The sequence below is a fragment of the Microtus pennsylvanicus genome, chromosome 11, assembly GCF_037038515.1.
Source record: "Microtus pennsylvanicus isolate mMicPen1 chromosome 11, mMicPen1.hap1, whole genome shotgun sequence".
Taxonomy (NCBI): Eukaryota; Metazoa; Chordata; class Mammalia; order Rodentia; family Cricetidae; genus Microtus; species Microtus pennsylvanicus.
The window spans coordinates 1,678,205-1,747,812 of NC_134589.1; the positions used below are offsets into that span (position 1 = coordinate 1,678,205).

General features: G+C 57.0%; 1 protein-coding gene across 4 annotated transcripts; it reads right to left on the reverse strand.

Annotated features, from left to right (window-relative positions):
- Positions 1 to 2,485: 2,485 nt before the first annotated feature.
- Positions 2,486 to 58,955, reverse strand: Bahcc1 (BAH domain and coiled-coil containing 1). 4 transcript variants are annotated; one of them, XM_075989866.1, is made up of 28 exons: positions 58,723 to 58,955; positions 57,560 to 57,957; positions 36,055 to 36,234; positions 27,644 to 27,766; positions 23,170 to 24,921; positions 22,845 to 22,953; positions 22,345 to 22,535; positions 22,049 to 22,207; positions 21,625 to 21,884; positions 21,106 to 21,439; positions 19,272 to 20,087; positions 15,837 to 16,036; positions 15,589 to 15,725; positions 14,961 to 15,089; positions 12,340 to 12,454; positions 11,193 to 11,485; positions 10,363 to 10,541; positions 9,981 to 10,282; positions 9,702 to 9,809; positions 9,460 to 9,610; positions 9,263 to 9,377; positions 9,087 to 9,162; positions 8,851 to 8,959; positions 8,166 to 8,285; positions 7,841 to 8,017; positions 6,526 to 7,694; positions 5,286 to 5,522; positions 2,486 to 5,107 (listed from the first exon to the last, which is right to left on the reverse strand). In XM_075989866.1, the coding sequence occupies exons 2-28, from the start codon at positions 57,738 to 57,740 to the stop codon at positions 4,901 to 4,903; spliced, it is 7,929 nt and encodes a 2,642-aa protein (XP_075845981.1). In that variant the 5' UTR covers positions 57,741 to 57,957; positions 58,723 to 58,955; the 3' UTR covers positions 2,486 to 4,900. The 4 variants fall into 4 exon arrangements, with proteins under 4 accessions (XP_075845981.1, XP_075845982.1, XP_075845979.1 ...); XM_075989867.1 differs by having other exon boundaries at positions 10,363 to 10,545; positions 11,341 to 11,485; positions 15,837 to 16,039; XM_075989864.1 differs by having other exon boundaries at positions 15,837 to 16,039.
- Between the last annotated feature and the right edge of the window lie 10,653 nt (positions 58,956 to 69,608).

Here is a 69,608-nt window from a genome sequence, read left to right on the forward strand (position 1 = left end):
GTAGTCGTGCATGTTTAACCCTTAGGGCCCCGCAGCCCGTGTCCTTCCCTGTCCATCCCCCGTCCTTCCCCGCCCTTGCACCGGGCCCTGTTCCGAGAGCAGCAGGTTCTGGAAGGCCAGGACCATAATGTCTGAGGCAAGGTCGGAGGAGGGAGCAGAGATAGCCGGGAGATGTAAAGCCACAATGGGAGCCTGCTCCAGCGTACCCATGTCCCACCATGTCGCCCATGTCCCTCTTGGAGCTCCTACGGGGAGGTCCTGAAACTGGGCACTGACTCAGGTATGATGAGGTCAGTAGCAGCCCGCCTCAAGCGTGCCCCACTTGTCGTGGTTTGTGAGCAGCATGCCTTAGTCCTGCCTTGAGCTCCCCCACACTAGGGCCTTTGTCTTGGTGCAGAATCGCTCTTGGAGCCTGGACTAGCCTGGCTCCTTTAACCCTGACCCAAGGCCACCAACGGACACATGTCTGTAGACTCCCGGTGCCTTGCTTGCCAGCAGGTCATTACAAGTTCCATCCTGCCATCCTCCTGCTCCAGCGCCCCACCTTCTGGCCACCGTCTTCCTTCTACTTGCTCTGCCCTTCCTGGGACCCCCTTCTCCAGGAAGCTGCTTAGATCAACTCAGGGACAACCAGAGGGGCTTGCTTCACCGGCCATGACCATCCATATCTGGAGCCTTGTGCAATCCCCAGCACTGTTCTGGGCTGGAAAGGACAGAACCCACCCTGTGGTGCTGTGAGGGAGTTAGCCTGGCCACCTGGCCCCAGTGCAGTTGTTGGGCAGCTGTCCCCAGTCTCTCCCGCCTGCCTGTCTGGGGTTCTGGAGATGTGGTGTCTTGGTGGCTGGCTGCTCAGCTGCTCCTTGCCATGCTTACTGCTTAGCACTGCTGGCTGCAGTGGAGCTGGCTAGAGAGAGGCGCAAGGCCTGCTGCCGGGGGGGTCTTGCCAGGCTTCATGGCAGATGTCACCGACACCCTCCAAGCTCTGGTCCCACCTATTTTCCTGCATCAGGGCTCCTGAGCAAAGCAAGCTTTTTATGCCCCCCCTTCTCTGGGGTCTGTGTGTTACTGGGATTAAACCCAAGGCCTGCACATACTAGGTAAACATTCTACCACCAAGCTACATTCCCCGTAAAATAGGCTTGAACAGGCAGAGGATGACATTGTTAAAATTTCTGTCGCTGGGGCTCCGGGAGCCATGCCGAGGCCCAGCCCCGCTGTGCCCAGCAAGAAGTCAAGCTCCTGCAGATGGTCATCTCAACTCCACAGAGGGTCCCTGAGCCTGGAGCCCAGTGCAGTGCTCCACAGATTCCAAGTTTCACTTCGTCTCAGACTCCACGTGGGCACTAGGCAGTGCCCGCTGAGCAGCTGGGAATGACAGGATACCTGTCCCAAAGGTGGTGATGACCTCGGATAATCTCAGGGCTGAGTCTACAGCCCCTCCCCCCCGGCGGGTCTGACAGCACCCCGGGCACCTAGCTCTATAGCCTTTACCTACCAGCTCTGGGTGGGACTTTAATGGGCTGAAGGGGGAATCTGGTAGCATGGTAGCAGGTACCTGCTGAAGCACACAGGCTTCCGTGAGAGGAGGGCCTCTAAGCAAAGTAGTTGAGTGGTGGGCAGGAAGGTGATAGCAGAGAGAGAGACTCATCAGTCAGGCAGGGCTCTGTGTGTGTGTGTGTGTGTGTGTGTGTGTGTGTGTGTGTGTGTGTGTGTGCATAACCAAGCTTTTATACATGAAGGTGCAAAGCTAAGGACCCAGCCCTACTTCCAGAACCAACCTTGCTGTTTCTCATCTGCCCTGCCCTGAGGTCCCATCTCAGGGTGTCCATAGTGAGTTACCAACCAGGGCCATCTTGCCTTGCCAGTGTTGGGCTTTCTTTGGGTCTGCAGCTCCCTGATTAGGGGATACCTGGTCCTCTCTCCTCCCACTCAGTCAACCTTCTGCTTAACAACTAGAACTTTTACTCCCTCCCTGCCAAGAGAAAGGGTCTTGCCATGTAATCCTGGCTGGCTTGGAACTTGCTATGGAGGACCGAGCGGCCTTCACACTCAGAGGCCCATCTGCCTCTGCCTCCCGAGCCACTGAGATTTAAAGGTGTGCACCGTCAGGCCCATCAGGATCTTTTTATTATTTTCTGCATAGCTGTCTGGGAGAGATACTTTGGCTGCACAAATCCATTCCGACTCCTGCTAAGGCTCACAGTATGGAGCTGTGTTTGTGGCCACCCTTCCCTGTTGCCTTGTGTTTGCGGGCTCCACCATGGCTATCTGATCTGGTAAAATTGGACAGGTGACCAACTTGTCACTCATTCACACCCGACTAACAAGTCCAGGCCCAGGATCAAGGGCCTATGACTTGGGGTGGTGTAGGGCGGTGTCTCTAAGCCTAAGGTCACCTAAACCATTCGAGTCCCTCAGTCTTCTCCCAACCCAGACAGGAACGACCACGTGACGCACATACAGGAGGCAGGCACAGTCACAATCTGGACTATCGAGCACCTGTACAATAGTTCATATATTTATTCTTAAGCAAGTTATCAATAAAAAATTTAATACTAAAATGCCTTTACATAGAGTTTGCTGTTCATAAAACCTTTGTGTTTTTTGTTTGTTTTGTATTTAGTGTTTACATTGAAAACAAAAATCCAACCAGTCTCTTACTTTACACATTTACAAGAATCCGCCACGGTTAGCCACAGTTGGGGAGGAGGGGGGTCACGCCATTAGCGTGTACCCACAGAAAGGAAGGGGGGGGATAAAGACAGAGAGGACAGCTCAGCAGAGGGAGAAAGAAACATCCAGAAGGCGGCCCACAGATCAGCCTTTCTGCTCTTGTGCCCCGGGTATGGGGCTCTGAGCAACGCCTTCCGAGCACCAGCCCTGGTGTCTGTTTCTTCGCTCACCGTCTTTCTGATTCCCTAACCGTGAGTAGGACCTTGGTGGCCATCTCTTCCAACGACCACCAGGAATGAAATATTGCACTCATGTGGAGGACAGAAAGCCTCAGGGTGGTGGGACAGCTGGGAATGGGGTCCCCCGAGAGGGCCCTTTGAGCGACGACTGAGAGAAATGAAGTCCCTGGAACAGGGACAGACACCTGGTGGGGCCTGAGCAAAGGAAGGGAGGCTGAAGGGTCCCAGTTAGGGCAGGCGCCCCTCAATACTCCTTGCTTCCTAGGAAGCACTGGCCTGGCGGGGCGTTGGGGAGCATGTATGCCACAAGGCATTTCTGAGGACAAAGGCCTTCGGTCCATGGATCTAGCCCGCTCTTCCCATAATGGGATAAGAAGGGCTGCTGGGGCCAGGATGTGGGCACAAGGGGCCAGAAGGGACTCTTGAGAGATATTCCATGCATGTGTCTGCTATGCTGTCTGTCCTGCTGAGTGACTATAGAAAGGTCCAGAAACCGTCACAGGGGGGTGGGGGGGTGGACAGAGGGGCCCCAAGGCCAGGGTCTGGGTTAGGAGAAAGGGAACCGGATGAGCCTCTTCCCCTTGGGTGAGCAGCACCTGCCGATATAATGTTCCTTTTTATGCCAGCACCTCTGGCCTGGCCTCACAACCATCCACACTTGAGGTTAGCCAGAGATGGGGGGGGGCAGGGAAAGTCTGGTGGGAAAAGGGGAGTCCCATTGGTGAAGAGGTACTCGTGAAAAACTGTGGACCAGCCCCAGGTGGGCCCCAACTTGGGGCCCAGAAGGGACCTGGCCCAGCTGCACCATTGTGGAAGCCCTGCTGCTCTGGGAGGGGGGCGGGGGGAGAGGCAATTGGTGCCCTGAAGGCTAAGGAAGGGGCTGAGAAGTGGTAGGGGTGGAGGGGGGCGAGGGGCCAACTACACCCTGCTTGAGTGAGGCCAGGCTTCTCTCCCTGCAACATACTGGCTGTGGAAACGGAAACCAGAGATAACTCGGAATATTCAGGAAAGGAAGCCTAAACATCCATTTTTCTTATTGATACTTCAAAATATTTGTTCATTTGTTTTGTTTCAAACAGAGGTAAGATATATATGGCTGCTGCCATACTCCTGGGCCGCAGAGCGGGGCCGGCCGATCCTGACTGTTTCCATCCTGTGGCTGCAACCCCTTTCCTTCCTGGGGACCACTATCACCACCCCACCCCAATACTTCCATGTGTGGGATGTACTGGAAGGAAATAACCGGAGTGTAATTTCCTTCACACAGTTGGCCCCCCATGTCGAGAGACCAGAGAGTATGACTGGGTCTCATGTGACCATCCATGGCCTTTGGCCTTTGCCCCCATCCCAGCAGCCTCTGCAGTCACAGATGCCCCTGTTGGAATTCAACTAGGCTGAGAACAGTGCATTTCCAAAGAAAACCCCAGGACAAAACCCTACACACACACACCCTGCACGCACCCTACACGCACGCACGCGCACACACATGTACACACCCTGCACGCACCCTACACGCACGCACGCGCACACACACATGCACCCTGCACGCCTGCGCACGCACACACGCACGTGTGCATGTGCATACACACACACCCTTGTCACGAAGGTGGGAAAAAAATCCTTTTCCATTTTTTCCCCATAAAACTTCCCTACAGAAATACAATATTTACATAGAGAAATAAATAGACAACACACCTGATTTCTGCTTTCCCTGGTGGGAGACAGTCGGAGGTACTAGGGAAATATGGCTTGGATTCTAATCTCTCGAGAACTGCGGTGCAAGGGCAGCCAGTCCCCGTGGGACCAGCCGGCCCTCCCCCTGGAGCAGCTAGGATGGGACCGGGGTCCAGCCTAGGAGCTCTCTCCAGAGAACCGCGAGGAGAAGCCTGATCCCGCCTTGGAGGATTGCATATTTGCTCAGACCAGCTCCTGGCTAGCTGACCTCTTGGCTGCAGCCATGGATGAGGGTGGGCGGAGGCAGAGGCAGCTCAGCACAGGATGGGCACGCCATCGGCTGTCACCAGGCGTCCAGTGGTAGGATCGTAGGTGCCCGCCAAGTAATAGAGGTCCTGCTGGTCCTGGTACTTGCGGCCCCGCATCATCTGCTCGTATTGCTCCCGCCCGACCACCTGGCACTTGTGGGAGATGGTCTGTACATCGTTCTCATCCTCGTGGCAGGACTGATACAGGGCGTTCTGCCGGGCAAGAGCACAGGGTTAGGGACGGTCCTAGCAGACACATCCCCACACCTGGGAAAGATTGTGGGTGTGGGGAAGTCACCAGGATGAGGCGATGCTGGCTGCTGATCTCACCACTAACCACCCTCTCTCCCAGAGGCCCTGTGCAGGGGTAGTGTGCCTGCCCGCACCTCACCTTCCCATCGCACTGCCGCTTCCCCAGCTTGGTCTCCTCGGGATGGTAGAACCATTTGACCTTCACCACCATGTTGCTGCCCCATGACTCCCACAAGCTCTCGATGCGGCCGATATAGGGCAGGTTGGGTCGTCCAGCCGACAGGAAGACCGCACAGTCCCCGATGCGCAGCGTCTCCTTGCCTCTGACAATGGCCTTGTAGAAGAGTTTCCTGGCCTTCCCCTTCATGCCTCGCCTCTGCAGGGCAGACCAGCAGAGCACAGCGGTGAGGAGGGACCCTCAAGGGAAGGTGGTGGCCGGGGAAACTGAGAGCAAGTGAGAGGAACAGATGGTGTGTCTTTATCTGTGCTGGCAGAAAACAGCCACACAGTGGAGAAGAGAAGGGACACGGCCATATAGTCCTTATGAGGAGGCTATGCTTGGATTCTCTGTGCATATTGGTCATGACAGAAAGACTAACAGACTCTAAAGACACACGGGATCTGAGGGCAGAGACACATATGAGAAGCTCAATATAGTTTGGTTTACAAGTGTAAAACAACAGCAACAACGACCCATAGACAGCTGAGCAAGGTGATACACGGTGTCTTTAACTCCAGCACTCAGGAGGGGGAAGCAGGCGGATCTCTGAGAGTTCCAGGCCAGCCAGGGGGCTACACAGAGAGACTCTGCCACAAACACACAACACTAACAGCCTACAGTCAGCACAGGTCCACCACAGACAGACACTGTAAAGAAAGCTGTCCGTGTGTCTGGGCGGTGGTGCGTTGCAGCCTTCCAAAGCTGGTTGTCTGAGCTGCAGCAAAGGCTCCTCAGGCAGCACTGCCAAGTGGCAGAGAGCACGGAGAGCAAGCACGCCGTACGCTCTGGCATCTGCATCACCACACAGGCAAGGCGATGGCTCTACCGTGCAAATCACGGCACTGGCTAGCGGGTTCATTGGGCTACCGGTGGGTTTTTGTTGTTGCCTGGGGGTTTCCAAATGGTTTGAGATTTTAAAAAGTATGTTTATGTACGTATCCCTCTGTGACTGGAGTTACGGGCAGTTGTGAGCTGCCCTGCGAGGATGCTGGGAACTGAACCCAGGTCCTCAGCAAGAGCAGTTTGTGCTCTTGGCCACTGAGTCACGCCTGGCCCCTGAATGGTTTATCTGAAAGTGAAGAATACCTATAGAAGAAGCGTTTGGGGTCTGAGGGAGCAAGAGGAGCCCACTTCTGCCTCAGGGAGAAAGGCCACCTACCTGTGTGGGGTTCCCCGACCACTTCCAGAGCTGACGGGCAGGCAGGAAGGCCGAGATCTTTGGCCGGTTTTCCACGGAGGGCAGCCGTTGCCTCCGAGAAAGCTCTTTGGCTTTGGAGAAGCTCAGGGCCTCCTTGCGCTTAAACTTGGATTTGACACCACTGGGGCCAGCGCCGGCGCCTGCACCAGTCACGCCGGCCCTGGACAGGAAGCAGCGCTGGGCATGGGCGTGGGGGCTGCTACCCTTGGAGCGCAGGGCTTCAGGTGGGGCCAGCAGGGCGGGGACGGGGCGGGTGAGACAGGTCTGTAGCAGCAGGGCAGGGTCCTCATCGTCTGAGCTGTAGGAGGAGTCCTCGTTATCCGAGGAGCAGAGGCTGGAGGTGGACATGGAGCCTGAGGAGGAGGATGTGGATGATCCCGATGACGAGGAGGACATGGAGAGGCGGGTGAGGAAGCGGGAGGGCACACCGGTGGCCAGCCCCGGCCCATCCTCATCCTCATCCGAGTAGGAGCTGGGGCAGTCACTGTCGCAGGGCAGCGGGTACTTGCGCAGAGCTAGTCCCATGGGCAGCGGGTGCACAGGCGCCCGCCCCTTCTTGTCCTTGCCCATGAGGGCTGGGTGTGCATAACCGGGGCTGGCTAGCGGCCTCCCCAGTTTGGGGCCAAAGTCCTTGTCGCCCATGAGCAGAGCCTTGCAGTTTTTGTTCTTGGGAGAGGTCACACCCTCATGGTCCAGCTTAACCAGGAACTCACTGCCCGTCCGCCGTCTCCCTGTCTTATCTGCTTCTGCCCGCTCAGCCTTCTTGGCCCGAAGCAGCTTGTGGGCTCCCCCTGGCAGGCCTGCCGCAGCCCCTCCAACAAAGGGTGTGTAGGAACTGGCCAGGCTGCTGAAGGAGTCAGCGCGGAAGCTGTTACCAAACACGGGTGTTGCCATACTGTGCACGGGAAACAGCGTCTCCCGGGCGCGCAGCTTCTTGGTGCTTCCGTTGAGCTGGAAGAGGTTCTGCAGCACCCCCGGCCCTTTGCCACCTGCGGCTGCTGCGGCCACTGCTTTCCGCTTGGTCTGGGCCACTGCTGACCAACTCAGCAGGGGGCTGCCCCTGCGGCCCAGGAAGTGGTCTGAGGCCCCCGTAGGGGACTTGGCACCTGAGGTTAGGAGGTCGACTTTGCCTGGGTGGGAAGGGAAATGCCAAGTAGAGTCAGAGGTACCCCCTGGGCCCACCCCGCTGTCTCCACTCAGCCCCCCCCCCCCCCGCCCCACACACCTCCCAGTGACCACACCCCCAGGGTCCCTCCCTTCCCAGCTCTGCAAATACCGGCTTTGTCTTTGCTGATGGACTTCTTCCCTGGGGTCTTGGAAGTTTCGGGGCCATCCTGCACTTTGGGAGACAGGCTGGGAGAAGGAGCTTCGCTGGGCTGGGGGGCCTCACTTGATGCTTTTTTGGTCCTCCGGCAGCTGCTGGACACCAGCAAGGCTGGAGAGGGTTCTGTACCTGTGGAGAGGACAGAAGGGGCTCATCACAGGCCTGCTGTGGGTGACTGCCCCCCTGTGCGGAACATAGGGAACGTTTCCAATGTTTAGAAGGGGCTTCAGGGAGCTGATGCAGGAAGGGAGCTCCCCGCCCTTAGGTAGATGCTCACACTGGATCTTGAAGTCTGGCGGCAGCAACCTGATGTTAGAGACAGCTATGTGGCCTCTGTCTCCGTCATCAAACTCTACCACCACGGAGTCCAGATCCTCCTCTTCGTCACTAGAAGCACCTGCAATAGCGCACCCCATGAGCATGTGGCCAGCCTGTCTAGCCAGAAGGCAGGGGAGGGCAGGGGCCAAGAAAGATGTCGGGATGCCTCTGCAACCCGACTACACCAGCCATCTGATAAACCAGCACCATCCCGCTGGCCACCTGGCATCAGAGCCACTGATCCCACCCCAGGCACACACAGCCTGCCGACACACAGACATCTCTCTGTAAGTCCTCCCAGGAGCATCCAGTGGACTCTTGCCCATTTGCAAATTCCCCTTTAGACCATGAGTCTTCCTGTCCTGAGTGCCCTACATGCCCTGCTTGCTCAGGTGTGATGGGAGATTTGGTGACCCAGGTCCTGGGATCCTGGGCCTGCTCTGATTAGCTGGATGTGGGAGTCCTCCCCCAGCCCTCACCTTCTCACGTTCTCAAGGCTACTGGTAAACTGGTGTCAGTGTGCACTTAGAGCAGACCCACGTCTGCCTTGCTCCAACCCCTAGGGGAAGCTGGACTGTGGAGGAGGGGGGCTCTAAAGCTCTCAGAGGGGCCCTGGCCCTAGTCCTGGCCTCAGCTGTGCTTACCTCGAACCACGTTGCCCGGATACAGGCACCGAGACTTCTGACTCCAGTAGGCACAGACCCGGGTACCAGGCGGAAGGTACCGACTGGACTGTGGCCGGACATCGAGGACCTGCAGGGAGCCGAGGAACAGTAGCCTGTGAACAGTGGGCTCTTGCACAGGGCTAAGGCCAGGCCAAGGTCCTCCTGGTGGCGGGAAAAGCTACCGGGCTTGATTCCCTGGCAGGGACCATCCTTACCGCCTCCTGCAGCAGCTGCTCCAGTGAGTAGATACGCTGCCGGTTGCCTCTCTCACCCTCGATGACGATGCTGTAGCTGCGGGCACCGCAGGGGCACATAAGACCCCTGCAGGAGTCTCCCTGACCCCACAGGTCACACCCAGCATGCATTCCTCCCACCCAGGCCCTGGCCTCACATATCGGGGGGCTGCAGAGTCCTGACGCTGCCCGCGTACAGCAGACTGTCCTCCTTAGGGATCAGTACAGGTAGTCCGTCCTGCAGGTCCTCCTTGTGGATGGTGCAGGACCGTGCTGCATGGGAGGACACCAGTGCTGGGCGTGGGGCCACCCACCACCCCTTCCCCAGGCACCCGGTATCCGTTAGCCTGCTTACCCAGGGCGGCGCTCTGCTCTGCACTTAGCTGGACCCCGGCCTCCTCCTCCTCCTCCTCTTCCTCATCCGAGAAGCTGCTGTCATTGTCAAACTCGAAGTCATCCTCCACAGTGAAACTCTCCAGCAGTCTGCTCACTGCTCGGCCCTGGCCCTAGGTGGGGCCACAGGGGTCAGGGGAGGAGGCAGGGAGGGGCTGAGCCCCCACTGCGCACCCCCCTCCCCCGGCCTGGGAGGGCTGCTACCTGCTTGCCGACCGTCTCTCTCTTCACCTTGGTCAGCTTCCTGCTCTTCCCCAGGATGGCCTTGGCGTTGCGGGCTGACAGGGCAAGGGACAAGGCCCCATTCTTCCGCTGCTCAAGAAGGGTGGGTAGAGGGACAGCGGTGAGGATTGGAATAGCTTCTCCAGGCAGCATGGGCGGGGACTCAGGGTTCAGGGTTGAGTGGGGAAGCGGGGAGGCTGCATTCGCGTCCTCTGGATGCCCACTGACTGCCCTGATGTCTACTTGGCCCCACAGGCCTACCCTCAGTACTGGCTGCAACATGGCGCTCTTGCGTGTGGCTCTCTTGAGGCGCTCACTGGCAAGCTTGCTGCCTTCCTCTCGGCAAGCAAAGGTCCGCGTGGGGCTGAAGAGGGCATCCCTGCCGGTGGCCGCCCCAGGCTCAGCACAAAGGCCACTTTTTGCCTTGCTCTTGGCTTTCTTCTTGCCTGGTGCACCTGGGGGCCGCCGACCTGGTGCCCGCTCCAGCTTGGGGCCCACCTTGCTTTTCACTGTCCGTCTCTTGATCTTGACCTCACCCTCGGGGCTGGATAGGCGGCAAGCCCCTGCGGGAGGGAGGGAAGTGGTCATTGGGACCCTAGTATATAGGACCCCGTTTCCCATTCTGCTCTGGTTTCTTGGTTACCTAGCAAACCCTGCCTCTCCTTTTTCTTCTTGGCCTTTTGGTTGGCTTCCATCTTGACCACGGAGGAAGGTGAGGGCCCCAGCACTGCCACACTGGCCCCTGGGTGCAGCACCAACCCAGGCTCCCTGGGAGCCGCCTCTGTCCCCAGGAGTGCCTGGCAGTCCTCACTGTCATAGCCGCTGCCTGGAGGACAGCAGAGAGGACTTGGTGACTGGGTGTGGAATTTGGCTATTTGGAGTGGACCTAGGAAGTATGGCCAACGAAGACACTATCATCCTCTGGGCTGCTCAGGGGTGGGGACAGGAACCTGGGGTACTGACCCCACCCTGGGAGTGTGTGGCAGGGCAAGGGAACAGGATTTTCTTTCTTGCAGCCCCACCTTGCAGAACTGGGTTCCCCTCTAGGGAGTCCCCCTCTTTCTGTATCTGCTGGCCCAGCTGGCCCCTCGCTTCCTGTCCCCAAAGCGGTAGTACTTCCCTTTGCCCTCCCTCAGTCTCCGACCCTGGAGGAGGAGCTGGGAGGGAGGAAGTGCCTGTTTTTCCAGGCTGTTTCTGGACTTGTCTGCTGGGGAAGGAAGAGATACCCCACCAACTCGCCGGATGCTGAGGGCAGAGGTGGGGAGGCTATTTTTAACGTGTTTCCAGGGTGTGTCCAGAGTTTCTTGCTGCCCTGAGTAGAGAACTTACAAGCCTTGGCCTGGAGACAAAGCCTCCTTCCTTCCCCAGCCTTTCTCAACAAGAAGTGGTCCCTGTGGTAGCCATGACCCCTGGACACCCCGCCTTCAGCCCCCGGGTGACCGTGGCCCAGGCTTCCGTCACTCACAAGCCAACTTGCCTGTCTCCTGTGCCACAGCCACTGCTGGCTGGGCTGGGAACTTGGGCATCCCCCTGCCACTGTCCCCTTCGGGGTGTGGATGCTGTGCTGTCCCTGACACTTGGACACTCTTGGCTCTAGAGAGCTTCTTCCGGATGCGCCCACCTGGGGCAGCCTCTTTGCGCTGGAAAGCACTGAGGCCCGCGGGCAGCCCCTTGCTCTTGACCCGTGGCTTCAGCTGGGCCACCCTGTGGGCCACGGAGGATGACAGCTCGGCCTGGCCACCGCTCCTCTTGCACCGCACCTTCTCCTGTGGAGGGGAGGAGAAGGCTGTGCACTCAGGCAGGGTCCCAGCCACAGCCCCTGGCCTGCGGCTTCCTCTGTCGCTGCAGGGGCCCAGAAAATAGCATTCCTGGGGACTTGCCCTGAAAAGGGCCCCTGAGGACATCTGGCCTGGGACGTAGGGCTGCTTACCGGAGCAAACACCATACCAACCCTCCCCCCATTCTACTTTGAGTGGTAGAACAGGGGAGGCTGAGAGCTAGAAAATTCCTGTCTGTCATGGTATACGCTGTTTGCTTTCGTGAAAAGGAAGGATAGAAGAATTCCTTAGGCAGAATGGCCAGGCAGCATCCTGCTTGTGCCTACAGCACTTAGGAGGCCGAGACGGGAATATAATTTACAAGTGAGGACAGCCTGATCTACAGAGCAAGTTCTATATAATCAAGTACGGAGACTAAAACCGCCATCGCCACCACCAAACAAAAATGAAAACAGCCTTCCGATGTGACAGACTAGGTAACACTGGGCCTAGGACCCTGGAGGGACAGAAAAGTAGAAGGACCCAGGATTTCACCCGGCGCTGCAGACACGGTGTTTTGAGTCAGGCACTCTGGCTGTGGATTTCCATCCTCACTACACTCCTATATACTTTTCTTCTACTGGAGTTGGGGGTGGGGGTGGTTCAGGGAACCAGTGACAAGCCACAGCGGCAAAGTTGTCACCAGTGTGGTGGGGGCAACAGCCCCCTGGTTACGACATCTGCGTATCCCTTTAATCAAGGAATCCGAAACTCGCCGAACCCTGGCTGGTTCGCCTGGGCTCATCGCCCAACATCTCACGCATGGTGCCCACCCGGGGTGAGGGTGGAGCCGGGAGACTCACCGAGGAGGCCGTCTGCAGGCCCGTGTAGGCACTCTTTTCCAGTTTGCTTCGCTTCCTTGTTGGCTCATCGCCTCGTAGCTCAGCACACAGCAGACTCAGGCTAGCGCGGACAGCCCTAGGAGGACGGCAATGGTGGGCACAGGGTGAGCCCAGCAGCAGGATCTGGGCATCAGCACCCTCCCTGTGGTATGTCCTGACGGGCAGCCCATGTGACCACCAACTCCTGGAGGTGGGGATAGGACATCTTTCCCGTCCCCCACTCATCTCCCTGCTGGGTTGGGATGCCCTTGCAGTGACAATCATAAGCCGGTGACCCAAGGCCCAGGCAGAGGGACTGGGGACTGGCAAAGCACCGGGTTCCTGGGATCTACCCCAGTACTTGTGAGCCAGGGCTGTGTCATTATCTAACCTCGGTGTTTCGGGTCTGTGGAGCTGGGGCAGGGGATGGCTCAAGTCTGGGTCGGGCCCTCGGGATACGGCTAACTGCTGGTACACACGGATAATCCCGGCGCTTAGGAGGCTGAAGCGAGCCGGTTAGAGGCCAGCCAGGAATACCTTAGGTAGAACTTGTCTTTGAAAAGAGGTGGGGGAGGGAGAAAAGGATGTGGGGACACAAACAGGGTCCACCCCCATCAGGGTAAGGACAAGAGGCAGAGGAAGGTGGGCTTCCTACTCCTGACCCTCAGTGGCCTTTGCTGGGGAGCCACATCCTTGATTCAGGACCCTATGAAGGAAGCTTGTCATCTCATTTTCCAGATGGGACCAGGGGAACTGGCTCGATTTTTGGGGTGTCAGTCAGTGCAAAGCTTCCGAGTCAGTCCCTTCCATCTGCGGAAGTTCCTGGTGGTCCTTGGTGCCCCTCCCGACTTATCCAGCTTTAATTGTCCCATGTCCCATGGTGAGCTATCTCCTCTAGGCTGGTAGATAGCTCAGGGGCCACTATGGTCACCCAGCTACTCGGGAAAACAGCAAGAGGGGTCGATCTGGCCTGCTCTCTCCACACCCCTCTATCCTCAGTCATGTGGGCACGCTTCTGTCTCCCCCACATCCCAGTGTGCTCAGCGTATGATTTCATTTCCTTCCTAGTACCCCCTTCCTATGAGGAAACCAGCTTGTCTGCCCGTGGCTGGGCAGGGGCTGGGGTTCAGCCTCTCCCACCTGTCAGCCCCTCAGCCCTCACAGGACAGAGGGAAACCGGTGGCAGATGGGGACTGAGGGCCTGGCCCGGCCCTGACCTCGTATGGCCAGCCGCTGCTCTCCACCTTCCTGTCCGGCAAGGAGGTTGGACTTCTGAAGGCAGGGGAGGCCAGGCAGGAAGTCCCTGCAGCTCTGGGAGCCTACTTGACCCCCAGCTTCCTGCCACCTTGCTTGGCCTCACACTTCCTGCATGGAGGAGGCCTACCCTGGGGCCCAAGGCCTGCTACCCAACTGGATTCTGGGACACTGCTTTAGAGTCCAGACAGGAGCTGGAGGTGGGGAGACCGCCAGGAAACCCACTCTTTGGAAAGAGACGGACCTGGCTGTGGATCCTTCTCAGCCTAAGGCTGCTGGATTCTCTGGGTCATAGGAGAACTTGGTTGCAAGGTGGTCACAGGTTAAACCTACTTGTTGGAACTTAGGACAGAGTCCAGCATGGGCAATGTAGCCAGAGCGGGTTAGGGCCAGAGAGGAAAAGTTTGGAGGTACATCCCTGTCCTCTAGCAGTGGACAATGCCCTCCACTGAACCTCAACCTCCAGTGGCCCTATCCTGACCAGCAGTCTCCAGGCTGTAGACTGATTCCCAAAGGAAGGCCCTCTGGGTCCCTGCCGGGTGACACCTGGGTAGGGCAACGGGACATCTCAGCGAGGCCCCCAGCCATATGGTGAATCCTCTCCAACGCCTGCAGCCCACACAAACTCCCCCGCCCCATAACCTTCTCTGCATTTGCTAATGTTTTGTGACATAAAGCCCTGAGATTAATTTTTTGCCTCTGTCTTAATTGAAGGAACCATTTAGTGCCGATTTAACTATTATTACCAAATCATCAGGATTGATGCAGAGCACACGCGAGCGCGCCAATCGTGTTTGGAGGAGCTCGGAGGATTTATGCAAATGGGCCTGCCGGGAGAGGCAATTTGTAGCCGAGAAGGACAATTATACCCGGCCCGGGAGTGCGCCAACGACTGCGCCGGGCGGGTAATGGATAATAACATCGCGCGGCAGCCGTGAGCAGCAGCGCAGCGTGACCAACGACTTTATACAGTGCAGATAAAGAGCCTTTTACGCAACGCCGCCTCGCACGCAAGGGGCCAGGGCTGGCTGGTGGCTTTGGTGGGGTGATGCCACAGCCTTAGCCATGGCCAGGTCCCCAAAGTTGGTGCAGCCAAGTCTAGGCTGTGGCTTCCCAGGAGGGGGCGCTGACGCTGACGGCCATGCAGGGAAGAGGAGGTCTGTGCTGGATGGTGCCAGTGCCCAGCAGAGTTCTCTATCTCTTGGACATTTGTCAAGGCCTCAGTTTTTTTGGGGGAACATACTAGGCCTTCAGACATTGAGTACAGGGAGTCAGCAATTCCTGCATCGTGACCCTCCACAGTGCCCAGGCTTGCCCCACAAACTCCCGCACCCATACTTCAGACTCACTTGGCTTTCTTGCCTTCGCTCCTGGCAAGCTGACCCCCAGGACGCAGAGTGGGCAGTGAGCTTGAATGTTTGCGTTTCCTTGGCCGGCCAGGCCCCCGTCGTGCAGGACTCCGGGAGCTCTCCTCTCTCCTGGGGGGGTCACAGAGGGTAATGTTAGAGACTTCCAAACACTCCACCCCCAGGCCTCTTGGAGAGTACTGCCCTGCAGAGGAATGTTGGGGGCGACAGTACTCTCCGTGTGGGTTTAAGGAAGGCTCAACAGGGTCCCTGCTGCTCAGAACCTGCGTAAGTAGACAGCACGCTCTCCTGCTCGACTTTGGGATCTAACTGCCCTGTGCACGTTGGTCAGGAGGTTCTCACTGCCCCTCATCCTAGTCTTCCCTCACACCCAGTCACTTTAGCCACCATGGCCCTTGCGCTGCCATCTTGTGGTTAAGCCTCTCTATGCTGCCCTCTGCTGAACAACTGGTGCTTCTCCCCTCAGCCTGGCTGCTTAGGTCTCGGGGGCACCATGGAGACTGCAGTCTCCAGGCTGTCCCAGCTGGGCCGCTGCCCACAGGTGGCCAACAAGGACTCCCCACATGCTGCGCTAGGGATCAAGGGTCCCGTCCCTGCCTGAGCGTCTTACTCGTGGTCATGCCTGCGCTGCAGGCGTGCCAGCTCCCGCTGCTTCTCCTTGTAGCGCCTCTGCAGCTCTGCCAGTTGCATGCGCACCTCTACTTCCTGTGTATCCAGCCGGTCGATGGCAGCCTTCAGGGGACATACCTGTGTGCAAGCGTTCAGGAACCTCAGGGTGGTGTGGGAGGCGGCCTAGGCATGCAGAGGAGTTCCCACCTGTTGCAGCACTGGGCAGTGTGTGTTAGCGTTCTCACTTACGGGCTTGGTTTTAGGGGTCCAGGTGTCCTTGCGTTGTAGGATCTGCATTCTAGGGGTGAGCCTGGGGCCTCTGTCTTGGTCAGCAGCTGGGGCCTGCAGTGAAGTGACCGAGCTGTCCAGACTAGCAGCCTCCACTAGGGACCACACTGTGGCCAGGGTGGCGAGGTGCTGCAGGTTGAAGGCCAGTACATCCTCATCCTCTGCTGAAGGGAGAGGGACGGGTCACACACTGTCCCTCTGAGAGGCTTTGGATGACAGCTCCCTTCCCGGCACAGTCCCAGCCTGGAGCTGCCCACGTTCCTCAGGATGTAAGGATCAAGGGTGGAGTCAAACCACAGGGAATGGTCAGCCTGCCTGCCAGGCTACAGCTGGGGAGATCCACCCTAGGCCACGGCACAGGGCAAGCAGGTTCACACAGGCCTGGCACAATGTCTACGAGCCTGCAAGTGTGCCCCCACTCTTTTGGACACTAGGAACTGAGCAGACCAAGGATGCAGAGGGTTCCACCATAAACCAAGCACAAAATCAGGCAGACCAAAGGTTCTCGAATCCCATGCAGCTGAGCTGTGTTCTAGAGCCCGAATGGCAGTCACATGCAGCTACCCACTACGGCAGGTTCATCCTATGGCCCATCCACCTCCTACCAGCATGTACACTGGGCAGCAGTGGTGGCTAACCACAGAAGGAAAACCTGGGGTGGGACAGGAGGGTTGGCTCGGTACTGGGTCAAGGGCTAAGCCAGCAAAGGGTAGCATGGATACAGGGAAGACACTTGAGACACAGATGCCATGAAGGACTAGGGATGACTGAGCCGATTCTACAAGGACATCTATGAAGGGTCGGAGAAGCAATCTAGGAGGAGCCCAGCGGGGTCTGAGTGGAAGACATGGAAACCTAGACACCCCAGAAGAGCAATGCCCCAGCCACCAGCCCCGTGGTAGCAGCATTCTGTTACTATGGTGACAACTGAGCCGGGACGACTTCAGGATGACTCTGAAAGCAGGGAAGTGTTTCAAGAGTGACAGGGGAATGTGGGACACACACACAGGACAGGCCCAATGGCTCCACCATCCAAATCAAAGCAATTTGGGCGTCAGAAGAGTGACTGCAATGGGCCACTGTAGCTGGAGAGACTTTACACCCGGGAAGGGTACTGAGGTCAGAATATCAATGCAGGACGGAAGTGTGCAGAGAAGAAGAGGCCCCCACAGCTCCACGGTGCTTCTGCACCAAGGTTCCGAACAACTGAGGGGCAGGAGAGAAGGGCTGTGAACCATTTACACCAGAGGAACACAGATGACCAATGGCAAACTAACACTTCAACCCTCTTGACAGTGGGCAGGTGCCCTGAAGAGGTGCACACAGCTGGGCGAGGAGCCCTACCAAAAATACAGTGCAGGAATCTAGTCGGCAGAAAAGTCAGTAAAGCCCAGCCGAGGTGCCCCGGAGAGTACATGCACCACACAGGGCAGGACCAGAAGACCAAGGAATAGCCTCCCTAAAAGGCTGCCTCTGGCTGGGCAGTGGTGGCGCACGCCTTTACGCTCAGGAGGAAGAGGTAGGCGGATCTCTGTGAGTTCAAGGACAGCCAGGGCTACACGAACAAAACGGGTGTGCCTCTGTGATGCCAGAGGGTACCGGAGGGGCAACTGGCAAATGCTCAGATCTTTGGGCATAATTTTCTTTCTGGCCCACATCTCTACCACAGGCTTTCCTCCCAGCCTAGAGATAGGCTGTAGGTCCCTAGCAACAAGAGGGAAGAAGCAGGGCTGGCTTTCTCTTTAGGAAGAGGGCAGATTCCATCACCATCCGCAAAGCCTAGGTCAGATACAAGCCCTACACTCCTTCCTTTCCTCTGGGTGCCCTTGAGGCCAGGGCTTGGCATGCATGGCTCTGCCAGGCCTGGGCCACTCAAGGGTCTCCCTTTTATCCTGGTGATGGCAGCCTGGCTTAGCACCTGCATTCCTCATTAGTCTCTTCTCAGACTGTTTGATGGAAGAAACTGATCTGACTGATTCCCACCACAGCAGCTACCACACTCTGTAAGGCTCCTGTTGCAGCAACGGCTTAGGATCCGGCCATTATGGGGCCGGGAGAAAGGGAGGGCACGGCGCTCTAGGAGGACCAGGTGGGCATGGGATCAGACCCAGCATGGCATAGCTGGGCAGTTTCTAGGACTCTGTTTCTTGGGATCACATCCTGGGACTACCAGCATGCCTTGGCAGCTACAACACCAGATGTATACACACACACACACACACACACACACACAAACACACACACCCGCGTGCGTGCCAATGAGCTCTAAAGGTATTTATTTACTCAATGGACAGACTCCAGTCTCGTCAGCATTCACAGGCCGTGTGACAAGGTGCCCCATGAGTCCCCCTCATGCTATGGTACAACATTCATATGGGAGGCCCTGGCAGCTTGGCCTTTGACACAGGGCCTCAGCAGGGGTTGGTCAGGGTTCCCGCTACACAGTCCAGCAGGAGTTACTCCAGGGCCTATACTTCCCGGCACTGCCCATCCCCACTCTTACTAGGGTAGGTCTGAGTTTAGGCTGCCCTGTAGCGCACGCGGACGCACACATGCACACACACGCACGCACCCCAGCGAGAGCAGGGCCTTCAGGGAAATCGGCTTTACAAGAACATCTAGTCTGCCTCCTCAGAGCGCAAAGGCGCAGGGGCCTTGGGAGGGGATTTATGTATCAGGGAGCCAAGGCTGAACCCGAAGACTACATCCTGCTGTAAACACCAGGTTGCACAGTGGCTGGAAGGGTGTCCCTTAGTGAGGGGCTTCCCTTGCAGCCCCCAGGCAAGGTGCTGTTTCTCTGGCCCTGAGGAGGGAGCTCCAAGTACAGGGGCATCTGGGGCCTGTGTGATGTCTCTCTGCCAAGGAGAGGCCGTACAGGCTCCGGGTCTCATCTTATTGTTCTTATTTGAGGGTCTTTAAGTGATTGGCTGGATAAGCTTTGGAGCCCCTCGTCCCAGCCTGAAGCAGGAAACCCTGCAGCCTCAGTTCTGGGATGTACTGAGGTTTAGAAATTCAGCAATCCCAGTCTGGGGCCACCTGCCCTGACCAAGCAGCAGACCGAGCATCCTGGTCCCTCTCCTAATCCCAGGCCCGCATCTAAAACTCTGCCTTAGGTCTCAAAATCTTTTGCTTGAGCCTGCCAAAGGGGTGGTCCTGGTTCCAAAGGTCCTGCCCAGAGCCGGTTGGCTCCTCCAGGCTAGAACGGATCCTGTGGCAGCTAGCACAGCTACATCTGACTTCCATGAAGGAGGACCCATGGGCACAGGAAGATCCCCTCCCTGGGGTCTTCCTTTCTCTAGGGACGACTGCACCAGGTCAAAGGCTACTATCTATCTGTCTGACCCAGAGGGCCGAGCTCCCAGGGTGTCAGGGAAGGATGCTGCAGCTGGGGCTCACCTTGTAGGGCCAGCTCACTCTTCTGCCGCTGGATCTCCAGGTCAGCCAGCTCACTGAGCAGGGCAATCCCATGAATCCCTGAGGTGTGGGGCAGAGGGGCCGTGCTGAGGGGCACCGAGGCTGCTGGGGTCTGAGGATCCGGCAGGCTGATGTCAGGCAGGTCCCCTAAGTCCACAGTGGCAGCCACCAAGGCATCCAAGCCCGGTAGTGCTTTGGGTGGGTGGCTGTGGTTGGAAGTCTCCCAGTCCACCTCTGAGTCCCCCCCATTCTCCTCCAGCTGGGCTTCCTCCTCCTGCAGCTGGGTCACATCAGGGACCGTCTGTGAACCTTCTTCTTTGTCCAGGGCAATTGGGCTCCCTGTTATCTGTTCCAGTGCTTGAGGGGAAGCCCCCAAAGGGGGCCGTGGTACCCCCTGATCCACAGTCCTCTCATTTTGCAACCCTCCCTGAGAAGAATTAGTCTGGCCAGTAGCCTCAGTGCCCCCTCCCTCAAGGAGGTCTCCAAATCTCAGTGCTTGCAACCCCTCAAGAGGACTGGGGTCCTCTGTCTTTCCTGGTGGGAGTCCCTGCTCGACAGGGTGGGGTATGATAGCAAGGTCCTGGGTGGCTTCCCTGGCCCTTGAGAGCAGCCCAGGCTCCTCCAGGCTCCTGGGGCTGCAGGGGGGTGGCTCCCCAGGCAGGAACGTCCTTGTGGGCTCGGGCCGAGTTCCTGGGGTAGTGGTTTGCATAGTTTTGGGGTCTGGGAGGTCGGGGGAGTGCATTTTGGCAGGGAGGGAGAAGTCCACAGCAGCTGTGGGGTTCAGTCCCGGAGGCAGGTCTGTAAGAGAAGGCACACGTGAGGGGCCTGTGGGAACGGCAGGAAGGCTTCTTGGCCTGAAGGACAGAAGACCCACGAGCGGAGCCGTGCTATTCTGAGAGAGCAACAAGAAGTGAGACTTCAGCACCAACACCAACCAGGGACCCACAGGGACGGACACTCAGGAGCATCTCTGGTGTGGCTGTCCAGAAAAGAGGGCTGTTTTGGTTTTGTTTGAGACAGGGTCTCTCTGTGTAGCCCTGGCTGTCCTGGAACTCTCTCTGTAGACCAGGCTGGCCTCAAATTCAGATATCTGCCTGCCTCTGCCTCCCAAGTACTGGGCTTAGAGGCATGCGCCACCACCGCCCAGCTGAAAAAGGATTTTTAAACCATGGTATTTGAATTGGGGTTTTCTCTGAACTAGATCAAGCTGGCGGTATGTGAGAGGCATTATGCCCTATTAATTTAATGCAAAACAAAATACTCAAACACAAAACCTCTGCTGGTTTGGTCTCCTTAATGTGGAATCGGGACAGGCTTTATGTTCATCAGATGGAGTTCTCAGTGCTCAGACTGATTCAGAGAAAATCACAGGGTACTAGGAAGCTGGGGGGTAGCAGGCACAAGAGACCCCATATAGTCACTTCTCCATGCCTCTGGCAGGGCAGGTTGTATTTCTGGCCCCGGATGGTGACACTGTCCCTTTGCTCAGCTTTGTTTAAAAAAAAAATCTGGGTTCACCGGCTGGGGGCAGGTCCCGAGTCTGATGCCACCACCTGTGGCAACCCAGGGACATCACCACTCACAGGCTCCCGACATTGGCCAGTGGAAGGAGTGATCTCCTTCTTATTTTGCCCCCATCTTCCCAGAATAAGGGGACCTAGATCTGCGCCATGAGACTAACCCACAGCTCATAGGCGGACAGTCAAGAGGCAAGAGAAAGGAGATGAAGGACTTTGTGGCCTCAGTATAGGAATACCTGGGTAGAAGAGGGGCAGCCCCACCCACCCATCAGGGGTAGGACTCGTCCTGCCCTCACCTGGTTCCAGTGTGGTGAGGTCGGTTCCAGCCCGCTGGCCCTCCCCACTCTTGTCCTTGGTGCCAGGCACCTTGGAGCCAGGCCCTGGGCTGCCAGTAGGGCAGACAGATAAAGTGCAGGGGGCGCTGGGCCGAGGTGGTGGTGAGGTGGCGCAACCAGCGGGGGTCTTCAGAGTGGGTGAGAGGCAGCAGGGCGAGAGCTTGACCGGGCCTGTAGTGGCAGATGAGGGGGTGCCCTTGGCCATGGGGGTTAAGGCAACTGGCTTGTGGGTGGATTTTGGGGCCTTCTCCTGGGCAGGTTCCTCCAGTTCCATGTGGCGATCCTCAGGCTTGCGCTGTTGGGGGAGGGGGGAAGAGGCTCAGACGGCCACACCCTCAGTGCCCCCGTGGCCCACTGCTTGGTGGGAAAGCATGCAAGAGTGTCTGTCCTGGGGCCATCTGCATGGGACCATCTGCATGGGGCCTGGAGGGGTAGCACTGTCTTGGGTCTCAGGTTGGGTGGCTGTTGGGAACATGGTACCTGGAACTGGGCAGCTCGCTGTAGCTCCAGAGCCTGGGTGGCCCTCTGCTGCTGCTGTTGCTGCTGTTGCTGTTGCTGCTGCTGCTGCTGTTGTTGCTGCTGCTGCTGTTGCTGTTGCTGCTGCAGCGCATACAGCTCTTGCTGCCGAAGCAGCTGGGACCGAGAGTACACTGGGAGCTGGCCAGGGTGTTGCATGTGTGAGGCAGGGCCCCGGGCCCCATACATGGGGGGCCACAGTGAAGCCTGATCCATAACTTCCGCTGTGGCAGAGGACCAGAGAAAGGACTATCAGTTAGCTCCAGCCAGAGGTGAAGGGCCCAGGTGCCTCCTAGTTCTCTCCTGAGTCCAGTCCAGGCACCCCCCCCCCACTGCTGTCCTCAGATCCACTGCCCACAGCCCCCATGCAGACGGTCAGGGTCCTTACCAAGTGTGTGAGGGGTAGTGTGGGCTGTGGGTTCTGAGGGCAAGATGACCAGCTGTGTGGGTGCATCTTGGGGAAGAGGGAATACTGAGGGCATGGATCCGGGCACCGAAGCTGGGAAGCCAGGGGGTAGGTTCTGGTGCAGGGCAGGGTGTCCGAGGCCTGGGGAGCAACAGTGTAGCAGTATTCAGGCCAGAGAGTCCACATGGAAGGGACGCTCAGGCGTCCCATTCCCCAGTGGCCAGGAGGGGATGACCTGGAACCCCAAGAGAGCCTCCCTGTGCTCTCGGAACACTGACCATAAGAATGTCCCCCCATCCACAAGGAGGGACTTCGGGTGCGGGGCAGCCAGTGCGGGTGGGCAGGGTGGGGGTGGGGGGCCGGGTCCCCGCCCAGCTGGCCGCCTTGCATCATGAGGTGGGGGGGCAGGTCTCCAGGGCAGCTGCTTGACGGGTGGATCCGGGCAAATTCCACGAGGTCTTTGTTGTCTCTGTAAGATCATTAGAGTCAGCTTGCCCCACCCCTTGCCCCATCCAACCCCAACCCCTCAACAGACTGTCAACCTGCCAAGGGGAAATGGAGGCGGAGGCTCCTAGGAGACCCCAACTCTGGGCCTCGGTTCCCAGCAGTGTTGCGGCTGGCAGAGGGTAAGTGAGCAGAGCCCTCCGGGAATGCTGGAATGCAGTGTATGCAGGGCACATGACAGGCGAGTGCCTGGTGTTGTGCTTGTGACACTTCCCTTCCTCCCACGAGGACTCCGAGAGGGCAAACCCACCAAGGGCCTCCACTCGGCTCTTACTGTAAGAGCAGTTCACGGCCAGGCAGCCCCAGGCGGTCATCACACATCCTGGTCCTTTCCTCTTCACTCTCCAGGTCCAACGCGTGGTTAGCACGGGATCCTGCAGCAGCTTGACAGGGTGAAGATGGAAGAAAGGTCAGGCTGGGAATCCAGAGAGTCTGAAGCGTGCCTAGAGTCGGGGGCTCATGCACTGAGGCGGGGTCCCTGACCTCAGGAGCTTTGAAGATCTTCTAGGGGCAGACGTACGGGGTCTATGGGGTTCACAGGCAGGAAAGGAACACTGTGGATGCTATCTGCCTTGCTTCCCTGAACAAGAGCATCCTACCTTTGAAGGTGGGGGCGGCCCTGCCCTGCCGCCCACCGTTGCTACTGTAGGCTGTATCGGGTCTGCTGATTGTGTCCTTCTGCCGGGCCAAGGCCACCGCAATGCCCACAGGTGGCTGCCGCACTTCCCCATCTCCGTGCGGAGCCTCGTGTTCCCGGCTGCGGGCACAGTCGGGTCTCTCCACTGGGCCTGGGCCCTTAGTGGCTGGGAATTTGGCTTCCTGCTGGACACAACTGGCTTTGAGGCCACCTAAACCCACAAAGGGAGCCTTCTGGCCCACAACCAAGGCTTGGTTGCTGTACTTGAGCAGATTCTTCATGGCCGAGACCTCGTCTGGTGGAGTGGGGAGCTCCTGGGACAGGAGGGCTGCCTGCTGCAGGCCACTGCCAAAGGGGTCAAGGTAGGCAGTGCCCTTTCGCTCCTCGCTGACGGTGGCCATGGAGGTGCTGTGGCCCGCCTGAACCCCCCACGGAGGCATATGAGGCCCACCATAACCCAGAGATGCCAGCTCCATGGACTTGCGTTTGGCCTCAGCTCCACTGCCTCCTGATTCTACCTCAGGAGCCACCAAGTGTTGCTGATGCCGGATCCGGGCCACCTTCTGGGTCGCCGGAGGGCCGGTGGGGACCTCTTTGCTGGCCATTTTGTCTAAAGTGCAGCAGGCCTGGGCGGCCTTCCCACTCAGCGAGTCTTGGTGATTGGGCCGGGCACAGTCCTGTGAAGGGGCAGGCAACTCGAAGTAGCCACTTTTGTCCAGACCACCTTTGGGAAGTCCAGGGAAAGGGGTCTCGGGGCCCGCACTGAGATACTCCAGGCCTTTTAGCCGGGGGTGGAGGGCCGCCTCAAAGCCCCCAGGTCGCCGTTCGCCCTTGCCCTCGGCCTTCAGGTGGGCATAGGAGACTCCGTAGGATGCACCATGGTCGGGGGCCACGGTCCCCTCCAGGTGCCGGTCCTTGCCATCGCCGGCCACAGCACAGGCCTCTGCTACTTGGAAAGGGTGGCTCTTATCAGCCAGGTGTCCCACAGAAGGCACAAAGGTGGGCCCGCTGGCCTTTAGGTCCCGGGAGACTTTGTCCTGCAGGGGGCAGAGCCCATCTGGACCTGTATGCAGTTGCAGACAGGGGAAAGAGCCTGCAGGGCCTGTGCTGAGGGGAGGGGGCGGCCCGGAAGGCAGGCCAGAGGGCACGGTGTAGGATACAGCGTGGTGCAGCATCTGCCTCCGCTCCAGGCACTCGCTGAAGGCTGGTCCAGGCTCCACAGGGCCCGCCACCTCCTTGGCACAGCGTCCGGGCGCGGCAACGCCAGTGCCGGGCCGGCCTAGCATGCCCCCTGCACAACTGGCCAGTGCGGCCTTGCCCATGTCGCCGTTGAGTACCTTGGTGTTGAGTAGGCAGGAGGTGAGATGTTTGGGGCGACCCTCACAGGATCCTCGAGGTGCTGGACCCCCCTCCTTGCAGGGCCCCTCGGTGGGCATGGGCGGTACCAGCTTTTGTCGGTCTTTGCTGCTGTCTTCCTCGGGCACTGGGCGTTCTCTGCCCTCTGCTACCTTGCTGGCTTTCTCTTTGCCCAGTTCTTTACCCATGAGGAAGCGGTCAAACTCCTTAGGACCCTTCTGCAGCGGGGCAGCCTCAATGCGGTCCCGGCTGCAGGATCCAATGGGATGAGCAGAAGTGGCTCGGGGCACCCCGGGGAAATTGTGGTTGGCAGGGAGGATTGCGGGCTGCGGGGGCAGGTTTCGCAGGTAGAAGTTATCTGTGAGCCAAAAAAAAAAAAAAGCCAAGGTCAGCAGGAAGTGGAGAGTAGCCAGCCACGAGCCTGGACTAGTGTCCCCAACTCTAGCAAGGCTGTTGTTTTGTCTTGTTTGCATTTGTGTTTGTTTTCAGATGAAAGAGAGGGCCAGCGAGATGGCTCAGCAGTTAAGATTACTCCGTCGTTAAGCGGTTAGCAGCACTTGCTGTTCTTGCAGAGGACCCAGGTTCGGCTCCCAGCACCCACAAGACGACTCACAGCCATCCATCCAGCTTCAGTGACCTGTGTGGGTACCAGGCACACACCTGGTGCATGTACATACACGCAGGCAAAACACTCAGGCACGCAACATGAAATTTAAAAAAAATTATAAAAAATATTTTTGAATTCATGGGCACGTTAAATGCCATATAAAACAAATATATTCCGCTGTTCAGTTCGGGGCACTGAGCAGATCAACAGTGTGGTTTGAGCATCACCGACATCCACTGCCAGGATTTGATCAACTTTCCAAACAAGCTTCCCTTTGTAAACACTGGCAGAGCCTTGACCCGGTCTTTTCCTATAGCCAGCTCGGCGTCTCAGTTTTTCAGTGTGGAGGTGGGGAGAGACAGCTCTACAAAACTCTGGCGATGTGGGCAGCCAAGTGCCTAGCGGTGCAGGGGGCAGGGATGCCTGCAGCTCCTACCCCTCTCCTACACTAAGAGCTGTGGCTGCCATGGTAACAGTGAGTCCAGGGTGTCTGAAGATGGGACAGTGTGGGAGACCTATCTCTGGGACACTCCGAGGAGCTCCCCCCCCCAACATCTTATCTGACTATCTCTGATTAACAAAATTGGGAGGGGGGACCCAAAGTATGGAGGAGAAGCAGTCCCTGGTGAGACAGAACTGTACCGGCCTTCCATCTCAACGCCAGCAGCTCTGGGTCACCCAGCTTGTGGATAGTAGCTCCTCCCCTTGCAGTCCAGCCATGATTGGGTCAAACCCTTCCTGCCCAGGTGGGGTCAGCGCCAGGTTGTGATCAGTAAGCCCCGGGGATACCCACTCTTGGCCCGCCAAGCTAGAGCCACATCAAGTCTCTGGAAGACCCTTGGGGCAGCCCTGCCTTCCCCTAGTCGGGAGGGTGGGCAGCAGGGCCAGGGCCCAGCTAAGGGAGAGCATGAAGCCAGGGAAACAAAAGAAAAAACGTTTGCAACTTGTAAAACTGTCTTCAGTCATGTAAATTCCTTGTCAATTTCCTCTAATTAGAAACAAGGGGAAGGGGAGAAGGGAAGGGGTAGCCCAGGAGAAACCTAATTAGCTCAATTTCCAAAACCAAATAATGTTCTTGGATGAAGCTCCACCACAATATTGTGAAAGTGGAGAGGCCTGGCCAGCAGCCGCCAAGACACCAGTCGGCCCCACCGCCCAGAGGGAGTCCCTGGGCCCAGGTTCACCAGTCTGGTTTCTAGGGCTTAGCCTAGCCACCTGCCCACCCTTGACAGATGCTGTCAAAACAGCTGCAGGCATGGGGGTGGTGTGTGTGACTCAGGGCTCAGTGCGTCCAGCCCACAAGCACTCAAGCCTGGTTCCCGGGAGCATGTGGCAGGGCTGTCTAGGATGAAACCAGACCCCCAAGTGGGGCTGGGGTAGGCTTCCTGGCCACACCCCAGGCAGGGCAGCCTGCGCTGTTCACTGCTAAGCCCAGTCTCTGCAAGGCCAAGGCTATTCTGAGCTTCAGAGACTCTTAAGACTCTTCCGTGTTCAAATGTGCAAAACCACTCCAAGGATCCAGATATGCCAGACGCTCTGAGGTCATTGGTTCACCTTCCTGGTCCAGGAGGGCCGCCCGAAGGCACTCTGCACTCTGTCGGGGTCTCAGTTCCTAATGGCTACTGGCAAAGAGAGGGCACTGTCCTCCACCCCAAGTGGGGTTCCCTAGGGACGTGTGGAAACTGCCCGGCCTCACTCTCCACCTTCTGCACTCCAGCGCCTTGTTACATGGGGACTTCCTACATCCAGCACCCCCAGAAGGACCCCAGCATCCCCGGAAGGACCCTAGCCCCCATCTCTAAGCTGGGCTTACCTATCCAAACTGTACTTACTCAAGGGGTCCCTCCCTCAGCCTGGGCTGCAAACTAAGGTCAATAGGAATACACTTCTCGTCTCCTGAAATCACTAACTCTAGCCTTACAGGACTCTATGTCTGGGTTTGCATCTTATCTCAAGATGGGGCCACCTGAAACGGAAGTGTGGCCACTAACCCAATGACACCCCTGGGTTTAGCCACATCGTAGAAAAATGTCCCAAAATACAAACATCCCCTCAAAAACAAAACACCTCCATTTAGTGACAGGGACTGAAATCTCTGGCTTTCCCCACCCCCCACACAGCACCTCTAGCCAGGTGGGAGCTAAATCACTGCTCCAACGATGTCTGCCTGAGGAGCAGCTGTCTCATGGGACAGGGCTATGGCAGGTGCTCCTGGCAGTCTAGAACTGAGAGTAAGTCAGGACCCTCTCCAGAACGCTTCCTTCCCTGATCCTCGGTCCTCAGGACAAGTGATGAGAGCGTGTAGGTCAGTGTGGTTCAGAGTCCCCTCCTTGAGCGCCATACCCGGCAGTGGTACCAGGCCATCCTCCTCTGGGCCCCACGGAGCCCAGGGAGGAGAGCTTACCCAGTCTGCTGCTTTCGCTGGTACCCCTTAAGCTCACCCTCAGCATGCACTGCACCCCACAGCACTTGCCTTTTTGGGTTCCATAGAAACGATGTTGCCCATAGAGAACATTGCTGTTTCCATGGTGATCCAAGTGGCTCACGGGTAGGAAGGTAGATGCCAGACTCCCCGAAAATCTGGGGTACGCAGGAGCTAGGGAAGCAAAGCACTGGTTGCAGAGATGACTCTCAGCTCCCTGGCCCTCACCACCCTGACCCTAAGGAGGCAAGAGGCAGGCAGGCAGCCCAGGAGCAACACCCCACGGAGTCTGCTCACAGCCCGCCGGTGGGAAATCAACCCATCAATACATCATATTAACTCTGACTCGACTAATACCATCCCTCTGGTGCAGCACAAATTGAATTGCTGATGGGCTAGGGGCTGGAGAGAGGGGAGGCTGCCTCTGATTCCCTCCCAGTAGTACTTGGTGTGGCAGGAGCTTCCAGGCCAGGCAACAAAGGGGCAATATGGACTCTCCGTGAGTTCTCAGACAAGGGAGAGCCAAACCAGACAGGGCCTCCAGCCTGCACCCTCTGCAGGCACCCAGGGAAGCAGATGGTCTTGGAAGAGCTGTGCTGTGCCACAGCTGGTCTGGGTGACTCACACTGTTAGGTAGCTGACTAGGATGTGGCTAGTTCCCACTTGTTGGAAGCCACGGATTTCTCCCCTCAACTGGCCTCTCCATGAGAACCCAGCATCTTATGCTCCTGTCGGCAAGGTCCCTGGCATGCTACACGGTGTACAAGACCTTAACCCCAACTCCTACCTGGCAACCAAGTAGTACTAAGTAGGCCCCTTGTCTGTACCTCAGAGGCAGCCTAAGTTCTGATGGGCTGTACCTACCTGGTATAGTAGTGCTAACCACAGCCTAGAGCCAATCCTACCCTGCTGACCTTGGGCCTACAGTGGCTCTTGTCACCTGGAACAATGTTCCTTTCCCCTGACCCACGAGGTCCTAGCTTGCAAGAAAGATGTCTGAGCCCTGGGAGCAAGCCTTGGGAAGGAGCACAAAAGCTACGTCACTGGGAGCTGGAGAGACGCCTCAGTGGTTAAGGACACTGGTTGTTCTTGTAGAGGACCGGGGTTCAAGTCCCAGTACCCACAGAGCGGTTCACAACCTCCCATAACCCGACATCTGATCTCAGTGGGCACCAGTCACACATATGGTACAGACATACATGCAAGCAAAATACTCACACACGTAAAATAAAATAAACCAGCACACACATCTGAAACATTTTTAAAAAGGAAAAAGCTGCAGCACCGCACGGGCTCCTCTTAGGAGGCTCATAGCTGAGACTCAGTGTCACCAAGCCCCGAGGATCACAGCTTCATGCCTGGTCCCCTCCCATCAAGCCTGGCAGGAGCCTGGGGACCTGGCCCTCCATCAAACCCACCAAAAGGAGTCTTGGCTGCTAGCAGCTACAGACCCTACCCATTGCTGTCACCAAGACAGCTGCTAAGATGTGGGGAGGGGAACTTACCGTCTCCCCCAGCCTGGCTGCTGGCTCAGGCAGCTGGCTTTCTCTGTTAAAATGGGGTGACTGGATCAGACTGAAGCTATCCCTACAAGGGACTGCAGGAACTCAGCGCCAAGGCCGGTCGACTCAGGATGAATCTAAAGGCGTTGGGGCGCCCTTGGGTCTGCTGTGAGCATTAGGCAGAGGCCACCCAGGCTTGCCGGGCAGGCAGGCATTTCCCCACACTGCAGAACAAACTGCAACAGAAGCAGCCAGGTATTGCTGCTCTGGAGATGTCCGCGTGACCAGGCATCAGGACTCTCTCAGACTCACGCGAGGTCACAGATAAGTGTCGCAGCCCAACTTCACTCAGCCTTGCTACCTTGGACACCCTGACTCTTTCACCACAGAAATCCCAGGCTGTTGAGGCTGAACCCGCCATGGCTGAGGGGTTGGGAGAATGAGGTGAAACCCTTTAAGAAGCAGAGCCAGATCTACGTGAGTGCTACCTGGACACGTCTGTCTTGTCCTACGTCTCCGAAAGCTGATCTGCCTGGATACTGAAGTAGAGGTCTCTGTGGCATGGGCCAGACATCTCTGCTCAGGCCAAGGACTCAGAGCTGGTACACAGCACACACACAAGTCCCGGGCAGAGACGACACATTACACCCTACTCCCGTGGGGTCACCACTCAGAAGCCTGACCAATGACACCATGAGACAATCTCTAGTCTGGTGGTGGCTCTCGGGTGCTCCATGTAGGAAGAGATCTATCTGGTCCGTCCGACGACTCAGATTTCTGTGACGCGAAAACAACCTGCCTGCAGGTGTAGCGCGTATCTCCGATGAGAGCGTCCCCTCAGACCACACGGAAGGACTCGGAGACGGTGCCCACGGCCAGGCCTGCTCCCCTCTTGCTGAAGAGCAGGCTGGGACTGCAAGACCAGCCCCGCTGGCCTGGTGTGTGTGGACACATCTGCAGCAGATGTTAGCCAGATTACACCCAGCTCCTGGAAGACTTGACAAAAGCTAAGAGGCCTCGGTGGGAGCAGCTGGGCAGGGGGGGGCTGGGGCCTGGGGGGGGTAAACCACTGCAGCTGTCCCCTGTAATTGGCTGCTGTTAAATGTTTTACGGGCCTCGGGTTTTTTTTTTTTTTTTTTTGGTAAACAGAAGTCTGTAAAATTCCCCCTTCCCAGACAATGTTTCCAGGCTCAGACACCCCCCTACCCTCCTCCACCTCGCACTCCCTGAGGAGGCCTGGGCCTCTTCCTGCTCTCTGGGGGCAATGGACACTTGGCTGAGTAAGAGGACTCCGTTCCCACCCACGGCACTTCGGGCGCTGCGAAAAGGGCGGCCAGTCCAGGAAACAGGGCTGAAATCTACCAACCATTCCGACACACAGAGGTTCTACGCCTCCCAGGCCTCAAATGGGTTACTGAGGAGAGAAAGAATAGTGGGGGGCAAGAGAGGGGCAAATGGGGGGGTCCTCTTAGGCAGCAATTGAAAGGCCTCTTTATTCTCCCTAGCAGGGTACTCCCTAAAGAGGAAAAGAGAAAACGACTTCCCAATCAGAGCTCCTGGGACTGGAAGCCAAGGCTGGGAGACAGGCATCCTAAAAGGACCAAGGAGACCAGGCCTGGGATGGGAAGATCTAGGGGGTATCCTGGTAGGGGTGGCCTGCAGCATCAGGGAGAAGACCCTGGGGCGGAGAGAGAACTCACACTTCTGACCACTAGGTCCAGACCCAGGGCCTCCCTTTTCCCACGGCCTCTGCCCATGAAGGTGGAACGGCTGTGATTGCTCCAGTGATCATGTGACCTGATCACATGGCCCATCTGAGACCACCTGCTTCCTCGGAACCCCTAGCTGACTTGGGGAAGGAACCCTGGATGTCATGACCACAGCTATCAAAGGCCCTGGTGAAGGTGAAGGTGGGGGGATAACTGATCAACAGGCAGAAAAAGAAAAGATGGCCGCCAGTAAGATTATCCAGAAACGGCATTCAAAAGACATAAAAGACGGCAGGATGGGCAGGTAAAGGGGCAGCTAAGAGGTGGGGGCTCTTCCTGCCCACCCAGAGATACAGGCACCTAGAAGGTCCTCAGACTGGCTGCAAGCCTCCACCTTCCCAGTAGGAGACATGGGACCTGGCGGTGTTTGCCGTTCCTTAGGATGCTGTCATACTCAACAGGAACCTGGAGCTAGCCCTTTCCAGTCTGCTTACAGCCAGCGATTTCCACTGCCGTCTATTCAGACAGCGCAGAGTGCTGGGCTAAGAATCCTACAGCTAGATTCTCATGCCGCTTAATTGACTAGTAATGTCTGCCCTGGGAACAGGCAGGATGTGGCAGCCAGTTCACAGGATGCTTGCCATCTCTGCTTTAGTGGCTGAAGGGAGTAGCCTAGCAACAAGCCAGGTTCTCCCTGCCAAATGCCCCCGCTTCAGGGTCTCTTCATGCTAGCTGGTTGGGTTCCTAGTCACTGAGGCCAGGATTTCAGAGTGACCACCCAAGTGGCTGGAGGTTAGAAACGGCAGCCTTCAGCAAAGCCTCCTCCCTACAGCCTGCAGAGTGCTGACCCATAACTGCAGGGAACAAGGCCCTGCAGTCTCCATGTCCCTGGGCTGAGAGGAATAACTATGAGCCCAAGGAGCCAGGCTCCCATGGGCAGTCTGCCCTGGACCCAGAGGACAGTCCTCCGCATCCCAAGGAGGAGCTTGGCACTGGCCAGCGGGCAGAATTACGGGGCCTGTTCCGGAAGTCAATCGATGATGGGAAAAGCCTGAAGCCGGAGTTTCCTGGATGTGGCCCCAACACCTTTCTGGCATGTGGGATGACAGTTCTGTCCCTCACACCTTCTGAAGCCCTCCCAGGGGGTCCACTGTGCCTGGGACTCCAGTGTGCAGGTGCACCTGGATGGCAATGGTTTTTGCCCAGGTCAGACCCAAAGACCACAGCCACTGCCCACCCCGCTGCCCCCAAGAAAGGGTGCAGAAACTGCTCGCTGAGGTACTGATCCTGAGTCGTTCTGTGTCCAAGCAGCTCTGTTACCCAGCGTGGTTTACAGATGAAGAAACAGGCTCGGAGCCTCTAAGCCGAGTGTCTGAACCTAAGGCTGATGCAGCTCTTGAGTCTGTGACACCCCGAGGTGAACCCGAGACCCTGTAGCTGCTCCCTTCTGACGGCAATGAGGCGGCTGGAGGTAGCCTAACCCGTGGGACACTCTGAGTCCATGATGTCATTAAAAATTTAAAATAATCTTAAAACTTTTTCAAAGGGAGGAAGGGGAGGTTGCAGGGTACAGTGGTTCATGCCCACAGATCAGCAATGGGCGGGGGGGGGGAGGACAAAGGGATCAATCACTACAGTTACTAGACCAGACGAATGGTCTTCACAGAAAGTTCTAGGTTAGCCAGAGCTACACGGTGAGTCTGTTCAAGAAAACCAAATGAAAACGAAAAAGGGAGAGCACCCAGGGTCTGAAGAAAAAGGGTTAGGGTAGCCACCAGGGGGCAGTTCCAGGGGATGGAGTCTGATGGCCATAGAAGCCTTTGGCCCACCCATGTGGGTGGGGGCCGGATAGGACCTGTCTTCCTGCTGGACATGTTCCAGCCCCTGCTCACCCCTGTGCTAAGTCTTGAGGGAGACAGAGGCAGCCGGAGAAATGTGGGTGTGTGTGGTCTGGGCAGCAGGACACGCTTGGTGGTGGCTCCTGTGTGTGGAATCCAGCCAGGCATGGATGGAGAAGTGGCCACCAGGGTGGGTGTGGCTTTGACAGAAGTTGGCTAGGCAGCCAGCCAGCCAGGGCTGGCACGTGTGCCCATGGCTCCCCCTCCAGGTGGCATAAGAGACCACGACTAGCCAGGCCGAGTGAGTTTGGAGCTCCTGCACCCCTCGCCAACCCCCTAGCAACAGCATCCCTTTTCATTGCCCTGTGGGTGGTCCTAAGTAGGCAGCTGGTGGGGGGGCGTGCGGGCTCAGTGACAATAGGGCCAGCTGTGCCGCACCACACCCCAGCCCCATGCACCCAGGCCAGGTTGGCAGTTAGCCACTCACCTCTGCCCCAGGCTAGTTCTACTGTCCACCCTACCCCAAGGCTCTGAAGGCCCATCATCTTGTGTGAGCCAAGGGGCCCAGCAAGAAAGCCCTGCTCCAGGCCAGATGTTCCTAGGCGGCTCTTCCAACACCAGGGTGCATCCCTTGAACCCCCAGCTGTTCCAGGGACACAGGAAGCCCGGGCCCCCACTCTAGCAGCTGCCTTGCAGATGGCAAGGGGGGTGGTGTTCTAGCTGTCTGAGAGTCCCCGTCAAGAGTAGGAGGGCACCTATGGTTAACTCCCATGGGAAGAGCTACTTGTCAGCCCTATCCTGGCCTACCTGCCCTAGACATAAGAAGGCACAGAGCAGGGAGGGGGCAGGGAGCAGGCCAGGCAGAGTCCCTGGATCTCCACATTCAGGGGTGGTTGAAGGAAGCAGGACAAGGGTAAGCTGGGCCTCCTGGCCTACTGCCCAGGAAGCCCCCATTGTGGATGGCCCCCATTCTTTGGCCGTGTCGCGTGGCCCCTGCCTGCCTTGCCCCCCGCCCTCCTGTACACACATGGCCGAGAAACAGGCCCTAGCACGTGGAGCCAGCTGGCACCCCGTCAGACTAGCAGCCAGGCACACTGCCAGGGCAGCCAGCCAGCCTGCCACTCGCTCCCGCCCCGCCCGCCCTGGCCTCTACCGCACAGAGCAGGCTGCACCATGTGACCTGTCTGTCAGGGAGCAGCGCCTGGAGACGTAGAAGACAGGGGATCCCCCGTGGGGGGAGGGGGCGGGGAGGGGGTAACCTGAGGCACAGGCCTGAGAGGGACGGGTTGTCACAGGACTCCCAAACAGATGCGGACTCGCTGCCACTCGGGGAACTCGCGAGGTTGCAAGTGTGCACAGTCCACTCCAGGACAGCTGCCTCCCCACACACCTGTCTCCAGCCCCCAGTGGGGCCCTGGGCTCTGCTGTGTGGAGCCCTGAACATCCCACTTCTTGTACCGCGTACGCCTGTGATCGCCCTCCCCTACCTGACTCTGGGAACTTCAACTCACACCTGCCACAGTGTGTGCCCCGCAGTGGGCAAAGACTCCCGTTGTCCTTGGAGCTGGTCTCAGAGACAAAAGCTTTCTCCTTGGGACACAGCCAGGCCCCTATTCCTGCCCTGAATGCAGGATGTGGGGCAGAGTGTGAGCGAGTGGTAGGGACGCAGCCCAGAAGGAAGCCAAGAGCTAGGCTCTATCTCCACAGCGCACTGCCTGAGCACCGGCGTTCACCAGATAAGGGGGCATCCTTGGGGCTCTGAGGTTTGGGGGTACCTAGGGAGGGTCATAAGCAACGCTACCAGACAACCATTGATCTACGGGGATGTAGATGGCTGTGGGTACCCTCTTGGGTGAGTGGCCCAATAAGGAACAAAACTGGGCTCTAGGGCAGGTGGTGCCACCCACAAACCACCCTTCTTGCTGGTGGTGTCTCCTGGCGAGGGATGGAGGGGAAGCAGGCACATGTGTCTCTACTGAGTGGGCCGAAATTTCTGGGTGCTGATGGGGCAATGTCGGCCACAAGGACAGAAATCAAGGCAGGTGGCCCAGGTCGAGGGGCGCACCTGTGGTCAGTCCAGGGCTATAGCCCTGTCTTGAGTGGCCTCCGTTGCTTGCTCCTCCTGCTCGGCCACCCCCATCCTTCCTGCAAACATCCTGGGAGCCAGATGCTGTGGCCAGCTGGGAGATGCCAGCAGACACAAAGACGGAGTCGGAGAACAGGGAGCAAGTGTTTCCTGCAGGTCCCGGGGCCACCCACAGCTGGCCAGGGAGTCTCTTACCAGGGTCCAGCTCTGTCCTCCACCCAGGACTCTGATGGGAGGGCAGGAGTAGGTCTGAGCTGAAGACCCCACTCTGCCTATTAGGTCCTCAGGACCTGGTCCACCCAGGAGATCACGGCTTCTTATCGCCTGGCCATCCATGTGTACTCTGGGCAGAGCCCAAAGCCCAGATTACTCTGACAACTGTCCCTCCCTTGTCACCTGTCCTGTTTGGAAAACAGCCCCTTCTTGTTGCACAAAGAGAGGTTTCTCAGGCTTCCAGCAGTGCCGGGCGCTAATCTCTCTGCCTAGAACGCGGGGCAGGCGGGCTGTGCGCCGTGTGTGGGTCCACTGCGCTCTGTAAACAGGACGCCTGAGTTACGGCAGTGCCTGGTGCCAGGAGCGAGAGCTCTGTGTGCCCGCTGCCAACTGCAATTACCTCCCGCGTGCCAGCCAGGGAGGGGGGGTTAACCCTTCCTGCGCCACAGGGGACGTACAATCAAAGTGAGCGCGAGCAATGGCCAGGCCAGGGATGCTGGGGACCCAGGGCCACCTCCCAAGTTACAAAACCAAAGTGCAAGGCAAACCTCAGTCACCTGGACAAGGTACAGCCTAGACTGGGAGAGGCCAGGAGAGGTTCTAGAAGCCATCCTGTTCCATGATGCTTGAGAGTAACAGGTACTTCTGCGGCACCAAAGTGTGCCAAGCGCAAGGGTGGTGGCCTGGGAGGAGCTCTGCCATGGGCAGGACTGGCATGGGGGGTGGGAGCAATAATGGTCTCTGCCTGCTGACGGCACTCCCTACCTCCCCCTCCCGGCTGACACATCTGGAACCCATGCCTGCTTGAGTCTGGGGAGGTGGGAGTCAGCCCACGATGGAGGGCACAGCCCCGTCCGGCTGGCCCAGCTGCATTCCATATTTCCTTAGTTCCCCGGAATCCTCCCTGCCCAACATCTGGAGCACACATCTGGCCAGAACCAGTGCCTACTGGGGCCACCCGATTTCCAACCAATTACCACCTCCCTTGAGAGACTTCCTCAGTAGGGAGGCAGCCCTCCTGCCCCTAGCACTCCAGGCAGAGCCTGCCAGCAAGGCTTTCACCAGTTGGTCCACAACCCCTGGGGTATAGTCAGCAACCCGGGACCTGACTTACCTTCGTGGGAGTGGGAGAACCAGATCTGGGAGGTGGCGGGGTGGGATCCTCGGTAGGCTGGCTCAGAGGGAGAGGATGCAGGGCCACTGGGGTGTGCGGAAGCTGCGGATCCCAGGCTGCTGGTGAGGAAGCTGCCCATGAAAGAGGAGGCTGGGGGATTTCCCATCAGACGGCTGCTGGCTGTGGACACAGGACAAGGGTGAGTCTGCGGTACCTCCACGGCTCCGCATAAGCAGCACCCACGCCCCAAAGCCCTCCTCCAGGTGCCTCGCAGGTATCTAGCTCCCACAGAGCCCCACGGCAGGTGAAGCTGCCCACAAGTACTTGAAATCACACCCAGTGTCTGGAGCCTCCGGTGTCTTAGGAATAAAACCTCCTACTTCAAAACCTCATTACCACTCCATCTGCACCACTACCATCCACACCATCAACACCACCATCATCCACACCACCATCAACCTCACCATCAACCCCACCATCAACCACACTACCATCCACACCACCATCAACCACACCACCACCATCCACACCATCAACCACACCACCATCATCCACACCACCATCAACCTCACCATCAACCCCACCATCAACCACACTACCATCCACACCACCATCAACCACACCACCACCACCACACCATCACCACCCACACCACCATCATCCACACCACCATCAACCTCACCATCAACCCCACCATCAACCACACTACCATCCACACCACCATCAACCACACCATCACCACCCACACCACCAACAACAACAACAACCACACCATCCACACCATCACCACCCACACCACCACCACCACTGACCACACCATCACCATTGGCAACCATCACTCCCATCCCACACCACCATTCATATTACCCCTCATTAACACCACCAAAATCCACACCGCCATCAACAACTACCACCTGCATCACCCCCTACACCACTACCGCCATCCCTATCCCCACCACCATTACTGTCCACATAATTTGGTGACCATCATGTCCTTAGCACCAGCACCACCCACATCACCCAAACAGATCACGACCATCATCACCTTCCCTATCACCACTAAAAACCATATCACCAACTAGGAACACCTGCATTATCTCCACCATTGCCACCAACAGCTGTATCACCTAGTCACCGCGACCGTGACAACCATATCACCAACTAGGAACAGCTGCATTATCTCCACCATTGCCACCAACAGCTGTATCACCTAGTCACCGCCGCCGTTACAACCACATCACCAACTAGAAACACCTGTATTATCTCCACAATTGCCACCAACAGCTGTATATCACCTAGTCACCGCCACCGTGACAACCACATCACCACCAGTTAATTACATTACTGCCACGGCCACCGTGACAACCATCTCACCCTCTACAAACACCATCACCACCAACTAGGTCCTCAGGATAATGCCAAAAGCACATTTAGGACCCACGGTGGACAAGTTCCCCACGGGCCTTCTCATTAGCACAGCTCCAGGCCATGGCAGTGCCACCTGAAGGCCTCTCTGATGCCAATGGACTTGTCAGCAAGCTGTGCCCATGCCTCACCGAGGGGGCGCCCAGGTGAACGCACCTAGAACCAGCACAGCCCTAGCCAGAGGTGGTGTGGGAGAAATGGGTCTTTCTCCTTTTCTCCACACCACTTAGCTACCAGTCAGACCAGGATGGGGGTGGGGGGACAGTGCCAGATGAGGAAGGAAGACAGACATGTCAGGCAGGAAAGAGACACAGAACTATGCGGAGCAGCTCTTTAGGTCCTCTGGGTTGCTGGGGATCAGGCCCTGATGGAGCTGCCATTGAGCAGAAGATAGTCAATCATTCGAGGCTCAGACACTGAGAGTCCCAGGTTTCGTGGGCTGGGCCAGCATTTCCGTCAGTGGCCTGGGAACACAGTAGACGTTGAGCCGCCTCTGGCCCTAGCCAGCCTCCATGGCCAGTGTCCCCTCTTCTCCTGCCCACCAGCCTGCGGCATCCTCCACTGGTGGGCTGTCATGGTCTCTGCACCCTCTCTGCCAGAGTCCAGCAGTCAGGGACAGGCCAAGTAAGTCTCCCTGGTTGTCATGGCTACAAGCTCTTGTCCGCACACAACATACGTGCGCAGAAAGTCTCTGCACACAGGGCTGCTCAGTGGGTGGTCTGGGCTGCACTGCTGGCCCTTTACCCCAGCACGGTGCCCTGGTACCTTGCCACCTCTGTTCCTGGGCAGGAAGCCTAGGCCATGGTCATACCAGGGTGGAGAGGAGAGCGGTTAGGTGGAGCCTGGCCGGCCCAAGGTTAGTCACAGAAGTAGCTTCCCGCCCAGGAGGCAAGGGAATTTGGTGAATTGGTGATGCCTCATCTCGCCTGGCTTGGCCCTGGGAACTTCCCAAACACAGGGTGACTCAGCAGAGAAGCAGTCAGGCTAGAGGAGGGGACTGCCCCCGTGGGACCCTGGCATCTCTACCGAGTTCTACTAGCTTCCAGCCCTAGTGGTTGGAAAGCGGCTTCTTCGCTTCCTGGTGGGAAGGGACGGTGCACGGTGGTGGGGACATGACCAGAGGAAGGGTCTGTGACCTAAAAGGGGTCCTCTGCTTTAGCCAAGCCCACGAAAAACATGTCAAAAGTGCCCAAGAGCCAGGGACTTCCCGGACAAGACCACATGGCTGGGATTGCCAGGGGACCCAGTCCAGACCACAGGCGTGTCCACGCCAGGGGAGGGGACTCCAGGCTGGGAAGGGAAGTGCTGGCCTCCTTGCCCTGCTCCAGGGACTGTGGGGGGCCATGCTTGTGGGCTGAGTGTGGCTGTTCCAGCTGCAACTCTCTGCCCCGCCTAGCCTTTCTACTCCTTCCACCCCACCCTCCTGGGGAAGCACCGCCCACCCTTTCCTCCCTAGGACGTGGGAAGCGATGGCCTCCAAAAGCTGGGTCTGCAAAAGCAATTTCTCCGGGATCTTGGGAATGGTGCACCTTGAGTTCTCTCCCATCACAGTGGACAAGGTGGCACTGACCCTCAGCTCAGTGTCCCGCAGGGCCCATGGCAAGAGCTCCCTCGGTCTCCTGGCAGGCAGAGACCAGTCCTGGGTCTGGACACCTAGGTAAATGGCTCACAGCCTAGCGGGGTGTCTGAGCACTGGGCCCCCAAGTCAGGTCATCATGCTTCAACCTGGGAGATCGATTCTGACCCCCGCGAGAGGGTCTACAGTTGACACTAGGCTCCAATACTGTCCCAGAAGAGGGTCCTTCTGACTGGAGGCCTGAGGGACAGTCCCCTACCCTAGCTACATAAGGGCAGGGGCTGCCCCGGTGAGAGGCTGGCAGTCCTATGCCAAGCTCTTCCAGACTGGGGTCCTCGTCACCCCACACTCGCCTGTCTTCTGAAGTGGGGGCCTTTTAGGGGGTGCTCCTTTATAGCTTCTTCCCCTAAGCCCATTAGAGCAGGGGCTGCTGCCTGAAGGGCCTGTGAGATTGGGGGGTTGGGGCAGGTCATGGCCCTTCCCCTCTGGACCCTCTGACAGATCACCTCCGGTGGGTTTCGAGCTGTTTCTGGGGGGGGGGGGGTTCACTCCCTCCCTCCCATGATGAGAAGTAAAGGGCCGAGCACAGACAGCGTCCTCACCACACAGGCCACATCTCCTGTCCAAACAGTAAAGGCAGCAGAGATTCCTGGCTCTGAGGTCACGGCCATGAGTGTTTCTATGGGGCCATGAGTGTTTCTTTGGGGCCATGAGTGTTTCTTTGGGGTAGCCAACTTCCTGGAACACTGACGGGCTCGGGGAGTTTATTCCTTTCTATAGCTCAGGATGGTTCAGGCAGAACCAACATGGGCCACGTATGATAGTGACGGTGACTCTGACTTTGAAAGAGTGGGTTTCTCTCGCCATGCTGGCCCTGGTGGGGAGCCTGCAAGAGATCCCGTAGGCCTTGCCAGGTGGACGGCCTCGTGGTGGGCAGCAACTGATGGCGGGTAGAGAGGCATTGCTGCTCCTTGAGGTTTTTCTCAGCCTACCCGGCTTCTAGGGGATCCGAAAAAGAACCCTCAGGATCAGGGATCTGTGTCCCTATTGTCCCCTACACCTTTGAGAACCGGGGAGGTGGCACTGGGCCAGGCAAGCAGAGCCCTGGGCAGACCTGGCAGTCACCTTCTAAGCTCTGCCTGCTGACCAGAAGCCAACCCCAGACAGGGCTGGTGCAGTGGCTGCCTGGGAGCCCAGTTCAGCTTGGGCCCTGGCCAGGGCCGCTGCCTCAGGCCAAGTCCAGCCGGGGAACTAGGCTGAAGGCCCTTTCCTCTTGGCAAAGTTCCTTGTCTATGAGTGCTCTAGTTACCAGCCTAGGGAGGACATGGGGGAGAGCCTGGTACAGTGGGGAGACCCAGAGGGGCTCCTGACAGCCAGTGTGGGGCTTCTTCAACCAGGCTTAGGTCTTCACGCCAACCACACTGGTCCCAGGTCTTAGGGAACAGATCACAGCCCCAAGGACCACAGTCCGAACAGATCTGCAGAACAATGCCACCGACGTCCACTCTCCCATCTGAGGTACAAGACAAGCCCGCTGTTGAGCATGTTCCCAGAAAAGATAGGGGACGCGTGAGGTGGTGGTGGCACCTCCACGCTGTGTGCTCCAGACCCTACCAGCTGCTCTACTGGCCTGCAGCTCTGGACGTGAGGCAGGTCGTGGTCTCAGCTCCAGGGACACCTCAGCTCTGCCCAGGACACCACGAAGGCCTGGCCTGAATACCTGCCTGGCTGGCTGAGAAAAACATTCTGGAAGCCAGCGTGCCAGAGGGCCGACTTGACACACCTCAGGCAATGAACACACAAGGCCCGGCCCTGTCCGTGGGAGGCTAGTCTGTCCCTGTGCCAAAGCTGGTGACCTGCATGGGAACATGGGCCACACCTGGACGGTGGCTACTCTGGGGCTAGCGGCAGGAGGGCTGGGGAAGCGGCAAGGCAGAGCATAGAGAGAATGGTCTGCCAGGAGGCCCCCTGGCTCAGCACAGTTTTCAGACCCCTTTCTGGGAAGACGCTCTACTCTCTGTGATGAGCAAAAGAGAGTGGGAATGGCTGGGCTTGTTGGGGCTCCTTGGGGGGCTGACCACTGGCAGCAGCACAGCCCCTTCAACCTGGCACTTGGGGCTGCAGAAGCTGCAGTCCAGGGACACCCTGGTCAGCCTCAGCTGTCAATCATCTTAGAGAAGCCTTCAGTTGTGGAACTGCCTAGATCAGGTTGGCCTGTGGGTATGTCTATGGAGATTTAGCTTATCAATTGATGTAGGAGGGGCCAGCAGTCTGGGCAGCATCATTCATTGGGCACATGGTCGTGTGTGTGTGTGTGTGTGTGTGTGTGTGTGTGTGTGTGTGTGTGTGTGTGTGGTGTTGCTAACCACGAGCCACTAAGAGAGTCAGAGAATGAACTAGTAAACAGCCTCCTTCCGTGGTATCTTCACCAAGCTGTTGCCTGAGTTCCTAGTCTAATTCTCCTCAAATATGGACCATGAGCTGGAAGGATAAGACAAGCCGAACAGTAAGGTTGTTTTGGGCCAGATTGCTTAACTACAGCAACAGAATAAAACCAGAGTACCTGGAGATCTCTGTGACCACTGAGGCCACTATGTGGTCTACAGGGGGTAGCAACAGGCTGCACTGCCTCGGAGGCGAATGTGGCCTACATGACTGGACACAACTCATGGCAGACGAAGTGCACACCTATGTATGCACTGTGGCCAAGACAGTCCACAGACGTGATGTCATCGGACAACCGGGAGTGCGGACAGCCTGAATATAGCCTGGAAAAGGTGTCAGCTAAGAAGCCTGGAGAACAAACCCTTGTGGTTCTGGCTGGCTGCCTGACTCTGTGCCAAAGATCCCCGAGGGTGTGGCCCACCAGAGCCCAGTCCTGGGTGGCTGGAGGGCCAGGTGTTAGCTAGCCATTGCTTGTGCACCCGGCTCTCTGGCCAATCCATCCCATCCTGAGCCAGGGGGACAGGCTTTGGGGAATGAGCGTTTGTTTTGAGTTAAGCATGCCACTGAGACAGCATCCCCTGCTTCTGGAAACTGTGAAATGGGTTGTAAAAAACAAAACCACAGCTAACTGAGACGGCGGCAGCTCCAGAGAAGCAAGTCCCTTCCCAGGCTCTCGGCGCTCCTGTTGCTTCCGGAAGCCCAGCTGACTGGCTGCTGGCATGGGCCTCCCTGGCTCTGTGTCTGGCGGCTGCACCCACTGCCTGTGCCAAGATCCCACCCTCCTGCTCACACCCATTCAGACTCCCCTCTACCCTCAGCTTCTTGTTCTGCCTCCCTGGGTCCCCTGTAGAGCTAACCAGGCAATGGAGACATCGGGTTCACCAACTAGTCTTTGGTCTCCCTGGGAGACACCAAAAGTGGCAGAGAATTGGAAAGATGAGCATCCTGGGGCAGCTGGTGGGAAGAGAGGCTCTCCTCTCACACTGAGCCTGCCCCAGAGGGAGCTGCGCAGGAAGAGACAGCCCTCCGGCCCCACCCCACATTCCTCTCATTCCAGAAACCCTAGGGAGAACAGACCTTCCACACAGGGTTTTCCGCTTAGACAGAGGATCAGAAGAAAGGGCTCCAGTCTAGCCTGCCTGGAAGCTGAATGATATCTATCTATCATCTATCTATCCCTCCACGGCCCCGTGGAGGGGGAGGGGCTAAGAGTGGGGATGCCAAGCCCTGGTAGAGAAGGAATTCTGAGACTCCTCCCCAAGGCAAGGTGTAGAGGCGTCCTCGGTGTGCATTGGTCTGTGGGTACGGAGACCCATGGCATTTCCATCCGCTCCAGCACCTGAAGATGTGGGGAGCCACAGACATGACGAAGGTGGGATGGGACCTTATGCAAGCTCTCGCAGGGCGTGTCTCGTGTCTCCTGGTGTGTGACAAGCACCGGCTGTGCATGCACATCTACAGTGTGGAACTGTGAGCATGCACCTGTGGCTGCATAGGAGCCTTTAGGGCACACAGACTATGCACATTCTCCAAAAAGCGATTCCCAAGTGTCGGGTCTTTACCAGACACATGCTGACTGGCCTGGGTGGACCCTGCTGAGTCTGCCCACTGCCCCCCCTGGTGTGGAGCCACAGCCAAGCTGGCTGTAGGAGGAAGTCAGCCCCAGATGACCACTCTAAGACCTCTGACATAGGAATGCAGCCTTCTATATGCGTCTCTTCGGGTAGGAAAATCCCAGACCTGAAAGTGGCTCGGGAATTAGGAGCACTTTGGCAGGCCATCCCCACAGCACCTCCGGGAGCAAGATCCAGCTTTCCTCAGACCCCCTTGCTAGCAGGCACCATCGTAAGCTCGGGCAAGAGTTTCCTAAACCTTCAGGGCTGCTGATAGCAGGTGTGGGCCGGTGACTCAGCATCCTCCCCTTCTGCGCCCAAAGCCCTGGTAGGGGCTGAGGACACCTGGTCTCCACAGAGCCCACAAAAGCCAGCTCCATGAAGGTCGTTGGCAGAGGAGAGGCTAAGACAGGCCCAGCGAGGAGAACAAAAGAAAAGAGGAGGAAGGAGGCCTTGTGGAAGGTCCTGGAACCACAGCCTGGGGCGGGGGCTAACGGGGAGGCCAAGAATGCTGAGCAGTGGGCGTTGGGCTTGGCCCATCCTGGGGACATGGGGGTGGCCTGGGAATAATCACCTCACCCGGGAAGCCCCTCAGTCAGTCCGAGAGAACCTTCCGGAAGTCCCAAAGGAAGCCACTCTCAGGCCATAATAGGAAAGCGCTGTGGTTGCTGAGCCACTCAACTGGGCAACCATGGAAAAGGCCGGGAGGCAATGATGACAAGGACAGGCCCAGCCGACAGCCCAGAACTAATAAAAGAAAAGGAAAATCGGATATAAGTCTGGTTCTTATTAAAAGAGTAAATTTAGCCCTTTGGCTAGGACAGGAGGCGGGGTGGCCAAGGCTCCCCACTGGGGGGGGAGGGCTGGACTTCTTCCCAGAGTGATTCAGTGTCCCAGGACAGGCAGGCGGGGGTGGGGCTGCAGGAGGGGGAAGGGGCACACCTTCCCTTCTGTCTCCCCTCCCTCCCTGGGTAGCTAGGGATCCAGGACCTCTCCCAGATGCCCAGGACTCTCCTCAGGGTGCTGAGATGAGCCGTATGGGTGTGAGGAGGTGACCAGGACTGCTCAGCACCACTCCTGCGAGCCACACACCCCAGCTTGGACAGCTTCAGCCACCAAAGCGGGCACGTCCCTTCCCACTGCCTTGAAATAGGCTAGCCACATAAAGGAAGGCCACCCCAGTGTAGTTTACTAGAACCTCACGCCCATGCATGCTCACATATAAAGCTATACATACAAATGCAGCCATGTTCACAGCATACATTCACACAAACACATTTACACAGAGACTCTTACGGACCTACAAAGGCATACGCACGCTTGGGTCTCTTCTCGGCGAAGCAGTGGCCCCCACCAGGACCGGAAGCTCCGATCCAGCTGTGGGCACCCACCCTGTTCTCCTGTACCTAGCCTCTCACCCACGTCCCCAACCCTTGAGGATGAAGACGTTGTTGAACATAGCCTGTTTCAACTGTCGCCAGGCAGAGGACAAAGGACATCTGACCAGGGACACAGACTCCGGCAGGATGAACTTCCACGGGGAGAATGCTCACGTTTTCTAGGTGACTGACTTCACCGGGCTGGCTGGGTTTTCCCTCCTGACGAGTGGACCAGTGCTCCGTATGTGACCCCTCTGACCCATCCAACACCCACAGGGACGACGTGGACTGCATGGAGTTGATATTTCAGGGACAGGACAGCCTGAGAGGCTAAGGATGTGGGGGAAGGTGGAGGTTACAGCTGCTAGAGACAGGTTCCTATCCTTCCATGTGACCCCACTCCCGTGGCTCCATCCATGCTCACCGACATCATCGGTTGCCTGGAGGTGCGAGCCCTCGGTCCTTGTGGTCAGGGCCTAGCATTCTGTGGACACCCACAACCCCAGATGCACCGCACTGCAGGGACAAAGGGCCACTGGGTGTTCCCGGGGCCAGTACCCTGTATTTCCCAGTACCTCTCTTCCCCCACCGTCTCCCGCACCCACCGTCTCCCATACCCAGAGGCTACCCCATTAATCATCCACCCAGGCCTGGCCCTGAGCAGCAGGCATCCATGTTGAGGCTCTCTCAGCCTGGGCCTCTTTGCTGCACAGGGTGCTCAGAATTGGACAGACTGACTTCTTGCTTGAGCTCAAACTCCCACAGAAATGAATTGCAGGATTCCTTGCCTGGCCAACACTAATGGTCTGAGAATTGGGAAGTACCACATCTGCTAGAGGGGAAGAAGGGCCAGTCATGTCCCTCAGGCAGCTTCCCACGGTGCCCTGAGGCAAGCTATAAGGTTGAGAGTCTGGGCTAGCTTGTACTTCCTAGAGGACCTGAGGACCTCTGTTGTAACACCTAGCAAGACTCAGGCGCATGGGGCAGACACCTCTCGGTACCTCACACGTAGGCAGGGCAGACACTGGCCTGTATCAAAGGGCTTAAGTAGGCAGGACAGCAGACATATACATGGTGGCCATTGCCTCTGGCCCTGGGTCAGCTGCCACACTGGGCTGGAAGAATTCCAGCTGGCCATAGGAACCAGCTGTCTTGATATCTGGGAAGGAAGGCACCCAGGGCATGGATCCCAGCATGGCTTGGCATAGCTGTAGTAACCTGGCGCCCAAGGGACACTATTCTCTGCAAGGATGCTGCGGGGCCATGGGCATCCTTGGTCCCTGCTGCCAGTGACAGAAGACTGTCGTTTCCCAGACAACCATCTCAGGTATGACGGACTCCAGCCACTCTGAGACTCACCCTGTGCTCTCTTCCAGAGGGAACTACTGGTGGCCCTCCCAAACTCAAATTCTCAAGGCTGAAGATCCCCAGGGACCACTTCCCAGCGAAGGCTCCTCCCTGGAATTCCTCAGCACAGCAGGGGACCCTCTGCTGCAGGTCCGGGGGCTGAGTTGGCACCTGTCTCTTGTGACACTTGATCCAGTGCCAGTCATCACTCCTGGGCTAACCCGGGGCAGAGATCTTCCAGTCTTAGACTAAGAAAGGAAGAGGAAGCTGGGCGGTGGTGGTGCACGCCTTTAATCCTAGCATTAGGGAAGCAGAGGCAGGCAGATCTCTGTGAGTTTGAGGTCAGTCTGGTTTATAGAGCAAGTTCCAGGACAGGCTCCAAAACTACGCAGAGAAACCCTGTCTCAAAACAAAACAAACAAACAAACAAACAAAAAAGAAAAGGTCTGAGAAAGACACACAACACAGCTAGCTGCCTTACACTCTGGAGAGCAGGAATTCTGGACAGAGAAAACAGGGAAGTAACTGCCCGACTCAACCCTGGTGCTCTCTCCCAGAGGTAGGTCCTGGCTGCCGGGAAGACCTTCCAGCCTCAGGTACTTCCACACCTGACAGGGCGGGAGAGGGAAGGACGGAGAGCCCAGAAAGCATTGAGTGGCAGGAGAGAGACCGGGCTCTGTAGCAGAAAGCCCTGAAGGCTTCTGGGTCTCGACAGGCTCAGTGTGGGACAGAGGGGTCTGGAAACCCAATCAGAGCGCAATGAGGGCCACTTTTCAGCAAGACTGCATCACTGTGGCAGCTGCTGAGCGGAGGTGGGGACTCCTCAGCCCCCAGGACACTGAGTCTTGTCTGCAAGTCCATACCCCTTTCGGAGGTACGGAAGTATCCAGTAGTGGCTTCCATGTGGAGATCAGGACGCCCAAGGCCCCACAGTGACGCTAAGGACCGCAGGGCTCAGGCTGTGCCCTGTTTCCACCTTTCCAGCCACAGGAGAAGGGCATATCCTCACCCGGTTCTCCCTCTCTGCTGGATGTTTCCCCAGCAGTGCCGCTGTGGCAGGCCATGCCTGCTCCCTTCAGCATGGAAAGGAGACACGGCTTTAGACCTAAGGGCACTCATTGTGAGCAAAAAGCAAACTTCAACCCCAAGGCAGAAATATGGTAACTTCTTAGGATTCTGGTGAGCCAAGTGAGGGAGTTTCTGGGGCTGAAAAAGTCATACCCACTGCACAGAGTGGCTCAGAATGGAGCCAGTTACCAGAGGAGGCCAGCCTAAGGGGGAATCTATGAACCCCATTAGGAGAAGATCCAGCAGAAAGGTTGGTCGTTTACCTACACTTCCATCCTTGGATGCCAGGTCCCACCCTTAACTCACTGAAGCAGATTGGGCCACAGGTCACACAAGTCATGGGGTCAGGGGTCACAGCAGGAGGAACTCCCTCCTTGGCACGTATGTGGTGGGAAAGGAAGGGGATGACCTCACTGAAGTCCCCACCATGCTGGGCAGGTCCTGATCTCAGGGCAGAGGTGGTAAGGCACTAACTGATTTTTACCCTGTCTGCTTAGAGTTTGAAGGCTTGGTTCTCGAAGGTATTCCCCAACAGCCTTGGAGGACGAGCTTGACCATGATTGACATGTAGATGCACATGATGCTCAGATTAGCTTGTTCTAGCACCAGACACAGGATCCGCTGCCTCCTATAGGGAGGTGAGGGCCTGGACTAAGGTAGGGTCTGGTTAGGGCCTTCGCTGGAGCCTGGATGGGTAAGCACCAAGGTGATCCCAGCACATTGACCCCACCTGGGTGCCAGCCGGCAAACAGAAGGCTGGGGGAAACACTGTCCAGGTCAGAGGACACAAACTGTTGCTCTCCAGGCCACAGAAGGAGACCTGAGGGGCTGTGCGGAGACCGTGTGGCTCCAGGGTCATCTCCCCTCACCTTAGCCCAGCCTGCAATCTGAGGAAGCCATAAACAGCCCCAGCGCCCTGACCCGCAGCTCCGGCCCTGTCTCACACAAACCCACAGGAACCCCTAGGGAAGGAGCAGGCTTCCCTCAGGGCTCAGGCTGCTGGGTCTGTGGTAGACAGCAATGTTCTGACTGGGAAAGGGGGTGGTTTACACATTCCAGGGGGCTCTGTAGAGCGGGTACAGCTCACAGTGGAGTCTACAGCCATGATGGGGGCATCTGAAGGAGAAGCCGGGACAGAGAAGCAGGGCAAGGGATGGTGGAGTCAGCTTTCGGATACCGAGGGGCTGAGCTAGACACAGAAAGGAACAAGAGACTCCAGTGGGGATGAGGCTTGGATCTGAAGGAATCAAGCCCTAGCCAGTATCCAGAGACCAGGGAGGGCGGGGTGCAGTGGGCCTGTTACAGCTGTGGGGGTTACCAGGATAGCCTCCAGTGCTCTGGCACGTACCCTTTGGTGTCCCCTCCCAGGACACACACAAATGGTTGGGACCTCAGGTGGAATAGGCCTAGAATGCCATAGAAGCCAGAGGCCATCAGCTCCGAGGGAGCGCGTAGAGACTGTGGGTTCCACCCCACTTGCCCTTTCCTCTCCTTTGCTCTGAGTAAAGCTGCTGCCAGGCTAAAGGATGCCTGCTGGCCCCAGGGACAAGAACTGGTGAGATGCCTGCAGTTGAGTCCACCCCATGCCCCAGATTCCTGACCTACGGAACCCGAAATAATAAACATTGGCTGTCTGAAGCTGCGGACGCTGAGGATAATTTGATGCGTTTGTTAACTATCCTGCAAGAACTAATGGATCTATAAAGGCGCGTTCACGGCAAGGTGGGAGCGCACAGGGAACCTCCAAGAAGGCAGAGGGAACAGGCACTGCAGGGTGGGCCAGGACGGGTCCCGCGGTCCCCCCCACCATCCTTGCAGCCCCTGCCTTTCTGCTGAAGGGCGTGGGTCAAAGAATCCCAGGCTAACTCCAAGATATATCAATTACACATATTTTTTATTATAAGGGACAAACTCACGGAACAGGAGCGAGAAGTTCTGTGTAGTGCGGGAAGCACAGAGAGAGCATGAAAGAATGCTGGGCGGGCCAGCGGTTTTCTTGGGGTACCCAAAAGGTCACACCTCTTAAAGTTCCTTGGCTGACAGAGGTTCCCCATCACCTCCCCCTTTTGTCTAAATAAGAGTTTCAAACCCAATACAAAACTATATACACTAGGAACAGATATCAAGTATAAGATTAGGATTGCAACCTGCATAAACAGTATTAAGCAAGTAACACATGCTAAATGATTTAATAAGCATTCTATCCTAAGGAGTCTAAATCTTGCATTGGCAATAACTTGACTAAGACTTCCCACTCTGTATCTGAAGCCGCATTCCCTGACCATCTTCTATTAAAGGGCCCCCTGGACTTGGCCTTGCTGGGTTTTTCCTATTTACCACAAATCTGCAATGTGTTATAAAGGTCAAACCATACTGTGTACAGTTTTTTTTCTGTTTACTTTATGTTCAGAAGTGATAAAGGCTTTTTCAGGGTTAGCCTAAGATATATTGTAATTTAATTTAGTTTTAATTTTAGGGTTACTTTAAAGAAATTAAAAGTTTATTTTTAGGATACCTGAAGGATTGTAAAAAGTCTCACAACGGGGACTGATTTCCAGGCAAGTTTCCCACAAGGGACCTGATGGTCTAGGGTGATACAGTGCATAGTAGCACTGGTTGGTCAGAGCAGCTAGTCCCTGCTCAGAACTGGCAGGGCCCAGGGGGCAGTAGCACAGGACAAGAAGGACGAGTCCTCTAGGGGCCGGCTCACCACAGGGACAGAGCAGTCTGCATGGAGAGGGATGGGGCAAGGAGCTGAGTGAGATCGGACTGAGTGTGAGTCCTTCCTGTACCAGGTACAGCCAAGCAAAAAGACAATGAGGGCTAACAGGGAAGAGGAGAGAAACCGGGGCCTGGAGTGGCACGGAGTAGGAAAGACCTTGTTGATAAGGACTTTGCTGAGACTGTTTGGATAGAGGCATCACTCGAGAGAGGGACAGCAGAGCTAAGCCCTAAGGGCTTCAAACATGGGGTAGGTAGATGGCTACGCTGGGGAACTGGCCAGGGATCTGACATGGGAACACCTCTCTGAGAGGAGTGAAGAGGGCAAGGCCAGGTCCAGGGAGAACCCAGAGAGGGTTCCACGGCACGGGGTACACAGGCCCCACAGCACTCGCTAGCTTAGACGAGGTCTTGGGTGGTGCCACAGAGGGTCATGGTGCCCGGAGCTCCGCTCCCTCAGTAAGTGGAAGGGATCAAAGGGTGGAGCAGGAGATACAGGACATCCTGGAGGAAGAGGACCAGCACAAAAGTGAGCATGGATCCAGGCTGGGAGACCTGCCCCCAAGTGTGAGAACAGTGAGCAGGTGTGAACCGGCACACGTACTCACGGTGGGTCACGTGTGCTTCACAAGTGTGAACCGGCACATGTACACACGGTGGGTCACGTGTGCTTCACAGGTGTGAACCGGCACACGTACACATGGTGGGTCACATGTGCTTCACAGGTGTGAACCAGCACACGTACACATGGTGGGTCACATGTGCTTCACAGGTGTGAACCGGCACATGTACACACGGTGGGTCACATGTGCTTCACAGGCATGAACTGACACATGTACACATGGTGGGTCACGTGTGCTTCACTCACTGGCTGCTGGCTGGGCCAAGGGCGGTGGCAGCTAGAAAGCTATGCCCAGGTGTGTAGTTCGGGCTTTTGCTTCAGGGAGAGAGCATACCTGCCAGGTCTCAAGGGGCACCTACCCTAAAGAGTAGCTCCTTCACCACGGTGCCCTTCCCCCAGTTTAGACTCTTTAGGTTTCCTACCCTGGTATCTGCATGTGTTCACCTCAGCCCACCCCTTTCCCGCACAGGGCGGTCCTCCTCATCCTGCCCTGCTCTGCTTCCAGCGGGACCCCGCCTGGCTCTAGGAATGGGTGTCCGTGGCTCCTCCTCTGGAACTCCTTGCAGAAGACAGGGAAAGCGCCCCCCCCCCCATTCTACCACAGGACCAACAGGCTTGGGGAAAAGCCCAACAGAGCCCCGTTCTTACATGACAACCTAGCCAGCTGGTTCATTTCTCACTCAGTAGAGTTGATTCTTCTCCTTGGGCAGGGCACCCCAGAAAGCAAAGCCCCCCGAAGCTACCCTTTGCCTTGCAGACCCCCACCTGCTGTTCAGACGCCTTGATGGGAGGCAAACCCATCCTCCTCTCCAGCCCCCCAGTCCCTGCCCCAGGGTAGGAGTGGGCTGCTCTGCTTGCTTCTCCTTTCCAGTTCCAGGCACACAGCGGTCAGCCTACCGATAACCCAGAAGGCGCAGTGCCTCAAGCCAGCCGAAAAGCCTTCCCGACCAGACACTGGACTCTTTGTTGGCGGTGGTGGTGGTGGGGGAGACGGGGACAGGAGCTGACCCACCTGTTTGCTCCCCCCAGGTCAGAATCAAAGAGATGCTTCCTGGCCCACGGAATCTGGAACCTAACCATGAAGACAGCTGCAGCCGCCACCTACAAACACCAGCTTGATGACTAAAAGCGTGGACATTAGACACCCCTCCACCAGCCTGAGGTCTGCTGTGAGCCCGGAGCTGATCTCGTAACCAGGGCCCAGGCGCCCCCTCATTCGGCACCCACCCACCCCTCCCCTGAGCCCACACCCCAAGCCTGTGGTGGCAGCTGCTCACTGGGCCACAGGAGGCAGTGATATTATATATTACGACAAACAGGGGCAGCCCACTGACAAATAGGCCTGCGTGATCTAAACGGTATATTATCCCATAAAAACGTCAGCGGGCAGGGCGTCGGAGCCAAGGAGGAGCGTCGTCCCGTGCCGGAGGCCCTTCGAGGCCTTGCTCCTGCCCAGCACAGCAGGGCTGCGAGGTGATTTTCTAGGCGCTGCACAGTGCTTGGGACTCTGTTTCTTGCTTGTTACACCATGTCTGTTGGGGAGGGGAATGAGGTCCCAGAGGTTAATGGGGACCAGGAACCCCAGGGGACACGTTCCCTGGCAGGCAAAGGGGTTGGACATGGGACAGAGCGAGTCCCCTAATTTGCCAAAGAGGCAGAGCACGTGCTTTGACTTCTGAAGCTGATTCACGGCTCGCTCATCTGCAGACTAAGGAGATACACACACCCAACCTGGTCCTGGCAGCCTCCTGCCTCCTGGGCAGGCCACCTCCCCTGCAGGAGCAGGGACTTGAGAACCTCTGGACAGAGCTCCAGGGGCCTACCTGCCAAAGCGCCCGAGGCAGCTGTGTCCTGGGTTTCTTTTGGGAAAGCTCCAGAATCATTCTGGTCTATAATGCAGAAAGGCATTTCCTCAAGGAGGGCCTAGGCAGAGACCTCCCAGCCATGCCAGGACCTGGTCAGGGCCACCAGGCCCCTCCGATGTAACTCTGAAGGAGGACGCAGGCTGAGCTGGGGCAGGGGTGAGGAGGTAGGGAAGAACACTCCTGGGACTTTGACCTCTACAATCAAGGCGGCTGCACGGGATCCAGGGGATAGGGCAGCATACCCCACTGTGGGACTTATATTCAGAGCACAGCAGCATTCCAGGGGCCCCAGAGAAAGAAGGGCAAGGAGTAACCGGGGTGACCACCATTGCTCCCTTCTGCTGCCCTGCCGGAAAGTTGTGATTCCCAGTGGTGCTGCTTAAACTTTATCGGCTGTGCTTGGGAATTCCCAGTACAGGAACCCTGAGGGTCCCAAGCTCTGAGTTGGAAGCGAAACCAAAGCATTCTGGGAAATGTAGTCCTTGGGGGAGCTAGGAGGGTCAGCAGGATGGGGAGTTAGGGAAGAAAAGAGAGCCAAGCTGCCACCCTGACCCTAACTTCAGAATGGAAGTTTAAAATGCCAGGGAAACAGATTCCCTAAAAATCCGCGTCTAACTCCACATGTTTTTTCTTGAACAAGAAACCCTGGTCCTTTTATTTTGGCAGGAGAGACCTCCTCATAGAGGAGGATCCCAACTGAATCTCACAAGTAGGAAGAAGCCTTCATTTCCCACACCCCTTTCCTCCTCTGGCTAGGGCTACAGACCCGGGGCGGGGGTTGGGGGGCTTGAGGGGTTGGGGTGCGACCTGCTGCCTCCCCTCCCAGAGCCCGTGAGCATCCTGAAGCTCCCACGTTATTTATGTTCACAGCCTGCCCTGATGACATATGTAAGTTGACAGCGAACATCCTATCAACTTGCTGGAGTGTATCTTGATTGTTAAAACACACTCTTAAAGGTGTACAATCATTTATCAAATTAAAATAGCCAAGCTTTGCTTGTTCCTTCTCTGCCTTCCTGGAAGAAACAACCGCAAGCAGCCTCCCGCCTCCTCGGGCCTGTGGGCCTCGCGTATTAGCACTGGGTTCTGCTCTCCAGAGCCCCCGTGCCTGGGACCCTGGCCTCGGCACACCCTCCCCCTGCCCCAGGCCAGGGCAAGCCCACTAATCGCCAAGAAGTGACAAACGCCAGAAGCCCCACCAATTAAATTTAAACTCACGCGAAGCTCAGTGGCTAGTAAATTATTATTTTTATTAGCTTGAACCAAGTTCCCGTAAGAGAGAAAGTCAACTTGCTCCCATGAATGGCTCTTGTATAATTTATTTAACTCTGTGCTCTTTGCCAAAGCCTGAAATATTTTTAGCTCGTTCTGTTGTTGGATTTGGCTTTTTTATGTGTGTTTCTGAGGGGTATTTTTAGCTTCATCCATGTTATTCTAACAACCTCCTATGCGTTTTTGTCCTGTCTGTGCAGGCTGTTGAACCCTGTCTCACAGGGAGCCGAGGGAGATTTCTAAGAATAACTGGGGAGTGTTTGGGGGTGCGGTGTTTTCCGGGGGAGATATGCTCTCTGTGCCATTCCTGCCTCGGCCACCAATTCGCCTTACTGCTCACGTGACCTGGATACTCCAAAGGAGCACTCAGCGTCCCCCTACAGGAATAATCAGACTCGGTGGCCGCACGGGCCCCACTGAGGAAAAACCCACTTTCCAAAAACAGCTTCGGTGGAGCGGGCGCGGCTGCCACAGCCACCCCAGTCTATGCAGCCGCCAGATTCCCGGATCCCTGTGGCTCTGTTGGGCACGGCGGCAGCTTTGATGTCTAGCTCTGTCACTACGGAGCGGGATGGGTAGAAGCTCGGAAAGTAACTCTTTCACACCTACTTAATGTTGGTAACTGCTGCAGAGACACTCTCGCACGGTGCAGCTAATGAGGTATTTACGAAAATGTATTTTTTTTCTTACACACACACACACACACACACAAAAACCCCACATGATGGGAGGGACACTCTCGATGGGGTCTTTACTCACCAGAATATGTATATATTTTTTAATCTATAGGGCTAGGTGGAGTTTGGGTGATTATTTCATGATTTTACATTAGAGACGACTGGTCATCCAAAGTGCCTTTAACAGGAAGTAGGTTGGCATCTTACTCCAGAAACGGCCTGCCCCGATCCCCCCCACCCCCAAGCCGCAGCCAAGACACATGGCTGCACAGGCCAAGTTAAATCACGTCCCAAAGCCAAAAGGGGTGGAGAAGAGTCCAAAAGGAGATTCACACCAAGAAGTGAACCAGCCCCTTGGTGGAGCCCCAACCTTAGGGGGGGACTCTAGGAGCACAGGACAGGAGCTGACCCAGCCGGAAGGGGGGGGAGGGGCGGGTGAGCACACAGCTCCCAAGTTTCTCCCTGGGGCAGCTACCTCCTGATTAAACCGGTTCCCGGGGAGAGGAGACATTCCCCCCCCCCCCCCCAAGCAACTCCAGGCAGTAAGACAGAGGAGAAAACCTAGGTTCGAGTTGATTTTCCTTTTCTGTGCATTCCCCCATCCCGAGATTTCACAGTTTTGCCTCCGGACCATCTGTATTAAAATCTAACACTGAAAATAATGGTTCCAAACATTTTAATTGTGCCTCTCTGTGACAAGGTTAAGGGAACAGCACTTTACCATAAACCCTACCGCTCGGACAGAAAGCTACCCGCACTTTCATTTTTGGGAAACAATAGGAGAGGGCTGGGAGCCCAGCACTCCCCCTTTAGGGTCTCGCAAGCGGACACCGTGGAAGCACCAGGTGGTAATGAAGCAGGGCAGCAGTGGAGGGACCCTCAGCCCAGTCTGAGCAGTAGTCTGACCAGGCAGGTGGGGCGAGCACACCACACAAGGACGCTTTCCCGGGGAGCCGGGGGCTGCAGCCTGGATGTCTGCATCCTACGCAGACACGGGGAAGAATCTTCCCCAGCAATTTTGCTTTCAGCTCGGCAGCTGGGGCAGGGAGGGGCAGGCTGGACTACTGCAGCCTTGGCCCCTGGGCCAAGGCCATCCATCCACAGAGAGGGGAGACTACAAGAAGGTGGCTATTTGGGAATCTGCACACAGGATCCACACACAAGATCCAAAGACAAATTCTTTAACTTCTTCACCCCATCTTTTTCTCTCTAAATGAGGACCCACAAACTAAAGTACAGGGATCTCAAGAATAACTCCCGTCTTAAAAATACATGCAGCGAGACTCTAAAAACGAATACGAAATCCTGGCTCTTAGCAATTGCAAAAGGCTTCCAGCCCCACACAACCAAGTCCAGGATCTCCAAACACAATAGGTTCCTCTGGTCCCCAAGGGGATAGAAACTGGGCCTTCAGAAGCAGAAGACACGGGGCCCTCCAGCATGAAAAGAGGGAGCCCTCTAGGGCTCCCAGTGTATGAGGAAGCAGGAAGGGTGTGGGGTCACAGACTAGGACCTGGTGCAGTTTCTCACAGCTCAGTGGCCTGCAGTCCAAGAACCACGTGGTCCAAGTTAGCATGAGCAAGACAAAGGTCCAGGCCACCTCGCCACATTCCCACCTGACTGGGTACTACCTAGATCTGGAAACAGGGGCAAGAAGAAGGAAATGGCCGCTGACCAAGAGCTGGCTGGGCAAGCAGGGTCAGGAGGCAGCAGTGACCTGCACTGATGGGGGAACTGGGCTTGGCCTGGCTGCCCCAAGGGGCACTGTCCCAGCCAGCCTGGGCACTACTGTGGAAACCTGCTCTCTGCAACACTGTGACCTACCAACCTGGAGGGCAATGCACACTGAGGGAAGAGGGCAGAGGCATCCCCTCTCTTCTCTAATCATGCTGACTGGCCTGCCCAGTCAGAAGCAGAGGCTGGAAGGGAAGCTGGGCACTTGTCCCCACTGCAGCTACCACCACGTCAAAGCCCTCCCTCGGCTCCCCAGTGGCCATGAGAAGAGTGGGCAGCGTCTCAGGGCAGTGGCAGGAACAGACAATGAACACAGGGCTATCGGCCAAAGATATTTTAAAATCACCAATTGCTCAGTCAAATACTCTCCTTTCTCTTCCCAGTTATAAATCTAGAAGAGTAAAAAAATTCGGAGAGAGGGGAGAAAGAAAGCGGTCTACAGAGAGGGAGCACAGCCTCCCTGAGCTCCCGCAGTAAAGGAGAGCAGGCAGTGTGCGGCTAACACCGCAGGAGGCTGGCCACTCTAGCCCAGGGCTGCTCACTCAGAACAACCGCGTGCTGTAAAAGCAGGAGGCCCTCTAGTAATTAAGCAATTTCAAGTTTGTTTCAGTTTTTTTTTTTGAGGAAATGCATTTTTTCTTTTTGACTGCCTTTCCTTCCAACGTTTCCCCATCTAGCCCTGTTCTTGCCATCCGTTTTAATCCACAAACTAATTGTAATCCCATTAAAGCAGATATAATTTTATTAGTATTCATGGTTCATCAAGCTAATAATAATAACTGCTACTGCCAAACTGAAAAATAAAAGCAGCAAATAATATTTCTGATGTTTAGAATAAACTGTAAACAAAAGCAAGCCGATCTGCCAGGGTGACCAAGCAGGTCTACGAGCAGTTCCTCGGGCTTCCCCAACTCCACCCACGCTGGTCAGTGACTACCCCGCCAGCTACGGCTTCGCTCCAAGAGACTGGGTCAGCGTTACCAAGAACAGACCCTGGGGAGGGGAACACAATGGGACTGCAACGCGGGCGCGTGCCGGGGCTGCTAGGGACAACTCAGGGTCTCTCCTCTTGAAGCCAAAGCGCGCAGACTCGCCTACACCGAAATCCCGAGCGAGGCACCTCTCTGAGTTCCGCGGTGCGGATGCGCGGTCCGCACTCAGGCCACGCTTAGTCCGGCGTTAGCAGGATACCAGAGGCACTTGTTAAAGCGCATGCATCCCCTGCAAACCCATTCTCGCCCTGACACTTCAAGGCTTTATATAGAAACAGGATTTTCTCGTCTTACACTAGCAGTTCCCATTAGCGCTCCCGGGGCGCACACCACTCTAATCCGCGGGCCGGGCGCGCCCTGGCCCCCTCCCCCAGCCACACAGTCGTTCTGTCCCCCGCAGAAAGCGCCACGGTGTCTCAGACGCAGAACGTCTTAACGAGGTGAATGCAGAATGCAGAAAAGAGGCTTCCGCAAGAATTTACTTCTGCAGGAAGGGGTGGGGGAGGGTGGCTAGGAGTAGAAGGATTGTGCTTGTTGCCTACTCTCGGGCTGTCCTGCGAGACCCAGAGTAGTCGGGGAAAGGCTGCTGGAAACGGCGCAAGCCCGTGGGCTGGCAGGATGCACGGCCCGCCAGGCGCTGCGAAGGGAAATGAAACCAAAGCTCCGAGAACTGCTCCGAGGAGCGGAGGGGCCGGCGCTCCATGCACTGGCCACCGTTGCCAGCTGCGGCGGGGCCTGCGCACCGCACCCGCCCCGGCTGGGCACTGACCTGTGTGCGAAGCCATCGGCAGTGGCGACGGGAAGTACTTTCCGGGCTGGAAATGCGCGGCCGGCTGCGCTGCGGGTCCGGCGGGGGCGAGGCGCGCGGCGGCGGCGGCGGCGCTGCGGTGGCCCAGGCTCCCGCGCTCCGACAGCAGATGCGGCGGCGGCGCGAAGTCTCGGCCATCCATGCCGGGCCCCGGCCCCGGCCCGCCGCCGCCTCCAGCAAGCAGCGCGGCCGGGGCCTGGGGGCGGCTCGGAGTGCAGGCGGAACGCGGGTGGCGCGCAGGAGGCGGCGTCTGGGGTCACCGGCGGCACTGGCAGCGGAGCCGGTCAGCACACCGGCGGACTCGGCTTCTCGGCGGGCGGCCGCGCTCCGAGCCGGCGGCCGCCGTGCAGGTCCATGGTCTGCGGAGGCAAGCAGAAGAGATCGGTGACTCGGGGGTTCCTCTCTCCCGGGGGTCCCCGCCCCTCCCGCCACAGCCCCCTCCTTGCGCGCCAACCGGAGAGGCATCCTGACCGGACAGCGGGGCCGGGAGTGCTCGGAGGACTCCCTACTGCACACACTAACGCGCCGGGTCACTGGAGCCGCCCTGCACGCGAGTCCGCGAGCACACACGCACCGTCCGAGCCACGCTTGGCCTGCCAGAGCCAGAGGCAACCCGACCGCGCTGCGCGCAGCTTCCCTTTCTGGTCCCTGAGAGTCCCTGCGGCGAAGGCGCCGTTGCGAAGAGGCTGCTGGCTCCGCTGGGTGATAAAAACCCAAATCTGCGAAGCCATCACGCACACTCGCACGCGCGCGCACACACACACATTCACACACACCCTCTCCCCTCCCCCGCTGCCCAAAGGTGTCTCGGAGGAAAAAGCCCGGGGTCCACGCTCCCCCCCCCCCGGTCTTTCTGAGGTCCAGCTTTTACTGCATTCCGCTTAACCGAATAACCATGCTAATTAAGCGAGTAATTTTATTGATTGTAACTCAAGAGTTTTTTTTAAAATAACCTTCCTTTTCTCCTCTCTCCCATCCCCCCAATGCGTCTTTCAGTCCATTCTATTGAATGTCGTCCCCCCACTCAGCCCCAGCGGGACCGGCCCCCACCCTTCAGCATTGTGCCACAACCCCAGACTGGCGTCCCGGAACCTCGGGCGCCCCTCGACCGCCACTGGCATCACCTGGGCCGCTACGCCGCAGTGCCTGGCCTGCTGTCCCCGAGCCCGGAGCTTCCTGATGAGGCTGGAACAATCACCCCGCCCCCCAATCAAATTCGCCCAGGATCTTCCTCTGCGGATTGGGGCTTTTGGGGGAGGGGGCTCAGAGAGTCAGAAATTGTTTTCTCTCGGCCTCCCAAATCGGCCACGACGTTTCTCCATTCAGCGCCTGCCCTGGATCACCTAACCAAGGCTGGTCTCCGCGTGGCACCCTGGTCGACCCTGCGGGGAAGGAGCAGAGACCAAGCAAGGCGCAGCCTTCTCCTGGGTCTGGGTCCCAGCAGACCCTGGTCCTCCGTCTTCCCTCCCCACCTCTGGCAAGGCCGACTTAAAATGAACCTCCTCTCCCTTTCCTTCTACCCCTCCCATTGTGAAATGTCTACTCCCGGGCGAAATCGCAGGCAATTTCAAACTCTTGAGAGGAGCAACCGAGCAAACGGTATAAACTGTACGCCACCATGCACGTGCGACCAAAGTCCCTCGGCCCTCCCCCATTCCGAAGACTTCTTTCCTTATTTCCGAAATACGCATTGTATTAATGCTTGACCTCAGCTCCAGCAGAAGGGAGGTATTCGTCATTGTGAACTTTACAGAAAATCAAAATCTTTTTTTAAGCCATCCCACCGTGACAACAAAGCGATTAAGATGTTTTGTATTTCGTAAATACCATTTAAATTGCTATATTTTATGCTCTGGGTTCTACACTGTCTTATTTGCACACTATTTTGTGTCTGATTTAATCTATAACCGAAAACATAATGTATTAAGTGAATACATATTTGCTCAGGTGATAAGCTTTTTTTTTTAATATTTATTCTGAGAATTTTGCATTGTAAATAAACGAGACTACACAAAGACTTTCCTTTGTGCTCAAACTGCATACAAAGGGGTTTGGGGCTCTCTTCCCTCTGGGGAGTTTCACTCTCCCCGGGTCCAACAAATAAACTCGCCTCTCCACCGCGCCGGCCTGCTCAGCGATCGCCAGGGTGCGGAAGGCACAGGCAAGGCCGAGGCTCTAAGCTGGCGCCGGGGTCAGGGGAGGGGCTGCCCAAGGCCGGTGAAGGACTTGCGCGCCCCTACCCAGGCCGGCGCCTCTCGAACCCGGGAGGGCGCTGAGGAGGACAAAGGGAAAGAAGGAAGGGGAGGGAGGTCAGGAACCTGCCGCTTCAAAGGCGCCGAGGGCCGGAGTGGGGTCGGAGGCTGCGCGCGCGGTACAAGGCTTCGCGACGGCCTCCGGGGAGTCGTGTGCGCTGGGCTTTTGTTCTGGGCCCCCACCCCCAGTAAGACATTTCAAAGTAGGAGCGAAAAGTGGGGGCTGCAAGCGATTCTCGGGACGCGGGCTTTGAGCTCACGCTGGAGCGGCTTTACTCTCCACCCCCTGCGGGCCGATCGCTGGCTCGTTTGTGCCTTTCCCACCAGCCCGCTAGACTTTCTGCGCCAACAAGGGCTGGATTACGTCGCCAGGACCCGCCGCTACGCCTCTGGCCGGACTGGAGGGGACTTTTCTTTGTGTTCTGTCCTGCTCGAGAACTGCCGCGCCGCCCTGGGCTGCTCGCGCCCTGGGCCTGGGAAAGCCGGCTCGGTAACGGGACGAGGAGGGGCAGCCACCGGGGCCACAGTGCGAGGGCCGAGGCCCGGAGCTGCGATGCAGCAGTCCGCGAGTCCCGAGGCTCCGAGGCCTCCACGCGCCCGGTCTCAGGACGGGACACCGCAATGGACCCCGGGCAAGGTTGGATAAGAGGAAACAGAAAGTGGCCGAAAGCCCCGCGCGGCCGGAGAGTCGCCGAGAAGAATGCGTCTAAAGAACCCGAACCCCAGAAAAACCTCCTCCGTGTGGCTGGGCGTGACCCCCCTGAGCCGCGGTTCCTCCAGAGGCTTGGCCAGCACTGGTATCCCCCGGCTTCTCGAGGTTTGCTTTGTTTTTAAATTTTGCATCTAAAAGCCGAGTCTGAGCCGCCTTTGTCCTCCCGTGGAGGCCAAGCTCTGGGGTCTGTGGGCTACCTCCTGCCGAATCTCCCGCGCGGGTGGGCTCAAAGGGGCCTGCGAGGCCAGGCCGCAGTCAGGAGCGCACCGGACGCGAGTGGCTCCAGCGTCGCTGCACAACCCGCTCCCTGCGAAAGCCGCCCCCCCCCCCCCGCAATCCCGGAGAGGAAAGAGAACTGGGTGGTGCGAGACCCCGGCTCTGGGAGATGGACCCGTCCCCGGACCACGCCACTCGGGTCGTGGCCTTGAGCCCGCGTGCTGCCCAGGACGCACCGCATGAAAACGCCCCACTATCGGCCCCCCTCCTCCACCCCCACTCCTCCAGAAAAAAAAGAAAAGATAAAAAAAGAATTAAGTCTGTGGGGAGCGAAACCTGAAAACCTGCTAGTCCCCCTCCAATCCCGTCCCTTCACGAGGCCCAGAAGAAGCGGTCGTGGCCAGCCAGAACCAACCGTTCCCCGCGCCGGGGAGCGACCGGGCGGGGCCCATTCAAGACTGCTGGGGGAGGGGAGTAGGATGGGGGAGCAAATAATTGGGGTTCGCTCCTGGTTTCTCCAGAGCTGGGCTCTGACTGCCCACTCGGGGCTACCCGCGGGGCTTTTGCTGAACGAAGCGTGGCAGTCTCTGTCCTGTCTCGATAATTTATTTTTAATGCAGGGTGTCGATCGAGACAACAAGCGCTCAGAGCAAAGCAAGGACGCATTACGGGGGGAATTTTAAGCCGATCGATAAAATTTTTCAGAGAAAAAAAATATCGTACTCACATATATAGTACATCTTTTTTTTTAAAGCCTTTCAACATCATAACGGATTTTAAAAGGGAAGATCTATTATTTCTTAACGCCACAATCCTGAATTTCTTTTGCTTAAAAAAATGTAAATCCCCAAAAGCCAAAATAAAATAATAAAATAACAAAAATACAAAAAAAATTTTTAAAATGAAAGCAATTTTAGTTACTTACTGGAGGCTGTTTCCTGGATACAATTGAATGCAATACAATTAAATCAGTAAATGTGACTTTGGTTTGTATTCCTATTGGTATTTTCAATGTGCTGACTGTTGCACTGTGAATGCACGGCTTCCACAACAACGACTCTAGCGAGCCCATCCAGAGCGGCTCTCAAACCTGCAGCCCGGCGCGGCGAGCCACGGGCCCTGCATACTAATAAGCTCGTGCCACTCAACCAGGAGCAGTCCGCGCGCTGATTGGCCGCGCGGCCCTCCACGGCCCTGAGCTCGTGCCACTCATTCGGCGTAAACAGGCCTCCCAATAGGCTGGCGCCGGGCCAGGGAGCTGCCAATCAGGGAGCAGCAGGGCTACTACCGAGCCTGATGGCGCCTAATTCAAGCCCAGCGACTGCGCAGCTCCTCTGCGCAGATCATTGCTGCTGAATGGGAATGTGGTGGCGCAGGGCGGGAGAGGAGCACCGGCGTGTGAGAGCGCGTGTCCACGTCGGGGGGGGGGGGGGGAACCTGGGGATTTGTTTTTCCTTAATTTGTCAGGCCTAAAGTGTGGGGTTTTGTTTGTTTGTTTGTCTTCGCGCAGAATAAAAAGAAACAGCCTCGCGCCGTCCAGATGCCCTGTCCACTCCTGGCGTCCGTCTGGCAGGTGGCGGAACCTGGGTGCAAGAAGGCCCAATTTCCAAGCGCAGAGGCCGGATTGTCTTGCTGTCCCCCCACCCGCAGGCCGCCACTCACTCGGACCTGAGCCGGAGAAAGCACTTGGGTCTGAGGCGTGGCCACACTGACTCCTTAAATGCTCGCCTGGTCCTTCCTCCGTCTGCCCGAGAGGCAGCGAGATGAACCTTTCTATCTGTCCGCTCTCGGTTTTATCTCCCTCTGCCACACTCTCTGCAGCGCAGCAACAATCGAAATGAAAATCGAGGCTCCGTTGCTAAGATAAGGATTTACTTTTTTTCATCAGCTCCTAGATTTTAAAAATATCTTCACTTGGTAATTTTAGGGGTGGTTGTCATGGTGTGAAACCCGTGCTTAGCATTTCTTACCTCCTGTCCTTGCATTTTCGCACTACAAAGGAAAACAGCCTCCAAACAATTCTCTTTATCATAATCTGAACCAAACCACCTTTTTAAATATTCTGCAAGCAAATATTCCGGTTAGAATTTGGTTGCCTACCCAAATGTTATTTATTTTCAGGAAACAGAGGTGATGTCTTAGTGGCGATGAATACATAATTCTGCTCCTCTTTTTCCGTGTGTGTTGGAGGGGGAGGGTATTTAAGTAGATGCCAAGCGACACAGCCAGACTCCTTTGAATTTCTCCAGTCTCTTTCCGGCGCGGGCACAAAGGAGTTAAACCCGAGCGCTGTGGCCGCCACTCTTTCCCCGCCTCCCTCGCTTCTGCGAAACCGCCACTATTGGTTGGCACTGCGCCAACGGGCTGTCCATCACCAAGTGTAAACAAGGCGCTGATTGGCTGTTATCCAGTCCGCACAGGGCCTCCTGAAAAAAGCAATTACTGGCTCCGCGGTTTCAAGGCTGCCCAAGGCCGCTTGATGAAAGGAGATAAACCGAGGACCGTTTCCAGGATCCCCGCGGGCCGACCCAGGCGGCTCCAGAGCCGAGGTGCGACGGAGAGCCCGGGGATCAAAGGCAGCAGAAGAGAAAGGGGAAGCGGGCGCACCGCCGGGCCGGCCTGGCCCCCTGCGGGCCGCGCTGACCTGGGGTGGGGGCGGCGGGCGGGGACTCCGGGATTTCCCGCCCGTTCGGGACGGGGGCTCGGCCGGCGCCCGCCCGCTGCAGGTAAGCCCGAGTCTCCGCGGGCTGCGCCGGGGCGCCGGACGGGGCGCGCGAGCCTGGCTGCGGGATTGGCCAGCGCGGTGGCCGTGCGGCGCGCCTGGGAGCACGAGCTGCGGGGAGGCGCAGCTCCTGGAGATCCGGTTCGCGCGCGGCTGTGCACGGTGCGATTGAATCAGGCCGGCCTGGGCGGGATGGGTGCGGACGCCAGCTCGCGGTGGCGCGGTGGTGACCCGACGGTGAGCACAGGTCTGGCCGGGCTTGAGGTGAGCTTCGTTGCTCCAGTCCCACTCGGCGGCCGCGAGCAGCCGTTTCCCGCTTCGCACGCAAGCGGAGCAGCTTCCCGGCTCGGGAGAAACCGCTGCGGCCATCCCTGTTCCCTCCCGGTCTGTGCAGGCATCCTTTATCCAAGCCCTAGATTATCTGCGAGGTTTGGAATCCCGAGTTCCTCATTTTCCTTACCTCATCTTATTTTCTGATCCAGGAGTCTTTATATCTATCTAACTCTATCCCCCTATTGAAAGTAGTCTCTCTCGCCCCATCCCCCCAAAGAAGAAAAGTCTGAAAAAAAAATAATAATTGGATCCTGTAACGATAACCGCATGGCGAGCCTCCGGGCCGCTGCCAGCTGGGGGGGGGGGTACCCGGAAGGCCGGCGTGGGGGAGGGGCGCGCCCAGCTAGCTCCGCACCCCACCCTCCCACTACGCACAGCCGGGGTCGCCCTGGCCGGACCGGAAAGATCCCTGAGCCTCGGATCTACCCCCCTTCCTCGGCGGGTGGAGACTGGCAGATGGGCACGCCGGTAATCCAGCCGTATTCCAGAAATTCTAGACATGGAAGCGTGTGACTTCTTTTTCTCCGCAAGCCGCTTTAGAATCTTGGGGATCCCTAATCTCCGGATCCCTAAAAGTCAGGCATGAGGATTTGTCTCCAGCACCCTCACGTGCTCCCCCCCCCTTCTGTGTGGCCTCCTTGAGAGCCTCCCCGGGTGTGAAAGGCCTCGGCTCCTAGCTGTCTCGCTCCCACCTCTGTGTCCTTTCTAACCCCAGCGTTCACTTAAGTGTGGTGGCCCTTTTTCCTCCTCCTCTCAACACTGTTTCAAAATAATTGTTACAGCGAATAGCTGCCGATGCGCCTCTGGATGCCGCCAGCAGCTGGCAGCTGCCCAGCGCGGGCGCACAGCCCCCGGCAGTTCCACAAGACCAAAATAAGCTCCCGTGTTCCTCTCGCAGGGCTCGGCCTCCCGGGCGGGCCCGGGCATGTTTGGCTGGGTTCGCTATCTGCTCAGAGCAAACCATCCTGGTTTTCCTACTTGACTTCCTGCTGTCCGAAACTAACAAGTGTTTTTAATTTTAGAAGAACATGGCGTGAGGATCGGGGTCCATCTAGAGCAGTGGTTCTCAACCTTCCTAATGCTGCCGCCCTATAATACACAACTCATGTATAACGTTAAAATGATTATCGTTGCTACTTCGTCACTGTAGTTTTGCTACTTTCATGAATCGTAATGTAAATGTTTTTGGAGTTAGAGGTTTTCCAGGGGGGTTGTGACCCACGGGTTGAGGACGCTGTTCTAGAGGCGAAGGAATAGGGAGGGTTAGAAAGAGAGGCAGGATTATAACCCAGAGATCTCCGCACTGAGGGCTACGAATCTGTGCAATCGCCTAAATTTTTTTTTTTAAATTGTGGGTTATTAACGCTGCAGCCACAGATGCCCAGTCGCCAGCCCAGGACACAATAGCCTCTGAATGCCTAGGCCACCTCCAGAGCCTGGCCAGTACCCACCATGGTTTCCTCTAGGCTAGGGTACCCTACATAGCCAGCCGTGTCCTGGTACTGGGCACAGCCACTCACACATCACACATCAAGCAATAGTGCAGTTTTGAACGTGTGCTCAGTCTACATGCACATTCTGTGGGCTCCCATCCATGTCTAGATATACCACAGAATGGGCCCTGGCACCCATGTGGGTCTCACACCACGCTCACTACATTTGTGTGCGCACAGAAAAGCAAGCTAAGGCACTAGCCAAGCCTGACCACCTGAGTTAGATCTGGGGGTTGCCTGATACCCCGTGGTAGAAGGAGAGAGCTGACTCCTGCAGGGTTTTGTTTTTGTTTTTTTGGTTTTGGTTTTTTGCTGACCTCATGCTCACACCGTGGGTGCAAGCAGGCCAGCAGCACACACACACACACACAAACAGATGTAAAAGGACAGTGTGGTTCTCACACACTGACGCATCACACATGTGCATGCTCTCCGTGTTACAACCAACCGGACTGTAGCAACCCGGTACCCACAAACCCTGGTACCTTCTCCAGCGTTCCCCACTGCCCCTGCAAGGCTGGAGCCTGGAAGCAGGCTTGGCCTCCCAGCTCCCAAATGACCCAGAGCCTACCTACTGTGTGAACTCATTGAATAAATAATCACTTTTTAATACAAGGGGGTGGGGTTTTATCTCGAGTTACATAAAATTGCGAATTAGTCGCTGCTCCAAATAAATGCGTCCTTGGGCCGGAGAGCAGCGGAGCTGCATGCAGGGTAATTGTGTGTTGGGTGTCTCTCCATTGTTCCCTGGGCCATTAGTCAAAGGGCAAATTAGAAACAATTTCTTGACGACAAAAAAATTGACTCTTAATTCTTCCCACAGAAGTGGAAGGGACAGGTCCCGAGGCCTAAGGCTGACGCCTGGTCTGGAGGGTCAGGGGGCCCAGAGGGACAGTGAACCTGGAGCTGGGTTTTGGAATAGCGTGCAGGTTGGACCAGGCCGGAGAAGGATGGAATAGTCCAGTGAGATGACATTCCATCCATCTAGAATCAGGGATAGGAAGGATGGCTGGGAACATTGGGGTTTTACACTCTTCTCAAAGGGGTCAAATTCAAAAGCTTCCTGAGGTACTGGCCTGGTGGGATGAAGAGGTCCTGGATCCATGAAGGTCCTCTACCATGGCAGGGTCTAAGTGTGGCCAAGTACGTTCCTAACCACGAATCCTACCTGGGTCACCCAAAGGTACCCGCCGGTGCTCTTTGCCTGGGTGGTCTCTTGTTCGTTAGGTCTTCTGTCTTTGAGGCATACGGTCTGTGCACAGACTTGACTGGAAGGAGAGAAGCTAGTTGGGGTGTCCCGACCCCAAGATGAATGTTCTTCCCCAAAGGATACTTCAAACAGCCCATTTATTTAGCTGGGCACAGAGGTGAAGGAGCAAGAGGTGTTGCCCTGCACTGGGGGGGGTTTCCAGCCACACACACACCCAGCTCCTGTCCCCTCCCAGCTGGAGAAGGAACAAAACAGAGAAGCCGAAAAGGAAGATTTGCTGGATCCTGTCGCTGAGTGTCCCTGTTCTCTGCACACCTCTGAAGGCCTGGCTGTGCCCCCAGATAACATCGACCCCCGAGGCATTTCCCTGACACCGCTCCAAGCCCAGCCAGGAACTTTGCTAAATTGAAGCTGGCTCAAGCCGGAAGGACCCCTGTGGGAGGCACAGGTTTTCCCTTCAAGGCCATAGGTAGATCTTAAGACCTGCTCCTAAGTTTTAAAAAGCAAGGAGAGAGAAGGGCCAGACCGGGCTAAAGTCAGATAAACAGCTTCTCCAGCCTCTGCAGCTTGCTCCCAGGGAGGTTTAAATTCTGTTGTTGCTGATTTCCTCCAACCGGGTCAGGAGGCTGCCCAGCCCCCCTCCCTGTGCAGGAAAGGTGCTTGTTAAACACAGTCGTAATTTGTGGCTAAATATAACCCAGTGTGTTCACACGGAAAGCATAATTCAGAGGGCTCGTTGCGTGAGGTTATCAGTGAGGAGACCCATCTGGGTTAAATTAAAGTGATTTTCATAAGGAGCAGAAGCATCTATTGCTTCTCTGGGCCCTTTCACTGGTGATAGTGTGATATCTGCAGCGAAGGGACCGGAGGAAGGTGGGCGGACGCCCCGCACCCCAGGCCTGAACCCTGAGCCTCCTGTTATAGGTCTCTTCATCTAAGGCCGGCTGTGGCTTCTGCTAAGCCTGCGAAGGTTCTGGAGGAACAGGGCAGGCTTTGGGGCGTCGGAGGAGATCTTTGGGGGTCTGGTAAATAAGAAGTGATTGATTTTCCTGTTGGGTTGACCCGAGTAGCCCTCAGTCTTGGCAGTGAGGGTCATTCCCTGCCATCATAGGAGCCCAGGAGGGAAAGCCCAGATAATCGGAGAGATTCTCAATAATAGGTCAGGATGGCTGAGTGACTGAAACCACCTTGCTTAGGACAAGTGCCTGGTCAGTCAGTCTTTGTGTTCCTTCCAGGTATATCCCCCAAAGTGAAGCCGGCTTCAGGCTCTCGGACCGACACCTGCTTCCTCTGCTGGCTGCGCCAGGCCTGGCTTTGAAGGAGGTACAGTGGCTACAGGATTACAGGCTTCAGCTGTGTGCAGATGTGCTCCCGCAGGTCAAACGGCAGGGTATGTCTGGAGCACCTCTCTGGAGCTAGATTTCCGCTGCCTGGTCTCACAGTGGCAGGGAAACCAGAGGAAGCTGGGACCTCTTCTAGGCCCTAGGAAACACATGCAGGCCAAGTGTCGGGGACTCCTCGGACCCAGGGTTTGCAGGAGTCACAGCCCCCAGGCCCTCCTCACTACCCTGTTCCTTCAACAGGCCCTCTACTCGCTTCCTTTCAAGTTCCCATACTGTGAAAAGCCCAGCTTTACCGTTGGGAGAACCCACAGCCATGAGGCTTTCCCATTGTTCTAGCGCTCTTGCCTCTCTCTCTACCCCCAGTTGTCTGGTGGTGATTCCCCCTTTGGGACTGGGACTTGACACCTGGCAGAAGACCCCCCCACACACACCAGTACTATAAGACACACACTGTGCACCTTCTCCCTGATTTCTGGGGAGATTTGAGCCCTTGGCCTGGTTACCTAAAATATTTATAAGCCAAATAAAAATTTCCCTCCAAGTTACCTCTGAGCATCAGGACCTATCTCAAGCCTGGAGGCAGCTGGAACCCCTGACTGCTGGCTCCTGGCTGGAGTGTGGCATGGCCACCGCCTCTTTTGTTAACAGGACAGTTGATCCATTAAATTAAAAATCAGTCAATAGATCCATTTTTTTCCTAACATGTGCAAAAACACGCTCCACCCTAATTCTGAGACAGCAATGCCAGTGGAGGCAGGAGACTACCATGGGACATTACCACAAGTGGCCCCCAAAGTAAACTACCAGGATAACCTCTTCACCAGAATCCAGGTTGACCTGAGGAACCCGCCTCAGGGCCAGGGCCATCGCTGAGCGCCCCGGTTCCCCCATGCACTTTCTAGCGTATTCCACTTGGGCAGACGCTGAAATGCCGGGTTCACCCTCAGTGTGGTTGGTACTGGGAATCCAACATGAGGCCCCTTGCTGCTTTCCTGCACACTAGAAGCACAGACACAATTTGTGGGGGTGGAAGGTGGCAGGGTTGTTGTCTTCCCACCGGGTTTTTAAGTAGCAAGATTTTTAGATGCAAGCACACAAACAAAAAGCCTCTACATCCGAGGCCGAAACAAAAGCTCTTTGAAAGTGCCGCGGCGGAGATGGAGCACATCTCGGATCTCGTGGAGCCATCCGCCCGGGACCCGCATCCGGAGAAGGAGCGGGCAGGCGCGGGTGTCCCCACCTGCTCACCGCTCAGTCCTGTCCCCGAGAGGAGGAAAGCGGCCAGAGGCACCATAACCACAAATTTATGGCCTGGGTGACGTGCTTCCCTCTCCCACAATGGGGCCTGGTGACATTAAACAGAAAATTGATGGGAAGGAAGCGAAATCTAATCTTTCTCTTCCACGTCGGCTCTTCGCGCTTTTCGGCGAGGGGGTTGGGGCGGGAGGAAGACAGTGGTTGCCTGGAGTTTACAGCTCAGGGCCAGAGGCGTCTTTCTATCTGGTTTCTCAACACGGATAGGCTGGGGGGCCGCGACACTTCACGGCTTTCCCACTCGCAGTTGCCTTTCGAGTGGGATGCCCTCGGAGGTCCCGGGTCCGTGGAACATCTCCGATGCTCTCCCAAGCCCCGGCTCCCAGGAACACCCCATCCAGAGCAGAGCACCCCGCCCCCACCGTGGCCACTAGCGCCCACTCCCCTCCACTGACTGCTGCACTGTTCTCGGGGC

What these genes read in the sequence shown, in the direction of transcription:
- Bahcc1 (XM_075989864.1), bottom strand. Translation starts at nt 57,740, where the DNA reads ATGGATGGCCGAGACTTCGCGCCGCCGCCGCATCTGCTGTCGGAGCGC. An exon ending in GATGGGGGGACATTCTTATG is followed by an intron (nt 22,208 to 22,344) that starts GTCAGTGTTCCG and finishes GTTGCTCCCCAG; the next exon opens with GCCTCGGACACCCTGCCCTG. An exon ending in AGCGAGCTGCCCAGTTCCAG is followed by an intron (nt 21,440 to 21,624) that starts GTACCATGTTCC and finishes CTCCCCCAACAG; the next exon opens with CGCAAGCCTGAGGATCGCCA.